A 72,089-nucleotide genomic window follows, 5' to 3' on the forward strand; every position below is an offset into this window, starting at 1 on the left:
GTCTGTGATAAGTGTGAATATGGCTAATATAAGAAGCATAGGTTTGATAGGCGTCAAGGAAAGGAAGTCCCAGGAAAGCAAGTGAACCAAGCGCTACACGAAAATGGATGATTAGAGATATCGTACGCGCAAGTGCAGTGCGTGTTTCAAACACCGCGATATTCAGTTCTGCAAGGTTTTCCGGTTTCTTTTTTTTTTCCGAATAATGAGAATTCTTTTACGACTTTTCATAGCAGGTACTTGCTTTCCGTAAGTACAACAACTTTGTAGAACACTAAGTTTCTGCGGAAGCCTGAGAGACATACGGGTAGTGTCGCATTTTTCATTCTTTATGACGGTATCTAGTTTTTATGCTGGCGATGAATTACTCTTAATAATAGGTTCAGTTCTTGTTCGCAATTTTATTTGCTCACGTATATTGGCAACACTAAAATAGATAAAAGACAACATCGATATATTTCGTCGATTTTTAAGAGCCGTGACGTTGAAATCATGGGGAGATGTAATTCTTAGCTCAATTTTCATGTTCAGCTACTGGGACATTGCTGGAGATGCACGCAACCTCTTTTTACCAAACTTGGTACCACCGACTGCTGTAGGAGCCCCCAGAAGAAAGACAGCTTGACCAACTCTTAAGTGTAGGTATTTTCAGTACCATGGTTGCTTCTTCCGGAGACTAGAAAAGGACCAGAAACTTAAGCCTTTGAAGGGACAATCTGGCAACCTTGCTCACTTCATATGTACATGCCTTGAGCGAAATTTGCTTATGTAGTTTGACATTTTTACCTTGCGTCGAGTTATGTCACAGTAGCAAATGTGCGAATAAAGTTGAAAACTTTCAGCGCTTAAGTGCACGCACGTTTGACCGACTGATAAATGAGCAATCTTTATTTACTCCATACCTTTGTGGTGAAGCAGCGCACTGACAAAGACAAGGTGCAAGACATACAAGAATGCGCCACACTCGCTGTATACTTGCCTGTCTTCGCATTGTCTTTGTCAGTGCGCTGCTTCACCACCAAGGTTTGAGGATTAATCACCAACTAACCCAAATTTCCAAATTAGTGAACCTTATTTGCTCCACTTCTAAATGCGTGATGCTGGAAGGATGAAGGAGCGGCGGAAGGGTGTTCCTGCTAGCATCAGTGAACTTTCTGTGTTTTATTAACTAAATTAATCATACGGAAGGAATCACACAGAGGAAAACAAAATTCTCAAGATAAGGCGCCTTGTTCATGCGTACATAACGGCCGCGCTAGCGACGCTTGTCATGAACCCCCGAACAAATCATACCCGCATGCAGTAGAAAAGAGTGTCTTGCAAGCATGTTCCTCTCCCTTTCCTATTGGACGCGTCACGAATGGCGCCATGAATGCGTCGTTTTGTTTTGCATGTGGTTTAGTTCGAATAACATGCCCGGCAACCATCAATGGTGAAGCCCCAGCTGGCGTGTCATGTGGGCATGCGACCACGGGCAGTTTCGACTTCGCCATGAAGGTATAGAGTTACTGGAAGGAACTGAGGCGCTAAGCCGATGGGAGCTGCAAGTACGATGGTTCAGCCAGTATGAAAATGATGGATAGTGTATGGATTTCCATAAACGTAATCCTTCGAGCTTCGAACGGCTTTCTGACATGGCAAACTCATCATTTTCAACAAAGTGTTCAGTTCTAGATAAGTAAATATACAATATTAATATGGTCCGTGTGTAGCAATAGAGCACAAGGCTTGTAGCACTCAAGTAGCATATTGAAACAATTAAGCTACGAAAGCCTGCTTCGACAAGCGGCATACAGGCCTTAATAATTGCTTCCGGCTAAGCCAGCACGTTGAGACGCTTGGCGCGTTTTGATTGGGCAATTTGGCCACCTGGACAGGCAGCAGCGCTGCAACTAGCAGCGAGCATGCGTGCTCGGAAAGTCCTATTTCCTTGTGCATTTAGAAAAAATGTTAGAAAATTTAGGCTACTGAAGGCAGATAATTAAGCACCATGCACAAAAGCACAAAACGCCTGATGTCAGAAGGAAGAAGATCAGGCAAATTCACGTAGCAACGGCAATTGCCACCATGGCCCCTCCCGCCCCCCTCCTCCCCCTAGCCATAGTTCCCTCTAGTAATTATTGTCGGAAACTGTACCCCATAGATGGTTTCCGCGTCCGGTTTCATGTGCGAGAGAAGGAACCCGCGTGACTCGCATTAGCCAATCGGCTTCCTGGTGGGCCGACGCACGACAGAAAAGATTGTCCTATCGCTTTCAGATAAACTTCTTGCCTACTTGCAGCACTGACTCGGTGCTTGGTCAATGAGCACGCATATCGCGGCGAAACGTAAGCGGCACGAGTAACGCATTGAAGAACAAACGCTCAGAGCATAACTGCCTAGTCTACATTGCGGCTGAAGCGTACGTTTTGAAGATGATAGGCGACGATTTTGGCGCCTCCGCAAGTTCGGCAGCGGCCGACGAACTTCAGCGCAGGATATGTCTCGCCGCCGTTGGCGAACCCACCGCGGTCTTAACCGTGTACGACGCACTCTCGGTTTGGACGGACGACTGTTCCGGATACGACGTGCTCTGCGAGATTGGCAGTTTCTCCGTGGACGGAGTAAGCAGTGCGTATGTCGACGGTGCTGCACGAAAGAGGTACCTGCGGTTTCCAACCTCGTGGAGTCCTGGTTGGGATCTGAACACCGAAAATGAAGATGCGGTGCTCAGAAATAGGCTATCCTCGCTACCATCACCTGGGCTGCTCCACTGGGTTATCATCAACAAAGACAAAGTGGGGACTAGTTCATCGATGGAGAACATACCTTCGTCGGTCCAAGGAATGCACAGGTGAGTGTCGTGTTGTGCGTCGTTGTCTAAAGCGCACGCCGTTACGAACTGACTGGGTATGTGCTTAAATCACGGTATATAAGCTACCCTGCGTGCGTGGCGCATTGGGTTCACGGGTGTAGCAAGCGTCGGCTCACAGCGCACGCCTCCGCCCCGCCGCCTCAAAATTTCTCTGTATCAAGTTTTTGAGAATATGCAACACTTGCTATCACGGCTGCGCAACCACCAGTACCACATACATGTGATGCAAACGGGCGCCAAAGCACTGCGACGCGACAGGAGACGACCCCCGAATCTGCGGGATACCAGGCATAAAATGCAGTGCGACAACACTAACGTGGCATCCCCTCGCCAAAACAAGCAAAAAAAAAATGTTGTCTTTTCCACAGGTTGCGTTAGCCAGTTTGTTCCCTTTGTCACGTCGCAGGCTGGCTGGAGGGCAAATGTTTGATGAATTAGCAGCGTGTCTATTTCGGCTATTTGGGTATCAATTACCTTGGGGGTACAGCGCAACACTTTAACGGGGACGTAGAAAACACTGTGATAAGAGTTGACTTCCAACTGAGCTTCTGTCCCTAATCTTTAAAAAATTCGCATTAAAGATTCATCATTAGATTGTTATCGCATATGAATAATTGGTATACCTCGTAAAATTATTGAACGCGTTTTATCTTCGAATAGTGTAAGTTCCTTGAGTTATTAATTTTTCTGTAATGCGCAACATGGTTCTGGTAACAATTTCATCGCGTGAAACAGTCTTTCGCCAAATACTTTCGTGCCATTTTCAGTCCTCCCTCATACTTTCATTGCATGTTCCTTTACTTCCGCAGAGCGTTCGATAACGTTTGCCGTAAACTGCTTTCTAAGGTTAGTTTGCTAACATGAGACTGCAAACTTATAACCTTTACAGCGAATAACGTTATTTCTCCGTTACGTCACGTTAACTCCAGATTACCATGAGGATAGATTGCAGAGCCTCATTTTATTAACTTACATTAATAATTTGCCTCCTTGTGCGTCCTGTAACGTTCACTTTTTCACGGGCGACGGTTCTATATACTGAGAAATAAATGGCCATAACGATGCTAACATTGCGACGCGACATTGACGCCATAAACAAATTGTCATCTCTGGCTATTCAAGCTGCACTGTACTAAGTACAAATCTTAGATATTTCAAATGATTCTGCAAATAATGGTTCATTTGAGTCTGTAACATGCTACCGATAAGCTGGCGCTCATATTACTTCTGATCTTAACTGATCAGTTCACGTTACCAGCTTCAATGCCAGGGCTAACGGTAGATACATTTGTCGCAACCTCCGCACATCCCCTAGGTGTCCTGAATTCATGCCTTATAAAATATTAATCCAGAGTCAACTAGCGTACTCTGCGGATCTCTGGGATCTTGAAACATACCCCCGCAGGGGCGTGCGCGTAAGCAGGCGTTTGGTGTGTTGCGGCACCATATACTCGCGCACACGAACGTTGGACCCTTCCGCGTGTAGCCGTGCTCGGCTTAGCCGTGTCCGGGTAAAGGGAGATCCTGGGGCTTCAGCCGACGCCGAGTGTTCGAACCTTTAAGGCCCCCCGGCGGAGGCAACACACCTCTTTGGCCTCTGCTTCATGTAGACGGCACCACCGGACTGACCCACCCGAGGGAAATCGGCAGTCGTCTTTTCCTGTCCCCCTCTTCAATCTTTTTCTGTCGTTAACTTTCAATCTTTCCTATGTTCTACTCATTTATTCTTGCTTCAGAATTTCCGCGCTGCAAGGGTTAACCGTGTGTAATACATTCAACTTTGGGTATATATATTAGGTTATCGTGGTGGTGTATTGTTGGCGTCTGCAGGTTTCTTGGAACCTGTAGCGCACCCCTTGTTGCGCTCGGTGGTGGGTGGCTACCACCGCCACCGAATTTTGAAACCATTCAAGGGCAGAAGCGTTCCCGCGACTTTGAGATCGGCCTCTGCAGAGAGGATGCACAGAAGCAACTTTCCAGTTCTTTTTAAAACCAAGCGAAGACACATTCCCGAAATACCACGTTCTTCACACTGAAGGCAACACCGCCGTTGGAAAACTGTCACCATTCGTAGTTTTTAAACATTTAGCAAACACAATTGGACCTGGTTACAAGGCCTGAAAGATGGATCGAGGAGACTTCCTCCTTGAACTGACAAAGAAAAATCAAATAGAAAATCTCGCCGAACTCACCAGTATTGGTGACAACAAAGTGACAATATCTCTACGCCGCTCACTCAAGACAAGCAGGGGAGTTATGTCAGAAGATTTCCTGAACCTCAGTGATGAAGAGTCCCTCGAAGGATTTCAGGAACAAAACTTAATTAATGTACAGAGAAACACACTACGAGGAAATGACCAAGAGATGGCGACGAAACATGTGATATTGACATTTGGTAGCAGCACTGCGCCTAGTTCACTCCGCGCAGGATATTTGAAAATCAACGACATACCGTACATACCGAAACCGAGGCGGTGTTTCAAGTGCCAGAGGTTCGGGCATGCACCAGAATCATGCAGAGGCAAAGAAACATTCGCGAAACATAGTGCCGATTACAATCCTTATGATAACTGGAATGCTTCCGCACTATGTGTCAATTCCAAGGGGAATCATCCTGCTTACTCGCGGAGTTCTTACTGAAAAAGATAAGAAATCATCAGAATCACAGTAAAGGAATAGATTTCATTCTTTAAAGCGAGGAAAAGGCTAGGGTACTTACCTCAAGTAAGCTATGCCAGCGTGACGCGGTAGGCGGCAGCGCCACACCTGTTTCAGGAGCCTACAGGGTCCACGTCTTTCCTTCCTTCCATGCCCCCCCCCCCTTGGCGGTCGCAGCAGCCAGTGCTGCTCCATCATCATCGAAGACGGGCCGGCAGACGGGACTGCCACCGGGCCCAAAGGTGAACCGAACCCGAGGGCCCGGGATTCGCGTCTCGGCGCCTGGCTCTCGATCGTCCATATTTGAAACGGAACAGCGCGTTTTTCACGGGGACAAGCAGGGAGAAACGACACGGCAACGACAACACAATATGTCTTACCAACTCGCCCAAACGTCTGTTTTATCCAGAGCCTCGGAAAAGGCAATGGAGGTCGTTCCGAAAACCCCGGCGTCATTGATGCCAAAAATCTGCGCTCCTTGAAACGCTCTAAGAGGGAGAAACGTATTGTAACTCTGCCGAGAAAGCGACAGGTAACCGACGGTAACCACCCTTAACGCGAGTAATGAACTTTTTAATATGTCACCTAAAACTACTCAGCTCACACAAATGTTTTTTTTTTCAATTCCAATAGAATGGCTTTCATCTTTTATTTTCACAATCTAGGTGACATCAAATACATCCTAAATAAGTTATCATCAGTAGCATTCTGCCTTCAAGAAACAAACCTAGGGCCAAAGAACAGTCAATTGCCTAAATGTTTTACCGTTGTCCGAAGGGACCGCAAACACTCTAGCCGTTTGTCAGGAGGAGTCGCCATAGTCGTTCAGGACGGCGCCCCTACACGAAATGTTCAGTTGAATGACTTTCGAGGCTGTCACCGTCCCCGTTATATCGCATAAAACCATCCCCATCTGCTCACTTTAGGTTCCGCCCTATACTCATTTTACTACTAGGCATCTGGAAAACCTAATACACCAGTTGTCGGAGCCTTTTGATTTAGTAGGAGATATTAATGGCCATTGTACCCTCTGGGGCAGCGATAGAACATACCAAAGAGGGCCAGTAATCAATGATTTTATTTTGTCTAACAGCGCATGTCTTTTAAACTCGGACTGACCAACGTAGTTTTCGCCAAGCTGAAGCAAATTTAGCTGTCTCGATTTAGCCTTCTGCTCTTAGTCTGTCTTTAGTGATCTTAAGTGGGAAGTACTCGACACCTCATATGGAAGTGTGGTCATTTGCGGCATTTATCAAGCTATTATCCACATTACCTACCATAAACTCTAAGCCACGTCTCTGTAAAATGCATCTTGCCGACTGCCCGCTTTTCGTGAAATATGCCAAACCCGAAGAAGTCTTTTGAAATGAACTCAGCGTAAATAAAATTAATGAAAAGTTCACTACAATTTTGATTTCAGTGGAAGAAAAGACAATACACCTGGCATCTAGCCTTGTGCGCAAAACAAATTTACCCCTGGTTGATTCCTGAGTGCGCAGAAGCAAAAAATACTTCAAATAGGGCCTGGGGCATATTATGAAGACACCCCAGAAATATCAGCCTCTAAAACAGGCCTAAGGCAAAGCACGATTTAGCAGAAGGCAGGCAGAAACATTTCTGAGAAAGAAATACATATCTTCAATAAACTGTTCCATCACATCTAAACGAATGTGGGAACCAGGTTGTAAAGTTTCGGGGAGATTAATCATCTTATACAATATCGTCACTGACAAGTCCAGACACACAAACAGTACAAGAACAGGCAGATATACTTGGTGAATATTTTTGTGGTGTATCTAGTTCAGTGAATTATACAAAATAATTTTTACAGTAGTCTGCTGAAAAACGGAAGCTGCCCACTACTGGCGCGTCAAATGAAATGCTCAATTCCCCCCTCCCCTCACACAGCAAGAAATAAACAGTTCTTTCTTCAAGGAAAAACACAGTGCCAGGTCACGACCGCATTCACTACGCCATGCTTGCTCATCTATCTCAAGCGTCTGTAGAAGCTCTCCTTAAATTTTCCAACATATTCTGCGAATCTGCTTTAATACCGGAAGAGTAGAAAAGGCAATAATTGTTCCATTTCTCAAAGCTGCTAAGTCTCCAACATCCACAAGCAGCTACAAACCCGTTGCCCTCACGAGCCGTTTGGCAAAATCATATGAAGGCATTATCAATATAAGACTCTCATTTATTTTAGAATCAAGAAACGTTATAGACCCCCACAAGTATAGATATAAAAGGGGTTGGTCAGCTACTGACCATCTTGTCCATCTAGAACATGAACTTCGATGTGCATTTTTTACACAAACCACACTGTATTACAGTTGTCTTCAATTAAGAGAAAGCCTGTGATACCACATGGAAATATGAAATTTTCAGAGACCTGGCTGACCTCAGCATCCGTGGTAAAATGTTGAACTGCCTAGCTGATTTTATGTCAGAACATTTCAGGTTCGTCTGGGCTCAGTACATTCCGATACAATTACACAGGAAAATGGCGTTTCGCAAGATTGTGTTCTCAGCACGACAATCTTTATTGTAAAAATGAACTCAGTTAATAAGATAATACCGACGTCTCTTATGCACTCTGTATACGTAGACGATGTCCAAGTGGGTCGCCGCGCCTCAAGATAAACTTACACAATGGGCTAACAAAAATGGTTTCTGGTTCTCCACACAGAAAACTGTTGCTGTTTTGTTCTCTCAGAAACGAGGTCTACACAGTGATACAGTCCTAACATTGAATAACGCCATACTGCCGGTGAAAGAAGACTAAGTTTTACGAGTAACCTTTGACACCAAACCAAACTTCCTAGCTCACATAAAAGCAATGAAGATAAAAACAGATAAAACGCTAAATATCCATAACGTTTTGTCTCGTAAGCATTGGGGTTCCGACCGAACGTGCCTTTTACGTATCTACCGGTCTCTTGTGCGCGGCATTCTAGATACGGCTGCATGGTTTGTGGCTCAGCCAGGCAGTCTTACATTCGGCGACTTGATCCAGTACATAACCTGGGACTGTGGTTAGCAAGTGGTGCCTACCGAAAATCACCTGTCCAAAGTTTACTCCTTCACTGTAATGAACCCCCCTTACAGCAGCGCAGAGCGTTACTCACTTTTTCCTATGTGCTCAAAGTTCAGTCATCACCACAACACATATGCTACAACATCGTCACACAGTGCAACTCACGACTGCACTACACAAAGAAACCGAACATTATTAAGCCGCTTGTCCTGCGATATGAGCAATATTTTTGGGAGTATGAGATCCGTCTCGAAGTCCTCCAGATTGCTAAAAAACCACGAAGATTGCCCCGTGGTACGATTTCACAGTTATGTGACTGGACATTGGCACATTTAAAGAAAAGACACCCGACACCAACATATTATACAAGAATTCCGTGCTCTTTAGGACAAATATCAAAATAACATGAATTCGACACTGATGGCTCTAAACAGAACACGAGGGTCTTGGGGCAGTAACAGAAAACTGGGAAACAAATATTCGTCTACCAAAACATGCCTCTACTCTCGCTGCTGAAGTTTATGACGTTTGCGTTGTAGTTAAAACGATTATCACTGGCGAACACAACAACAGTCACATACACTGATTCCTCAAGTACAGTGAAGGCTCTAAATCTGAAATCTGAATGTGAACCCATGCTAGGGGATATACTAAACATGGTTGCGCTTAACAAATACGGGAGATAAATTCGTTTCTGCTGGATACCAGGTCAGGTCGGCATACCGGGTAACGAAGCAGCTGATAGATGTGCATTCATGGCAGCCTGCAAAGACATAATAAACACAACACTTCCATATAAAGATAATATCCGTGCCATTAGGAAGGCCTTAACGTCAAAGTGGCAACACGAATAGGACCATTTTACAAACAAGCTACATCCCACTAAACCCGTATTTGGTGAATCGAAGTCGTGTAACCACCAGGAGTGGTTCCTTTAAGTAGTACTATGCCGACTACGCATTGGGCACACGCACCTCACAAAGAATTATTTACTTACGAAAGAGGACGCGCCAACTTGCGAAAAATGCCAAGAACCACTAACAGTCATGCATATATTACTCACATGCACACACATTGAAGTAGAAAGACGAAATATTTTGCACAACCCATATAAGTACATACCTTTGCATCCTGCTGTAATTTTAGATGATTAGATAGTCCCATTACCTGACGTACGTAAATTCCTAGACACTGGCTTTTTACAGAAAATATAGATTAACACAGCCTTTCGCCTATGAAATAGTAATATAAAACACCTTTTCTTTGGCACAGCCTTAGCCGCTTTTGCGCCACTAAACCACGTTTAACTAACTTAACACATACCGATTTCATAGTACTGAAATTGATCAGAATAACTATTCTCGTTTGGTTCTCAATTGCTATCGCCGTACAGCAAGCATAACAGAAATTAAAAGTAGCTGCAACGCAGCTCTGCAGCAATTCATCGTAAATTTCCACTTTCATGCTTATTCCGTAACATACACTACCATCCAGCTTAGCGCAATCATATAATTAATCTCCTTTCATAAATGTCTACCATCCTCATGAAGTGAGAGCTGTTTTGGGCCAAGCACAATCAATCCTATCAGCAGGCTCTCATCCCGCGTATTTCATCGAACGTGCTGCGGCGTTGCATCGAACGCGGCGCGATACAGTGCCGTGGCTGTTATTGGGGGACTTGAGTGTTTATCCTGCGCATGTTCAAGGCGAGGTGACAGTTTTCTTCGTTGCTGTGACACGGCCTGTAGCTCCAGGAGGAGTTCGAAGGACACCTGCTGGTGTTCACTTCAGTCCTCCCCAGCAGGTCGGCAGCAGCGGCGTGCATAGTTCCAGCTCTCGCCTTTCACAGGCAGTGTAGGCTCCCGTTTACAGCAAGTTCTATTGCAGCTGAGCTCGCAGGGCTCTACCTGGCTACCGACCTCCTTGCTGAGCATCCTCCCCAGCAGCCGGTGGCGATGTTGTGCGACTCTAAGTCAGCGCTCCAGGCCTCTATCAACCCACGGCGGGCAGGACTTACAGGGGTGCCGCTGCTTGCCAAAGTAACGGCCCTAGCCACCGCCTGAATCGAAATATCCTTCCACTGGCCGCCCTCACATGTCCGGGTAGCCAGCAACAAGGATGCGGATACCTGTTCCAAAGCTGCCCAACATGTTAGTCCTGGTTACCAGAGGGATAGCGGCTTCGGAGTACATGAGATATCCGCTACGGTTCCTGCTTACCTCCATTCACCCGGACCTTCGAGTGGCTAGTGGCAGGTCCCGCACGCCGCTTCCAGAGAACGGCCTCTCCACAAGAGACCGTTCCACGTCCTGCGCTTAAGGAATGGCTGCACCGGGACTGCGGCCCAGCTGTACGCCAAGGGCCGCATCGTGTCAGCTGCCTGCAAGAAGTGCGGGAACCCCGAGACTCTGGAGCACGTTCTCTGTGCGTGCCCATCCTTGACGCAGAAGGGCTGTACAGTTTTCAACATTTGCAGACGCCATGGCTTTCCAGCGGCCACATAGATTGGCCTACTGTACCCGGTGTGTTGCCGGCTCCCTGCGCTGCGAAGCCTGCTGGAGTTTATAAGTTCCACTGCAATAGACGCCCTGTAAGCGCCCGCTACAACGCCGGCCACTTTACTGAGGACTGCCACCTGTCGCGTATAATGCAGTCTATTAGGCACCCATCCTCCAACTTGCTCTATCATCTTTCACTTGCCACTTCCTCTCCCCTGACGACGCTTCGCCGTGCTCCCTCACGGGTGGCAGAATCAAGCGTCTTTCGTTTCTTTAGATCACTATCATCATCATTATAATCGCGGCCTCTAGGCTAGATGGAATAAAGACGTTTCACAAGTACGTCTCGGCGTCTTGTCGCAGTGAACTGGCGACGGGGAGGGGATGCTGCAAGGTGCACTGAAAATGGCTACATCGGGCGCAACACTTCGCAAGCTGCCGGAGTTGGACCCGGACACCGAGGACTACCTATAAGCTCGAGGTGGACAAAGCCTACCTCGAGCTTTTCCAATCCTTCATCGCCGCCAACGACATTACAAGAGAAAAGAAACTACACGTCTTCTTGACTACAATTGGCGAAAAGGCTTACGGAACGCTCAGGAGCTTGCTTCTTCCAAGGACGCCCAGAAGGTGTCATTCGAGGACGGCGTTGGTGAACTGGAACCGCACTACACTCCCAAGAGTTCCGTGGTGACGGAAAGGTATCGCTTCCACCGACGAAAACAAGTATGAAAGCGTGACCGACTTCGTTGTCGTCTCAAGAAATTGTCAGCAACGTCCGCGTTCGGCGCGTTTCTAGAGGAAGTTCTGCGGGACCGAATAATCGCTGGACTTCAAACAGATGCTATACGCTGCCGACTGTTAACCACGCCTGGCGCTCAACTAACCTGGGAACCGGCCTGCACCATTTTTGTGGCTATGGAAGTCATGTCGAAAGACAGTCAGCAGATGGCCTCGACGAGAAGCGAAGTCCTCGCTGCGGACGTCTCCGACCTTCACCGACGAAGACAGGTAACAGGATGGCTTCAGCAAGCAAGTGTTGGCAAAAACACCTAGAGCAACGCGTTGGCGAAGGCAGTGGCAAGTTCAATGGTGTGATGGCCAGGCATCTATAATGCTACAGAACAAGTGGTACGCCAATGTAAAGCTTGCCAATCTGTGCTCCCTTTGGTGCCGCCAGTACCCTTGTGTTAGTGGCGAGTGAGCGACTGTCCGTGGGAGAGGGTGCACTTAGATTTTGCAGCTAAAGGGACTATAGTATTGACCGCTGTGGATGCATATTCGAAATGGTTCGAAGTGAAAATTATGCGTTATAGGACAGCTATGAAAACAGTGGAACATGTACGTTCTGTTTGCATCGCATGGGCTTCCAGCTGAGATTGTTAGCGATAACGGCTCTCAGGTTGTTACTGCATATTTTGAACTATTCTTGAAAGCGAACAGCGTGAAACGTACGCTCACGCAACCGTACGACCCACAATCAAACGGCGCGGCCGAACGAGCAGTACAAACTGCAAAGCAAGCGCTTCTTAAGCAGCTACTAAAAGATGAAGGGAAAGGGGAAATGCGATCGTTGCAGCACAGAATTGAGAACTTTTTGCTTTCTTACCACACAACGCCCCCGTACATTCAAGGGTAAAACGCCCGCTGAACTCTTTCTGCGACGCAAACTGTGAACTCGGCTAACATTGCTCCAATCATATCTTAGGAGTGAACTGCTGGACAAGGTGGAAAGAGTGAGTACTAGAGACAATTGGCGGGGTATGTCGTGATATTTTCTGCCGGTGATTCTGTTTTTGTGCGCTCAGTGCGAGGTGAGGTTACTAAACAGTTGCCCGGAAAAGGGGGGGGGGGTGACACGAATGAAATCGCCATTTACCGAACGGTCCATTGTTAAAAGGAACGCCGGAGCGCGTGGCGTCTGCTCTGCTCCATTAGCCGGCGGCGGCAACGAACTTCGCGCAGGCGCAGTGAGCGCAGTGGGCGGTGCTCTTTCGTTGTCTGCTACTGTATGCCGCCGTACTTCGGATCTTCGAAAAGGAAACCGTTCACGCGTTGTTAAAGTTGGCCGCAGACTGCCTGGTCATGCTCGGATAGCTAGCCCTTGCAAGGTTGAAAGAGAATTAGATGGTGCAAAATATTACCTTGGTTATTTCTGCCATTTAAACTCCCGAGGCAAACACGAAACATTTCCAGACGTCTCTGTGGCGCAACTGTATTAGAAGGCACTTCTGCATATTTGCGTTGCTGGTGTCCATAGGCTGAACAAGCGCCTTTAAAGAGCATTGAATAGAATTCACAGTGGTAAACTTGATGGGGAAACGTATTAGTGTGTGTAATGCGTTAGGCTACCGCAGTTGCAGAAACGTTACTAACTAGCGGATGCTGAAGTATAGCACCATGGTAAATTGTCCTAAAGCTTTAGGTTGTGAACGTTTACAAATGGTGCCATTCTGATCATGGTAGCCATATTAGGGTATGCGTTCAAAATACTGATTGCTATAACCTTTTTGTTGGGACTTCACGTCAAAGGTGCTGTTAGAAACTTCTGCCATCTTATTGGGCTTTAAGAAAAAAGTCACGTCGCCGTTTGCCTCCCACACTGCCTTCATTCTTGAACGAATATTTGCATACAAGGCTTCACAGAAGGAAGCATTTTGCTTCAAACGCTCCCATTCGGCGTTGACAGCGCTCCAAAGCCTGCCCGCGGAGAGCCCATGCAGGCACTGACTTGCTAGAGCCTTCTTCCTAGTCCGCAAAACGTTTTATGTGGGGTTCAAGACAGGAGACTGCGATGGCCAGCTCAGAACTTCCACTTGATGTCGCTGGAGAAAAGTGATAGAGCTTTATTTGCCGTATAGAGAGGGGAGTTGCCGTGTTGAAATCGGAAGTCATGAGGCTGGGAAGGACCATTTGCAGCATGAAGGAGGGCAACTTGTTCGATGACGTCACAGTATTTGACTGCCGTGAATTTTCCTTCCAGCCTGACGAGAGGCCCGAGGACATCCTTTGTCATGCAGCCTTACATGCTGACGACTGTTCTTTCGCTTGCAGCGAGCCGCTGGATGTATTCCGGCCTGTAGCTGAAGTATGAAATAACGGAGGTTCAGTAAACACATCCTATCATTTACAATGCGCGCCATGAGGCAATGGAAGTCGTGGATCTTTTCATTAAACTGGAAGTTCTTGCGTACTCAATGCTGCATCGCGTTCAGTATCGCTCCACTATAAATAATGTTCAGCTTGTTACACGCAAAGCATTTTACAGAATGGAACTATGGAACTACAAATTGCTTCGGAAAACTCGAACCACAAGAAATGACACTGCTCTTCCTGGTTTGTCTCCGGCATAAGAAGCTCCTGGAATGTAATGTAGTGTGATGTGCCATCGTTGATGCCATTGCTACATATTAGCCACCATTTGTATACATTGCGACCAGAAAAAAATCGTCCGCACGTTTTTCAAGCTACTATTCAAATAATTATTTGGGAGCAGTTTGCCCTATTGTCAACCGTGATAGGCCCCGCGTGATATGACAGGCAGGATTCCGTAAATGACACTACATATTATTTTATGAAACATCGCTCCCTTTAACAAACTCGTCCAGGAATTCTCAGAAATGGAGAGGCGAGTTTACAATTATCAATAATGAAAACGAAAAATCGTGCAAGGAGCAACATTATAATAGTAAAGGTATATATTACCGAGGGCAGTCAGGGCGTTAATGCTTTTCTGGCGCCGTATTATGAAACGTTCACCTTCGGCGATAGTTTCGCCGCCGTGGTAGTCGCGTTCAATGAATCAAGCGAATGCTTGCCCGTGACGTCAGCGTGCTACCAATACGCGCTGAGCAACGCTTTGAGAGAGCGCACCGTGCGAGTCCAGAGCAGTTGGGGTGTTTCCGAGTGTAGTGGCCGCATTACGGCTTCTGCGCACTGACTACTACTTGTTACGGCTGCTTTAGGTAAAATAAATTGAATAAAGAAGTGTAAAACGTTTCGATTTAAATTAATCAACAAATATCGCCGTAGAACAATGCGTGTAAGGCGCCACCAATAAGGCTACTATAAACTACCACCTACATTATCCCTTATCTGTACTACACTCCACCACCAACCGATCGCCAAAAGACGTGTTCTTTAATTCAATATATGTCAAGAGCACCCATCGACACCATGACGTTAAAATGACAAAGGCCGAAACTGCTAGATGGCGCTGTTTATTTTCCGGTTTTCCTAAAACTTCCAGTCCGGACACGCCGTTGGTGGAGGCGTGGCCAAGGCGATAGTCTCGCGGAAGGCGTACGTTTTAGAATACGGGCCCTGGTAGCAACAGGTGGTAAAAGTAGACTCGTCATTGAAGACGACCCTCTTCCAATCCTGCGCCGTTCAGCCTGCCTGACGCTGCGCAAACTGGAGCCGATTCTCCTTGTTAGCGGTGCGAAGGAGAAGCTTCTGTGCAGCTGTCCTGCTTTTTAACCTAGCCTGATACAAGCGCAGCTTCACAGTTGTCGTTGAAGCGTTTAGTCCAAGGCTTTCTTTGATATCTTGAACAGAAGCACGAGGTCTACAGCCACAGCAGCTACAATGGCGAGGTCTTGCGCATGGCTCTCGGACCGACGCCGTGGCTTACTAGGAGCGTCGGTTGCTCTCATAAGATTGAACAATTCTATTAACTGTTTTGAGCGGCCTCTCATTAAACCTTAATATAGAGCGTTGCCTCTACTTCCCTAGCCACAGTTCAACAGTACGCTTACTTTCATCGTATGGCACTCGATCCATCGTAGAATAGCGGGAGTCGAGTTGCGTAGTAAACGTTTTCTGTAGTGGGCGTTACTTTTGTATTGATAAGGTGAAGAAAATACTGCAGTCTCATTGTGGCATTCATCTGATTCTAGATCAATTCTATCACTTTTGTTCCAGCTGCAAAAAAAAGTGGATGCTATCATACAGGTACTACGCTGCTCGTATAGTTCCTGCATGAAAGCATCCGCGACGATCATTCTTCGCGACAAACAAGCATTCTTCGCGACGATCCGAAACGTGGCGGCAGTTGTTAGCAGAAGACGAAAGAGCATCGCCAACTACGCTCACTGCGCCTGCGCGAAGCTCGTGGCCGCCGGTGGCGGAGCAGAGAAGCCGCTCCGTGCTCCGGTGTTCCCTTTCACAGTGGACTGCTCTGTACATATTTGGTACTCGTCGGAAGCCGTGTGCGATACGTACATACATGCCGATCATTTGAGGTCTTTTCTGGAAACAGACAAGAACTCTGAGCATCGTGAAACTGATTTGTCGCAAGCTGCGGAAATGCTTCAGCCAAGTTCAGCAGAACCACCGAATGCCCCTCTAGTACATCAAGCAGAAGCAGCACCGAGCCCTGACACTTCCGCACCGATCACCGTCAGAAGGTGCCGAGAGCGATGGCCTCCGGACCATTACGGTTATAGCCACTCGTAAAATAGGTGGGAAGGAGCGTTGCATCGAACGCGCGACAGAGTTGCATCGAACGCTTGGCGACGTTGCATCGAATACGCTGCGGGATGCCTTAGAACACGCACCCATAAAGCGAGATATAAGAAGGAAAAAGCATGTGCTTGCTGCGGTAAAGCTAGGAAAACGACGGAGCATGTTTTATTAGAATGTGAAGACGTCTACCCAGCGGTGGATTTAGGCACCACTGACCTCCTTGAGGCCCTGGGGTTCAGCGGGAGCAGTGGTAAAGCAAACATGTGCGCAATAGGCATTAGTAAGAGGCGAGTGGAGCATTGGTGGAAGAAAGGTAGGGAAGCGACAAAAGACGGAGACGTACAAAAGCACAGTTCCCAATAGGGGATCAGAAAAATTGGGCATGGTAGTTCAGTGTCTTTTTTCTTTTTTCATTGTTTAACCTAGGTAGGACATTAGGCACTATAATAGCAAGAGCTTGGTGGCGCAACCCACTGCCCCGTTCGAAAGGGGACGCTCATAACATCCATCCATGTGGCGTTGCATGGAACGCGCCGCGAGAGAATGCCGCAGCACGTTCGATGCAACACCGTGTAGCCGCCATGGTGACGTAGTGGCTTTGGCATTATGCTGCTAAGTCAAAATTTATTGTAATTTAATTCGCGTCAATGCGCGTCCGCATTGAAAATGCGGGCAAACGAAAGGAGCCTGCAAAACCAAGCATGCGAACGAATACGTTAAAGTGACACTAAAGGGAAAAATGATTTCTTCTCTATTAGTAAATTACGCTTCTACAACACCAAAAACACCGCTCTTACAACAATAAGACGTTTGGTAAGCCAGAAAAAGCGCAAGAACAAAATACGGGTGGCGACGCCTACTTAAGTTCCGGCACCTGGGGGCGGTGACGTTTGGATTTTGATGGGATCTTCTAGGGCCTACTAATTATATATATAGCGGTACATATTGACTGCATTGTGTTCTAAAGGAACCAAATATTAAACATCGCAAATTTCGGGAACCTTTATTTAGCCAACGCAGGCCAAATGGGAAAACATACTTTGGAATCCCCGACGTCACGCTGACGTTCCGGCGCTGGGGTTTCGGCGCCAAATTCAAATACTGATACTTGGACCTTTTTCTCGTCTAATAATCAAACCATTTCTTTTTTAAAATGACTGCCGAAAGGGTTCTCAAACAATGCTGCATTAGTCTAAACTGATTTATTGTTTCGCTTTAGCGTCCCATTATTATATAGGGTGTTTCACGTAACTTGTGCCAAGCATTTAAAGCAAACGATTAGTTGCAGATGAAGGAAACCAACGGCATGTGGTTTGCCGACATATGCCTCTCCTTATAGTATACTTAAATTCAGCCTAATTAATGACTAAGATTAATTATGCAACACTTTAATCATTTTAGAGCCAAGTGCGTTTCGTTGGGTTGTAGAGGGGCTTCAGACGCGACCGATCCACTTTTTCGTCGCAATGCATTCATGCTGCTTCGCGAACTCTTTCGGCTTTTAAAGAAAGCCCGCGAAATATGACATAAAGCCACGTGACTGCGCCGAGCCTGACGCTTATCTGGGACGTCGGCGCTTCATTTTGGTGTGCCACCACCAAAGATGCTGACGCACTGTGAAGCCGATGCCGAGAGCCGCGGCCGCTCACTTCGCTTCAGTCCGCATGCACGGTTATTCGCACGCGCTATGCGAAGGCGCGGGTCGCTCTCCACCTCCGACAAGTTGCTTTTTCATCCACTTTCACTGCCTATAACATCTACTTTATTTAATTCAGTTAGTAAGCGCAAATAACTTCCCCTATGTTGTCCATTGGTTTCTTTCTTGGCTTCTTATATGATTAATAAACACCGGGCTCCTTGGTTAACCCCCTTTCTCGTTCACGCACAAACACGCATATGCATGCATACATGCATGCACGCGCATGCACGCACGCGCACTACTGATGATGATATAGTCCGAACAACTGCCCACGAATTTATTCTGTAGAACAATGACGTGGAAATTTGTCTAAACGTAATCACGAGCGAGTCCTAAGGGGAGTGTTGTATAGTCGGAGTTAGTCGATGAGACGCTATCGGTCACTAGGTCTGCGACTAACTGAAGCCTGCTAGTCCAAATAGGACTGAGTCTTGAGTAAGTTGATTCAAATAAATTTATGTGACGGCAAACTGTCATTGAGGAACTCGCGGTAAGGTTGAAAAACCGTGCATGTCCTTCTAGCGAATAAATGAGGATGAGGAAATAAATTACGGAGAACCGGTGACGACGCCACCTTCAAGTTAAGATTGAAAAGGCTTTGGCTCAAGCTAGTCAACTGTTTACGTTCGAGTTGCACCTCATGACATTTTGAAAGAACGAGATTCAACCTAGAAAGTTGCAAAAACTCCTCGTGTGCACGAGCAGTCCATTTGTAATTGCACGAGCAGTCCATAGTGTAATTTGTAACGTGTCACGACGTCGACATTCAGATATTTGAGGGGAAGCCTTGAGTGCAAGTCTGGGGCATTCATTTGCTCCACTGCTGGTAAGGTTTTCCCAGCAGAACAAATCAAATGCGTATGTAGTCAAGCTATTTTACGAGTTTATTGGCACCTAATAGAAGTATCCCAGTTGAAAATGACAACAGAGGTTGTTTTCAGTACTACAGAAATTTCTGTTGTACAACAGGATTTTTCTGTAGTAACTACAGATTCCTGATGGAGCGACAGACTTTTCTGATGTACAACAGACATTTCTTGTTGTGACTACAGAAGTACAGTCTGTCGTATGTCTGTTGTTACAACAGAAAGCTGATGCTCTACAACAGATTTTTGTAGTACTACAAAAAAATTTGTCATCACTACAGGCACCCTGTTGTCCCAACAGAAATGTTCCTGAAGTAACCCGAAAAAATTCTGTAGTGCTACAGAGAGCTGTTGAAATACTACAGAAACCTATTGTGGCAACAGGCCCCCAATTGTCACAACAGAAGTGTTCCTGAAGTAATGCGACCAACTTCTGTTGTACTACAGAAAAATGTTATACGACAGAAACCTATCATTGCAACAGGCCCCCAGTTGTCATAACAGAAGTGTTCCTGAAGTAATGGACAAACTTCTGTTGCACTACAGAGAACTGTTCCACAACGAAAACCTATCGTCGCAACATGTACCCAATGATGACAACAGAAGTGCACTGAAATTGTGCGATGCGATAAGCTTCTGTAGTGCCCAGTTGAAAATGACAAGAGGAATTCCTGTCGCAACTACAGAAATTCTGTTGTACGACAGAAGTTCTTGACATTTCTTAATTGAGTGAAATTTCTGACGTTACGACAGAAATTCTGATGTCGCTACAGAAGCATTCTGTCGCGAAGGCCAATAGTTATGAAGTCTTAACAGAAACGTTCTGTCGCGACAACAAGAGTTCTGAAGTCGGAACAACAGCTTTATATCCTGACAGCGACTCCGACGTTACGACGCCAATTCTGACGTCGCAGCAGAAACATTCGGTCGCGACGGCCAAGAGTTCCGAAGTCGCTACAGAAGCGCTTTCCGTCGCGGCCCTTTAAAATTGTATGTGAGTTTCGCATCGGTGGTGTACACTGTACTTTTCTCTTGCGCGGTATTCAATCACGCTTCTCTGAAGCCGGCAATGCTGATGGCACCAACGCCGGAATTAAAGTCGACGTGGCGAATAGTTATAATTGTGCCGTGACGACGCGGCACCAGCAACGCCTTACCGGCCTCCTCAAGATCGGCCGCTGATCAAAATCATACCATCTGCGGGAATGGCTGCGTATCCGTTTCATTTTTTTTGGTAAGATGTGGCACACAGGCCTGTGGACTTACATGTGCTGTTACACTGACACATTAGTTAATTTCCCAGGAATATTTCACAAGCTTATGCGAAGCGGAAAAGAAGATTTGGGTTGTTCCACAAAGTTGTGTGAAAAGCTGTCTCGCTCGGGTATCATTAATCTGGTACAGTGCTGCCGTGAGAAGCCAGTATGCTGTCAGAAAGAACTCTCATCCACGAATGTTTATGTAGCTATTTTGCATTGCACACACGAATTATATGCGCGCTCAAAAGTGTAAAGAACGAGAGAAAACTGTCGAAACTAGCAGTAATAACCCTAAAAGTCAACCTTGTCTATTTCTGAATTTCTTATTTAATATGGATATCGTACATCAAAATCGAAGTTCTAGCACTCCACGATGTACCTGTCGATGGTACGAACACTCTTGCTCTTCTAGAGATGCGGTACTTGACGCGGTGGATAGCGGATCTTGGCTCTCAAAATGCAAATGTAAACATCAGCGCATCAGCACGCGTACTGTTGACATGGCCAAAATGTACGCTCGAAAAGCATGTCAGGAGTGGTGCAGTGGTAAGATGCCGGGCTCGGAATCGTGAGGTCGCAAGTTCGAATCCTAGGCGGAGACGTTATTTTTTTTTCATTTCTCTTACTCTCATATTTTTCTTTTTTTGTACTAACAAATTTACATAGCCTTAAGGAGGTCTCTGTCAATATTTAATTAAATATTGATCAAGAACTACAGAACTTTCTACTACAGGACGTCACACTACAGACAACAGAACTACAGACGACGTAACTACAGACGACGTAACTACAGACGACGTAACTACAGACGACGTAACTACAGACGACGTAACTACAGACGACGTAACTACAGACGACGTAACTACAGACGACGTAACTACAGACGACGTAACTGCAGACGACGTAACTGCAGACGACGTAACTGCAGACGACGTAACTGCAGACGACGTAACTGCGGACGACGTAACTGCGGACGACGTAACTGCGGACGACGTAACTGCGGACGACGTAACTGCGGACGACGTAACTGCGGACGACGTAACTGCGGACGACGTAACTGCGGACGACGTAACTGCGGACGACGTAACTGCGGACGACGTAACTGCGGACGACGTAACTGCGGACGACGTAACTGCGGACGACGTAACTGCGGACGACGTAACTGCGGACGACGTAACTGCGGACGACGTAACTGCGGACGACGTAACTGCGGACGACGTAACTGCGGACGACGTAACTGCGGACGACGTAACTGCGGACGACGTAACTGCGGACGACGTAACTGCGGACGACGTAACTGCGGACGACGTAACTGCGGACGACGTAACTGCGGACGACGTAACTGCGGACGACGTAACTGCGGACGACGTAACTGCGGACGACGTAACTGCAGACGACGTAACTGCAGACGACGTAACTGCAGACGACGTAACTGCAGACGACGTAACTGCAGACGACGTAACTGCAGACGACGTAACTGCAGACGACGTAACTGCAGACGACGTAACTGCGGACGACGTAACTGCGGACGACGTAACTGCAGACGACGTAACTGCAGACGACGTAACTGCAGACGACGTAACTGCAGACGACGTAACTGCAGACGACGTAACTGCGGACGACGTAACTGCGGACGACGTAACTGCGGACGACGTAACTGCGGACGACGTAACTGCGGACGACGTAACTGCGGACGACGTAACTGCGGACGACGTAACTGCGGACGACGTAACTGCGGACGACGTAACTGCGGACGACGTAACTGCGGACGACGTAACTGCGGACGACGTAACTGCGGACGACGTAACTGCGGACGACATAACTGCGGACGACATAACTGCGGACGACATAACTGCGGACGACATAACTGCGGACGACATAACTGCAGACGACATAACTGCAGACGACATAACTGCAGACGACATAACTGCAGACGACATAACTACAGACGACATAACTACAGACGACATAACTACAGACGACATAACTACAGACGACATAACTACAGACGACATAACTACAGACGACATAACTACAGACGACATAACTACAGACGACATAACTACAGACGACATAACTACAGACGACATAACTACAGACGACATAACTACAGACGACATAACTAGAGACGACATAACTGCAGGCGACATAACTGCAGACGACAGAACTACAGAAACAACGTCCCAAAATACGACAGACTGTGAAAATTTCATGTTGTGTTTTTCAACTGGGATATGTTGCTATTTTAATAGCATGCTAGAATATAGGGTGGACATACAAGCCGGGCCAGAAATAGTGGCCATGTTTTGGGCAGACCATTTATTTCCCATTAGTTTTGCGGTCGTCATTGACTCGCTAGGAGCTTGACCGCATATTTCCTGGCAAAAGCTACTCGGTAGCTTAGCCAATAGAGTAACGTAATGAAGCAGCAGTTATCTTCCCAAAATAGAGCATGCGCTCCTTAAACATATTCGTGCACAATTCAAATTATTTTCGGGAAACTATGTCGATCACAATAGGACTAACCTTGCGGCCTTTAAAAAGCGTGAACAACTTAAACTGGCTGAAATACTAACGTAGCATTGATATTTTCGTTCTTAAATATTGGTCGAAGAGGAGCAGCAAAAAGAAAAGTTACAAAAGAAAGAACTGGAAAAACATGAACAACGCCGTACTCCATCATGTCATCTTTTGTACTTTTTCCAATGTGCACTATTCCTGCTAAAACTGTTGAACTTCAACAAGGCCCCCTCCACTTAGTTGGAATGTTTTTTCGGCTTACACGTAGCAGGGAGTCCGGTCAAATGTCACTTAGTAGCTGGTGCTACTTCCAATGTTATTGTCTTTTCCTTTGCATATGCTATTTGCTTATAAATTCGTATTTCATGTGTGGTGTAAAACTTTTTATTGCACGCAACCGATAAAAAAAGGTACAAGTATCAGGCCTGCCAAAGCTACCTTGGGCTTGACTGGCAGTGCAAGTCAGGCAGCACCAAATTGTTACAGGTACGAAAAAAGCGGCCGGGTAGACTTATTCTAATGGTGACAGAATATGAACGTACAATAAAACATAGACAAAGCAAAGAATGCGCAGCTTGTAGTGGCTACTACTATGTTTTCACATGCGACTGTGACGTCAAAAGAGGGCGTGGAAAGAAGAAAAGTAATTCTGTGTTAGATAGGTCTTACTGATCATGTTATATTGTGCTTAGTGCGTGTGTGTTAGACGCTTGGTGGCAAAGTGTTGAGAAAGGATGCAACATATGAATCTTGTGTTCTTTTGCCATAATTAGTGATTGTCGAGGAACGCGATAACGTAGTTTAGGTCACAGGGAGCGGGAAGGACAAAAATATATTTCATGGACTGTGCCAACGATGCTTCAGAACTACGGTTTCCAGTAACAAGCCGTCGAAATCAGGCAAATCTCATGTTTTGAAAGTTTTTGAAACGAAGGTCTGGCATTTAGCAGCAAGCGCGAAATTGAATTCAGTTGATTTTAGCAGCGCGCGGAACAATACTCATAAACCGCAGTTGCATACCGAAGCAAGCAGTAAGCGATAACATCGGGAATCGCTTTTCCGACAGAAAATTCCATGTAGTAGCGGATTCTGTAGAGTACCCGAGACACTAATCAAAGTTTACAGCAAACCTTTTCTGGATGCGAGTTCCAAGCAACTTGTGCCAAAATATTTGAAACACGGGTAAGTAATGGGGCAACAAGTGCAAGCAGAACAATCGGGCATATGTAGGAACAATCGATGACCTAAATGCACTTTCTTTAATGTAATTGAAGTCATATCGGCTGACGTTTCGACATGTTTACACTGACGAGGTTAGCTGCGAATCACTCTAAACGTCCTCCAAATTTGAAGCGAAGAAATGGCACTTAACAGTTGGTTGCCCGTTATACCGAAACGATGTCGTCAGCCTACTGAAAAACCATCATTGGTACCGCAGCTCTCAAGTAGTTGACATAAACATTAAATAAAAACGGGGTTTATATCCTTAGGGTACTCCAGACTTGCTCACTGAAGAGGCCCTTTGAAACGGTCCTAGTGAAACATGTTGGCGTCTGTGTTTTAATAAATCGGTAAGCACAGTAGGAAGGAACCTCGCAGTTCCAGCAAAGAAAGCTTCCACGGCCACAGTTGATGGCATTCACTGTCAAATTCTTTGCAGACGTAGATAAAGGAGCACAGGCAATCATACTCTTCCAGAGAAGACTTTAAAAATCTGCAAAATCCTCGAGAGGAAGGTATCTGCCTGTACTAGATATAAAAGCATGTTGCTGCAGCGAAATAACATTGTGCCTGTTTTAAGAAGCTAATCATAATAGTTCATAAGTAGTTTTCGAGAACTTGGGATCTGCTACAAATAATGGTTAGCCCTATAACTCTTCATCGTGTTACGTGCTCCGCTTTTGTGCAAGGAGAGAAGAATAGCGGTTGAGTTGAGTGGGAATTCTACCAGAAGAAATTGCATGGCTTAAATATAAAGACTGAACATGTTTGCTTACAGAAGAGTCTACGGAAGTCTCAAACTCATATGCCATTTATATTGCCAAGTTTATTGGCTTTTACGTTGCCAAGAATTAACTGAAGTTCCTCTAAACTAATAAGAGGGGGATGAGTGGACATGGCTATGATACCACTTTAAATACAAGAATTGGGTGCACTTCCAGGCGAAGCTAAGATAGCTAAAATCATTGAAATCCTTTGAGACGCTCTGACAGTAGCACAGAAAATGGGTCATAATGTAACCTTCATTTTTTTAGCCGTGCATTTGTCCTTGGAGGAATAACAATCGAAGGTCTAGTTTTCTGAGAGTCAGCACTAGGATATCTGCATTTTATGGAATGTTGAATTTACTGATGTGCTGATGTCGTTTCTTTGCGCGCAGCCCACGCACGGATTTTGTCTGTGGCCGACACGTCTTGACAAAGGTCCTGTGTACGCCATTTGCGGAAAAAATAGGTTGGCGGCTAGTGGCGTGTCGGCACCGAGGCATCGTGTACATCCATCCCATTCGTCCGAACAAAGAAGTGAAGCAGCCTGTCACTGCCAGCCCCAACTGGAAGCCGGATCGCATGCGTGACTATGCCAACAGGTTCTATCGCCTCATGACCACGAGTGAGTGAGAAGCATCCGAATAAATATTGAGCTTGTCTTTGCGCCTTCGTTTGCAGGGGTTTTTTAAATTTTCACTCCATGGTAGAGCAGCAAATCAAACCAGCCACGGTACTATCCTAGCCGTAGAAAAACCGCGGCATGCGGCGAACACATACTGGATATATCTTGAGTGTTCGTCTTCCGAGCTATTAGGTTACCCTTATTTTGTCCCAAAAAAGGTGTACCGCACTAATACCGACAATGAATCCCATCGTGCCGCCATTGAGTTAGCGAGCGGAGACACTTGCCCACAACTTTTTCGGAATGCAGAAAGTATTGTCCGCGTCATCTATCATGTTGCCCCCTGCGGCCCACAAAGCACTTGCAAGTACTCCACCCCTCGGAGTACGGTTGCGTTGCAAAACCTTTGCATAAATTACTAATGCTGCGTAGAAACAGTGGTTTGCGTGCACCGTCACGCCATGATAAAATGCCGGTGTAGGCGCATGTCATGTGCTATAAGACTATCATCTGCGGGCTTTGCACACGTTTGTTTTGTATCTAACGGGCCGCAACACATTACAACTCACACGCTTGTGCGGAAATTAGTGTCAAGCGAAGTTTTCTTTTGTACTTGCGCAATGGTCTTGTTAACTTATGCTAATGGCGGAAATTTTTGCACAGAATGGTGCAAATGGAATAGTGAACGTACTGTAAATAATTTAGTTCTTCTGCTTTTCTATTTGCGCGCATGCCCTATCGAACAGAGACTTGCTGAGGTACTGGCCAAGAATGGTCGCATACGCAAGATCGCAGTTGCATACAACCACCACCTGCCGAAATTCTAAATCGGGTGGGAGTTCCGGTTGTCATCATATTCCAAACGTCAGTATTAAATGTGTGGCTGTGCCTGTGGGTATCGTCTGCAATATAACTAAACTGGTTCGTGAGTGCGTATGGGTTATAGGCGTTTGAATAAAACAACATCGTTCCTTCGCTAGCTCAGCACTACTTTCACGAGCATGAATAAGCCCAATAGGCAAACATGCAACAGGAGATTATTAGCGCTAAACTTCAATGACGGAGATGGGTTCCGCGACACATAACGCTGTGCGCACTAGTAGGGCACTACTCAGATCTGCATAAACATCAGTGAACTAGAACTTGCCTTAACTTGACAGGAGTTTAGAACGGTTAGGTCATGAGCACCGACTTTGTAGCAGGAAAGACCACTGACAGAACATTTTAACACCATTATCGAAGTAGTACATGATTGTAAGAATATTATGCGTCATCGCCCCCCGTGATAGCTTAGTAGCCTTGGACCGGCCTGTGTGACAAAATGTTACTGTGCACCGTGTGACTTAAAATGCAATAGTGGGAGGTTAATGCTGTGCAACAGTATGTAACGCCTTCGCTTACTGTGCGACAGCGCCCGCTTAAACGGTTCTGTATTGTATGGTTTTCTTTTAGCATTTTTTTCTCATCTATATGATACCTTTCTCTCTTCCCCGGTACATGGTAGCCAACTGTAGCAAAGCCGGGAAAGTTGCTTTCTAAATGAATCATGATGCGACACAGGATACTACCGCTAATATTGTTTTCGATACAATACTTTATATTCGTATTTTAAGATAGTTCAATAGATTCGCAAGTTTTTTTATTGGTCTATAATATAATGTAGCGGCAAACGCGTATGTACATTAATGTTTGCTTGGAAATTCGTTAACTCCGACAAGCCTTGCTTCATTTCAATGAAATGTCTGTTAGTATATCGAAATATGCCTTTCTTGCTAAATGCGTAATATTTTAGCTCAGAAACAATTTTCGGGGTTCTTTTAGCTGCTTAAGATAAAACCTCTTTATAGGCTTGCAGTGCGCTCATTTTGGCTGTCGTTTTTGTAATTGTTAGAAGTCACTGCTCAGCTTGTTGAGAAAAAAAATTTAAATTCGCGGATTTTCCGTGCCAGAACCACGGTCTGATTACGAGGCGCGCCGTAGTGGATGACTCCTGTTTAATATTGATCACCTAGGATTCTTTAACATGCACCCAATGGATGGCGCACGAGCGTTTGGGCATTTTGCCCTTGTTGTATATCCTCCATTCTGTAGCCAAAGTCCCCCCCCCCCCCAGGGACGCCGGACATTTGATAAACCCCCGCGTTGCGGGCCGCCGGTGAGGTGGCAAGGAGGACTCCATCTCAGAGGTGCCAGACACTGGATACCCCTCAAACTACGTGCCTTACTGGCGGGCGCGATCTACGAACAGCAACAGGCGGTGCGGTGGTGCCTTCCAAGTGTGGACCGGGCTCTTATACGTGCGTGGTGCAAGAATGTTAAAGAAGAATTACTGAAAGAGCTAGATCGGGAGATAGAAAAAGGCGTTGAAGATGAAGCTTTCGAAGAGGAAATCGCATGCTCCGAAATGTACAGAGAAAAGATCAGCGTGGCGAAAACAAAGGTACAACGCATGCTACGCGACTTTAGCTGCACAAATGTTTCATCAGATCGCACACTAAACTCCTCAGATCAAAGAGAATCTAGCGCAAATGATTCGCAGATACGCCCCACCGTAAAGCTGCCAAAGCTCGAAATCAACAAATTCAACTGAGAGCTTTGAGAGTGACAAGGGTTTTGGAGTCGGTTTGAGTCGACTATCAACGCTAACCAGAATCTCTCAAACGTAGACAAATTCAAGTACCTGAACAGCTACTTGACAGGAAAGGCGGCGGCTGCGGTAGCAGGACTTGACTTGTCGGAAGGCAACTACGATGTCGCTCTCTCGCTATTAAAGGAGAGGTTCGGCAGAAAGGAAGTTATTATAGAATATCACATGTCACGGCTGCTTAACATCAAGCCAGTGCGTGACTCACCCACTCTCGGTCAACTGAGCAGCCTCGTCGACGAAGTAGACAGGTGTACGCAGCCTCACTTCTTCAGGCCTGAGTGTTGGCACTTATGGAACTTTGTTACGGACCGTAATAAAGAAAGCAGTGCCTGCCGACCTTCGTCTGGAATACCAACGAAAAACGAGGCTACGAACGAGGGAAGTGAGCTGGAGGCGTTCCTGCGTTTTTAGAGAAAAGAGGTTGCGACGCGGGAGATCATACAGCGGGCTGAGGCTCCGAGAGACAACAGTGCTGATGTGGTAAATGAAAGGCGCAACAGCAACACTAAAGCGGCGAACATGCCTACTGCAGCGGTACTACACACCACGATCAAGGACAGCACAGGATGTCTATTTTGTAATTTGAACGGCCATGAGACCGGCAACTGCAACGCAGAGATGTCTGTGGTGGATAAGAGAGAAGTGTTGAAGCGTGACAATCGATGTTTCCGGAGTATAACAAAATGGCACGATGCAAGAGAATGCCGTAAAGCTAAGTGGCTCAGGTGTGCGCATTGCAAGGGCAGACTTTTAACGACAATGTGCGACCCTGACTTTAGGAGACGCCGCAACACTGATGAAAGGGATACATCTTCGTCACCGGTGATTGAGCAAGCCACGGTGTTGAAGTCCTCATTAGGCACGGAAGATGACTTGACGTTCACTGGAGAGCAGAAGTTTCTCCTGCAGACAGCGCGAGCATGGACAGAGGGTCCACATGAACGTATACTTGTCAGGCTTCTCCTGGATGGTGGGAGTCAGCGAACCTTCATCTATCGCAACCTATCTGAAAAGCTGCAGTTAAAAGTGCTGGGAGAAGAGGAGCTTAAAATATTTGCCTTTGGTGAGCAATCGGCCATAACGCACAAAAACGCGTCGAGTGGAGCTGTGGCTCAGAAGGCAGTACGACGGAAAAGGGGTGCGAGTGGAAGCTCTGGAAGTTCCTTGCATCTGTGCAGATATCATGGCTGCTCCATCAAATTCTGTTCTACTACAACTTTCAAGATTTCACTTCCACGTCGCAGACGCCTCGAGAAGCGGCGAAAGTGAAAATATTGACCTTTTGATAGGCGCTGATCATTACTGGGAAATTGTCACGGGATCCACTAAGCGTCTCAGCTCCAAATTGATGGCAGTGGAGACTGTATTCGGATGGACAGTCCAGGGCCAGGTTGGCACAAGGAAGTCAACAGCAATCTGCTCCTCGGCTGCTGGCGTGATGCGGATAGGAGTGAGTGAACAAATTTACAAGGAAATATCAGCACAGCTAAAGTCTTTCTGGGAGCTCGAGCACATCGGTATCAAGGAACATAAGCCAGTTCGTCACGAGGAAGCGGTCCTTCAGCACTATGAGGAAACCGTCAACATTGAGAATGGCCGCTATAAGGTGTCGTTCCCTTGGAATTCGATGGTTTACGAGCTTGCCGACAACTACGAGTGCGCAGCAAGGCGTCTTAAAGCACAGACACAGCGCCTCTTGGAAGGAGATTCGTTGATTAGGGAATACGATGCCTCCATAAGAGACTACATAGAAAAGGGTGATGCAGAGCCAGCCAGCAAGGATTACGGCACGTCGGAAGGTCCGGTGTACAATATTCCACATCAAACAGTTGTTCGTGGCGAAAGCCAGATGACAAAACTGAGGGTAGTATTTGATGCATCATCTAGTGCCAAAAGTCGCCTCTCACTGAACAATGTTTTGAAAAGTGGCCCAAACCTAAACCCAGAGCTCATTGATCTGCTGATCAATTTCCGCACTTACAACATTGCCATCGTTGCGGATATTGAAAAGGCCAAATATCACTATCAGAGGGCGATTGGAACGCTGTGCAGTTTCTCTGGTACGCTATGACACCAAAGAAAGGGGAAGAGCTTCCAGCTGGGGTTACCTATCGCATGACTAGCGTGCCGTTCGGTGTCACATCGAGCCCATTTCCCTTGGCTGCAACGTTGCAACATCATCTTGAAGGCCTGCCGGAACGGTATGCTGAAACTGCGGATATTCTGCGCAAGCATCTTTACGTGGACTACTTTGTAACTGGGGTTGACAGCTCTGACAAGGGTAAAGTCTTGTGCCAGGAATCCAAAGATATATTGTCTCAAGCAGTGATACGGCTACACAAGTGGATGTCGAACGACCGCGATCTCGTCAGCTTCTTAGAGAATGGCAATGTGGAGAGAACGAACGCTGATGCTGGACATGCAGCAGCTACAAAGGTATTGGGAGTAGGTTGCAATGCTCAGACTGACCACTTTGAATACAACCTAACTTCACTCATTGACTTCCTCTCCGCAAGAGCCAACAACAAGAGATTTGTGCTGCAGGTCTCGGCAAGAATTTTCGACCCTTTTGGATTTATTGCTCCCACAACATCATGCGTAAAGGTAATGTTCCAGAAGTTGTGGGAGTTGGGAATTGGCTGGGACGATCCCTTGCCTGAAACATTGCAGCCTGAGTGGGACTGCTGGTGTAGGGAGCTTACATGCATTGAAGGAGTGTCTAGTCTATTCTAAGACAGATAGCGCCAGGCTTTAGAAACGATGATACGGAGAAAGTGGTGCATGTTTTCTGTGACGCAAGCCCGAAGGCCTATGGTGCTGTCGCATATATCGTGACCAAGTCCACGTTCGAACTAACAAATGTCAGCTTGGTCATGGCTAAATGAAGAGTGGCCCCTTTGAAACGCCTCTCGCTACCCCGATTGGAGCTGATGGGATCCCTTGTTGGCACGCGACTATGCCACTACGTTGTCAAGGCCTTGGATCTGAAGAACGTTGCTACCATCTTCTGGACTGACTCTACAGTAGCTATGTACTGGATCAAGGGAAACGCTGCCAGATGGAAGCCCTTCGTGGCAAATCGAGTCTCAGAGTTACAAGCACTGACAGATCCCAGGGATTGGAGACACTGCCCAGGCTCAGACAACCCCGCTGACCTAATCACCCGCGGCATTCTCCCATCGGCCCTGCGGGAAAGCGAACTGTGGTGGAAAGGATCCCGTTGGCTTCAAGATGACACGCGTTGGCCAACGATAAGTGAGCCGCTCTCGAAGGTTGGGGAGTGCCAAATGGAAGAGCGAAAGGTGACGGTTATGCCCATAGTATCATCGTCATCTATGACAATTTTCAATGTTGAGAATTATAATTCATTTGGCAGAGTCGTGCGAGTAACCGCGTGGATCCGCCGCTTTGTCGACAACTGCCACAACAAAGAAGGAAAGACGATCGGCCCACTACGAGCTGAAGAAGTAATCAGCGCCGAAAGATACTGGTTGGCTAAAGCTCAAGAAGATGTGTTCAGCGACGACATTTCAAACCTGAAGAATCGAAGACCGCTCCCCAAAATATCTGTTTTGCCTTTCAATCCGTACTTTGACAAAGAGGGCCTCATGCGAATTGGTGGATGCTTGCAATTCAGTGATAACAACGAAGAGACTAAGCATCCCATCGTTCTCCCTGGCAATCACCCCCTCAACGTCACTGCTCATACGGAAGGAACATTTGAGAATGCTGCACGCAGGCGTACGCGATACTCTAGCACAGCTGCGAGAATCTTATTGGATTATCCGAGGACGTCAGGCCGTAACGAAAATTATCAAGCAGTGCCTCGTCTGTCACAGGCAAAGTTGCCCTCCAGCTACGGAACCAGTAGCACCACTTGCAGCTGACAGTGACAAAGGGAAACCCGTTCGACATCGTTGGCATCGATATCGCAGGGCCCTTGATTTGTCAAGTCACGCGACAGCAAGAAATGCTACATCGCTATTTTCACCTGTGCTGCGACACGTGGCGTCCATGTTGAGCTTGTCAGTGACCTGTCCACTACAGCCTTCCTCTTGGCCTTTAAACGCTTTGTGGCACGCCGTGGAATTCGCTCTACGGTGTATACGGACAACGCGCTCACATTCAAGCGTGCAGCCAGGGACCTGAAGGCAATGTTCATGCTGTTGCAAGTCGAGGAATTGCAGTCATACTTCGCCGGAAACCAGATCAGATGGAAGTTTATTGTTCAACGGGCAGCTTGGTGGGGTGGATTCTTGGAGCGGATGATGCGATCGGTGAAAGTAGCATTGCGAAAGGTGTTAGGTCGGAGCAGCTTGAGTTTCGAAGAACTGACTACCGTTCTTTATGAGGTGGAGGCCGTGATCAACTAACGCCCTTTGACTTTCATATATGATGCTCAAGAACCAGAACCGCTGTCACAGGCTCACTTCTTCTCGGAAGAAAGTTGACGACCCTTCCTCCACACCTACTGCCGGACGAAATTCCTTGCGGTGGCATGCATCTCTCACGACGCTGGAAGTACCGGACGGCCATGACCGATGGTTTTTGGACACGGTGGGGGAAAGAGTACTTATTGGAGCTCAGATCGGCACATATGTGCCGACCAACGACATCGAGTGATCTGAAGAAAGGCGCCTTGGTGCTGAGGGAAGACCGCTTGAAACGCCACATGTGGAAGACCGCCATTATTAAGGAAACATTTAAGGGTAGAGACGGCAAGGTGCGGTCCTGCAAACTGGTAATAAGTAGGGGAACTGTGGTGAAGGGACCGATGCAGCTGCTGTATCCTTTGGAGATTGTGGAGGAATGAGCTCAATAATAGTTCGCTCATCCGGCGGAGGTTGTTGTATATCCTCCATTATGGAGCCAAAGTCCCCTCCAGAGGCGCCAGACATTTGATAAACCCCCACGTTGGGGGCCGCCGACGAGGTGGCAAGGACGACTCCCTCTCAGTGGCGCCAGACACTTGATACCCCTCAAACTACGTGCCTTACTGGCGGGCGAGATCTACGAACAGCAACCGGCGGTGCGGTGGGGCCTTCCAACTGTGAACCGGGTTCTTGTACGTGCGTGGTGCAAAAATGCCTGTTTGGCACGGTGTATTACGACTTTCTCCTTCTCTCTACTCTCTCCCATTTCATATACCGTCTAGTGAAAAATAAGTCTTCTTGGTGCGCTCGAAGCGAACGAACGTCTGTCGTTTTTCCATAAGTTCAAAGTTCTCCGTCTCTTATTCCACAACAGCCCTCATTGAAACGCGGCTGCCGTGGCCGGGATTTTATGCCCCGACCACTTGCCGACCAGCTAGCAGGTCACAGTCTAATTACAAGAACGTCAATAAAACACTTCTGCACGATGGTCCAAATACCGCAGCTGAGTTTTTCCTCGTCGGTAAAATTATTGTTTACGCAACACCTTATCACCGGAGAGGTGTGCAGCAGCACCACTGCTGACGGCAGTTTTGGTGACGCATCCTGTATAGAGACAGCTGTTCCTGCTTAGCGTGGCGCTATGGCAAGGAATCCACCAAGCCCATCGACTGCTACGTCAGGTTGTAGAAAAGGAAGGAAAAAGGGTTTACTAGCTTAAATACATGGCTCCAGTACGAAAGCCCACTTCCTGCATTAGCAATTTAAACGTATGTGTTCACAACAGGACCCTCCGTCCCCTGTACGAGAAGTCCCCGCTTTTATTACCGTCGTCTTCCCCAGGCGAGTCGACTAGGGGATCTGCAGAATGTCCAGCAGCAAATCACAATAGTCGACTCCATTACGATACCACGCCCACACCTCGCAACATTCCACAGTAACTCCGCCTCCGAAGCCCGATGGTATGGATATGCGCAGGACCGCAACCTGCGCATGCAGGGTCGCCGTCGTTGCTTCGTCGCCTTGGATGGGGCCCCTCCTTTCCTCCTTAGTTCAGGCGGTCAGGCAATGGTGGGTTTGGAGGCCTCTTGTGGACCCGTTCAGAATCCATGTCCACGCTGCGTTGACCTCAAGAATAGTTGCTGACCGATGGGTGGTGGATTGCCTGGTGGCAAACGTGTAATTAACTGTGGCTTCCAGGTTGCCGTCATTGTTTGGTACCATTGAATAGGGCCCCAGTTTCATCCTTAGCTCAGACTGCTAGGCACTAGTGGGGGTTGTGGCCTTTTTTGGGAACCGTCGAGAGTCGGTGTCCACGCTGCGTTGACGTCTAGATAGGCGCTGATAGATGGGCAGGTGTTTTCCTTGCTGCAAGCGCCCAGCTAACGCCTTTGTGGAGCTGAGAAGCAACGGAGCATATAAAGCTGCAATGCCCTTTCATTTTCTACTTCTCTGCTGGCGTAAAGCGTACTTTAGCGACATATTCATTAACGTGCGATCCTTTTGTTTCCTATATAGTCTAGTGGCACAAAGCCTCGCAGGGTATTGCGGCTATTCACGCTACTGACATTTATTGTTCTTATTACTTATTACTACTTACATATTATTACTTATTACTTGATTTGTGAGAGTAAGAAAAATAGGAGCGAGCTAAAAATGAAAAATGTATCCAAGTAAAATAGAAAGGCGGTTCTGTATTTATGCAATGAAGCATTGTTCAGTCACCTGTTAAGTCCAGACAATAGAAAATTCACAACATGGTGAAATTCAGGTGGCTTAGGGGCAGGAGTATCAAATTCAGAAACGGAGCTCAGCCGACGTGTATTGTCTCGCACGGGGACGTTGCGATAGCCATGTCTTGTATCTTCAGATACAAGACACGGCTGATAGATTATTCCATCCATCAGAAATACAGATACCGATGCATGTCTTGCCAGACGTATTATGATAAAGATACCCAAGGAGGATCTAAGGTAGTATCTAGGATGCATGCATCTTCGATACTGCCCGGCAGTAAACTGGAGTTATTCCCTGGTTAACCTACATGCGGTTCCTTTGCCTTTCTCGCTCTGTCTCTTGGCATTGCTCTGCTAGGATCACGGTTGCAGGTTCGATCCCAGCTGTGGCGGCTGCGCTTTGAACCAGGCGCAATGCGAAAACGCCTGTGTATTTAGATTTAGTTGCCCATTTATAGAAACGAAGTAGTCAAAACAATTGTAGAGTCCCACACTACAACTTACCTACCATAATCGTATTTGAGTTTTGGCAATTTAAACCTTAGAATTTAGCTGAAATCACATTGCGATGCACAACCTACAACTGGTTCCCTCTTAGGCAGCTAAAAGCTCATGTATACAATATAACACAGGTAAGAATTCTGACATCATCGAGGTCTTTAACAGAAAAAGAAGTGTAATAGTAGGGTTGACTTTTATGATGCAGATAACAAAGATAGTGTTCAATGGCCTGGCAAATGAACAAGAATTCATGATCGCCAGTCAGCCTCTGAACTAAGTGCAGAAGCACGTACATTTAGGTAAATTACTCACCGAGGGCCCTGATCATGAGGAGGAAATTTACAGAGCAGTAAAAATGCGTTGGCGTGCATACCGCAGGCATTACCAAATTTGTGACGGCGAGCTTACCACTATCGTGGAGAAGTAGTCTAGAAGTAGTCATTGCATTCAACCGGTTCTAACATAAGTGGCAGAAACAGAGATTAACAAAGGAGCTAGAAAACAGGCGAACATTGACGCAAAGGTCGATGAAAGGAAATAAATAAATTGACACAACGCATCTCACGATGAGTGTCAGCAGTAATTCGATTACTATTTAAGCAATGTAGTGACAAACCGTATCGCTGAAGTCAAGTTTATTAATGCGATCAGCATTCTCTGCCAGCTTCAGCGGTCACAGTGTCCCATGTTGTCTACATGCTTCTCAACAATATACAGGATGTTTTACGTAACTTGAGCCAACATTTAAATATACGCATATGCCACGTAGAGGGGCCGAACCAAGGTAATGAAGTTTGCCGTCGCTTGGAGATACTCAGATTTTACAGCGAAGTTGTTTGTAACTAGGGTTCCATGCATTTTTATTGTGCGTGTGGAAAAACCTTGGGCTGATCCTGGAGATAGTACAATACCGAGCTGACCCGTGGCGGAAGTGAAGCAGGCTTCAAGCACTCCAGCATGTTCCTAAAATGTTTGACCTCTTGGGTCCAAATAGATTTCGCATAGGATATTAAACTGATCGAAACATACACGGCACTTTTCCCGCGTCGGCCATGTCTACATTTGCACAGCCCTCGCTTTGTCGGTGCCCTAAGCGCTTGCGTATCTACATTCTTTTCCTTCCGCTTTTCTGTGATGGTGGTTCTGTCAAAACGTCAAGCGTGTCTACTTTCCCCCGGCTCCTCGGGGCGGCGGTCGCGTCGTGGAGTTCGCTCCTGTGTTCAAAATTTTGTCACCTGTGTTCTAGGTCATGTGCTAAATAACTTCGCTGGTCGTCCCCCTTAACAGAGTGGAAAGTGTCATGGTTTTGCAATACGCATATTTACACAATTAATCTTGAATAATCTATAAACTTCTCCATTGTTATAGTTAGATGTATCGTGACGATGAGAAAATTGTATAGCAACATAAAAAACTCCCGATAAAGCTTTCTGCTGCTCTCTACGTGGTAACTAGGCTTGTTTTTCTGAGCGTGTAAGAAGACCGCGAACACTTGCGAAATTGCCGCGCGACTGGCCGCTCCAGGCACTTGGCGTAAATTTGCGGGCTGCTTTCGCGCTCGGAAAAACTTATGTAGCATGTGTTGAGCAACAGAAAGCTGTGTCGGGGGTTTTTCGTGTGGCCCTGTAATTTTCTTATTGACATTTTTTATGTGTGTACATGACTTGAAAAGTTAATTATTTCGGACTTATTATATAATTAGGTGGAATGCAGAAAATAGTCGGAGTATCTCCGAGCAACGCCAAACACTATTACCTTGGTTCTGTCCAGCCACGTAGCCTTCACGTCTTCTTAAGGTTTGGCTCAAATGAAACGCCTTGTATGCGACAGGCACAGATGCAGTCGCGGTCGTTTCATTGTCATCATTCCAGCTTGGTGATTTTATTGTCATGCCGCCCTCGTTACGCCTTCTATCCTGACCCACTTCCCGATGTTGTTTAATTGCTTGGGAGAGTAGGTATAGGCTCATGTTTGTGATGCGTCGTGGTCGCTGCACTGCCTTTATTACAGCTTTGTGATCGAGTACTAGTCACACACCAAGTTGTCCTTTACCTTATTACATAATCGTCATGCGTTCGCTGCCACATAGCCATAGTGGTGTCGTCGTGGTTGTTCAATCGTCGTCATTCCAGCTTCAGGATCTAACTTTCGTCATGGTATCGTCGTCACGCCTTCTACTCCGACCTAATGGCCATTAAGAAATTTTGCGACAGGTCACATTCCTGAAATGACGTTTATTTAACACGTACAATGGCAATTGCGACGCTCAGGGCGGCGTATCAGCGTCGAGGCATGGTGACGAATGTGTGACACTGACGCATTCATCATAAAATGACCAAGAAAGAAAAGTACCTTCATCGAAGGATAAAATTAAATACAAACAATAGATTGAAGACAACGAGACGGTGATTCCTAAATTATTCTAAGAGAATAATGATGGCAAGATGACGGAAACGACATCGGGACAACGAAATGACCACGAATGCATGACGGCAACCGGGTAAATAAGCGGAAATGACCGCAATGGCACCACCAGTATGGTATGACGGTGATGATACGGCAAACGTTGTATGATAGCCTATGCGTAACGACAACAGAATAGGGACGTTAGCATGGCAACGGCATCTAATCACGACCAAATGACGACATGATTACAGTGACGAACAAAGAATGTTGTCGATGGGTTGATTGAAATGGTATGACCGACTGGGATGAAGATAATCAAGTGATGACGATACAGAAACCAGAGCGTGACCATGATGGTATGACAATAGTATACGGACGACGGCATGACGAGAGCGGAATGTCCAAGTGAAAATGATGCTATCAGACGACCGCGATGGCGTCCCGCCGACGGTATGACGATGACAGTACGACAACGACACAGTGACGACGCTGGCGTGACAACGGCATGCGGACCATGCCGAGTGCAAAATGACATGACGACGACTATCACAAAACATTATGACGATGATGGCATGGCAAGTCAGATAACAAAGATGCAGTGGGGATAACATGGCTATGACGACAGTACGACGACGGCCTGACAATGAAGGAATGACGACTCTCATAAGATGATGAAATAACAAGGGCGGCATAATGACAATTGAATGGCGAGAGCACGATATCAATACAATGAAGAAGATTGAGATCGATGAAACGCCGAAGACGCTATGATCATGAAGGCGTGACGGCAATTGGTTGACGTTATTGACGTGATGAAAATGATAAAAGGACAGCATAACTACGGCGGCATGACGATGACTGTCGCATGACAACGGTGACAATGACCAGAGTCGGATGATAAAGCTCGGAAGACCATTATGCTATGACCACGATAGTATCACGACCCCGAACACAAATCTTGTCTATTCCACAACTTGGACCACTGGACCGGAGTAGATGGCGTTATGACGGCGGCATGACGAGAGTCGAATGACGAATCTAGTATGACTACCACTGAATGTCCACAATGGCATGATTATGACTCTGTGACGATGATGGCCGCACGAGTGTGTGATGACAGAGGTTGAGTGATAATGATAATACAGTGACCACGACACCATCAGAACTACGAGCCCATACCTAGTGGCCCAAGTTGTCTAACAACTTGGGCCACTGTGTCGGGGTTGAAGACACGAAGAAAGGAAGATATCGAGAAGCTTCAATGACGACAATAAAACAACTATAACAACATCACGACCATGAGCCCTAGTGACTATCACCTAGCGGTCCAAGTAGGTAGACAACTTGGACTACTAGGTCGGCTAAGAGGCTAGACCGAGAGATGAATAATATGGACAGATATGTGGGCAGATGAGCTTAAAACGGTTCAAGTAAAGAATAAAGTTCGCATTAAAAGACACGGCTAGGATGTTAACCAAAACGCGTCTAGTTGACTTTTTGCAATAGGGGAGGGATATGGGAATAGGAAATGGGAGGAAATAAGAAAAGACGCCGTGATTCGCTCATGCGCGTTATGGGCACCACTAGTCGGTGGCATTCGCACTGGCCAGTCGTCTTTAAGATGAGAGAGAGAGAGAGAATGATAAATAAAGCGCAGAGAGCTTTACGAAGACTGAGTCCGGTTTCGCACCCTGCTTTGGGGGAAGGGAAAAAGGGGAGCAGTAGTACTTGAACAGAAAAAGCGCGCTGTGGTTATCGCCGATATAGTAAATTTCCGGCTATATATATATATATATATATATATATATATATATATATATATATATATATATATATATATATATATATATATATATATATATATATATATATATATATAAATCAGTGACGGTCACTAAGACCGGATCATGGACGGTCACTCAATCTGGACGCTTTCAAAAATCCAAAGTGCCTTCGCAGCGTTTGGGCCACCGAGTGATGGCGAAGGTGCTCGAGTAACGCCTGCATGCACAGTAACCGATCACTCAATTCTCGCTTTGCGATAGGAACGTTGGGATTCCCTTGCTGTAATTTGTTTGTGTAATTTATGAATTTTTAGTTTGTTTTTAACGATCCACCCGGGTTCGTGAACGAGGGAGGGCTCGCGGCACCCTCCGTTAGACAGACGATACGCAGCATGGTTGTGATGAGCGATGACTGACGCCCGACAAGCTGTGCTCGCCGGTGTTTATTGGTGCAGTTACCTATGCTGACTGCCGAGCCTGGCAGGCCAACGAAGATTATGGCTGAGGGGGCGTCACATGCTTGTTACAACCGCTTACCCCCAATTTGCTAACTAAAAGAAACAAACCTCCAAGTTCTGAGCATAAATCTCAGCTGCCGTCCCTGCCAAGTGACGGTGCCTGCTATCCGGGCGAGTAAGGGCCCGGCGGCCTCTGCAGTCGAGTGCTCCGCGTGGGCACCAGTGATGACGGGCCGGGTGTGTTAACGCCGTGTGCTGCCTGAGCCAGCCTCACTCCGTCCGGAGGGTCCGCAGTGGTCGGCCTTGTGAGTGGTGCTGGACTCGACATCGGTACAACGGGGGCACCACCACTGGCAATGCTTGCCACCGCCGAGTTCGGCGGTGCTCCGCTGGGAGCAACTAGTGTTGCCGCTAGCCCTCCTGCGGGCTCGAACTCTGAAGTAGCAGTGGAGCGTGATAGCCAGGTCCCGAGGCGAGGACTAATATGGTCGGCGCGTATGTGTCACATGGCCCTGTCTGGCATGCGGACGAGCAGCGATGAGGCGCTGGCAGGAGACGCCACCTGTCCGTCACACCAGGGTGGGCCAGGACGGAAGTTCCTCATAAAACTGGAGCTCCATATTCCGGCAAAGGCCTGGGACGGGCATCCTCGATCAGCAGCCAGCTTCTGCTTCAGCTGCATCAGGAGCACTGTGGATCGAAGGTCCGCACGCAAGACGTCCGAGGGTGTCTTGACTATACGCCCCAGCAGCATCTTACAGAGGACATGGCCAGTGACATCGTGGGGCGTGGTCCGGTGCTGGAACAGTGTCCGGGCAATCTGCGTTTAGAAATCCCCAGCATGGTGCTTCTTGAGCTTTTCCTTGATGGCTTGCACCACCTGTTCGGCTGCACCATTTCAAGCAATGGAGCAGGGTGGTACGGCGGCACCATCATTCGGCGGATTCCGTTCTTTCTCACCCAGGCCATGTACTCTATGCTGGCGAAAGCAGGACCATTGTCGGGCGCGATGATGTCCGGTAGCCTCTGGGCGGCGAAGACCTGTCGTGGTGCTGCAATCGTCGTGCCTGCTGATGGAGTGGTGACAGGTAGAACCTCCTCCCACTTCAAAAAGGCGTCCACCACCACCAGAAAGTAATGACCCTTGAAGGCCCCCCGATATCCACATGCAGGCGGGACCAGTGTCTTGTGGGAACGGCCAGGGTTGATTTCCAGATGACGTGAGGCCCGCTGATGCTCCTGGACGATTTAGAATCTCTGCACCATGTGAGCAATATCCCGGTCTTGGATTTCCACCAAACATGGCACCGAGTCACCATCTTGGTCTTTTCTACGCCTGGATGACCCACGTGCAGCAAGTACAGGACCCTAGACCGGAGACTGTGGATCACCAACCTAAAACCCCACAGTAGGCACCGCTGCATTAAGCTCAGCGCGGCGGCCTTGGGCTATAGGCCTGCTGAACGAATTACTTCCCATGGGACACCGCCTTGTCCACCTGAGACAGGACCGGGTCCCGGCTGGTCGCTTGCGATACCGCATATCTGGATAGTACCTCCGGGTATGCGTGCTCCAGCATGAACACTTCAGCAGGTTCTGGAATAGCATCAGACACCTCTAGCAGAGGCAGGCGGCTCAGGGCATCAGCAGGTCCCAGGTATTTTCCTGGACGGTAAACCAGCTGGTAAAAGCAAGGTCCGGCGTATCACTCCAGGTGATGCCGGCACGGAAAGTGCCTTGTCACTCCCCACCAGCCCCAACAGCGGCTTGTGGTCCGTCACCACCTCGAACTTCCGGCCCCACAGATACTGGAGGCAGCGTTCGACACCAAACACGAGGGCCAGGCATGCCTTGTCCAGCTGGCTGTAGCGTCGCTCTGCAGCATGAAGCCGACGAGAAGCAAACGACACAGGGCGCTCCTGGCCACCCTTGCCCCGGTGCACCAGCGCGGCTCCCATGCCGTACGGCGACGCATCTACGACCAGGACGACAGGCTTGGCAGGATCGAAGTGTAGCAGCACTGGAGCCTTGGTGACTAGCACCTTGCTGCGCTGAAAGGCCGGGTCCTGCGTCTTCTTCTAGACCCATTGCTGACTATCTAGAAGCAGAAGATGGAGCGGCTGTAGATGATCCGATAGGTTCGGCAAGGAAACTCCTGTAGAAGTTGGTGAGGCCAAGGTAGCTCTGAAGCTCTTTGTTCTGGGGCTTAGGTGCCTTTAGCACAGCATCAACGTTGAGGGGAGCCAAGGCTAGGCCAGCCTGGGAAATGACATGCCCCAAGTGCTCAATACGGGGGGGGGAGGAAAATGCACTTTTCCAGGTTGAGCGGGAGAGCGGCGACCTGCAGTCGTGCCAGGATGTTGTGCAGGTTCTGCAGGTGGTCCCCGTCGTCGCTGCCCGTAACCAGGATGTCATCCAAGCACACCGCCACGTCCCGCGTGCCTCATATCCCTGAACGCGTTGTCTATCTCTCTGAAATATGGCTGGGGCTGAGGCCACACCACACGGTAAGTGCATGTATTTAAAGAGCTCCAAAGTTGTCGATATTGTAACAAACATTGGGGATGCATCCTGGAGCACCAGCTGCTGTTAAACATCTCTGAGGTCACGCTTGGTAAAATTCTGTTCACCGGACAATGCTGACCAGAGATCTTTGCGTGGCAGGGCGTACTTCTCGACGGCAGTGACGGGTTTGATGGTAACCTTGAAAACCGCGCAGATGCTGACACTGCCGCCTCTCTTGAGGACTGGTACGATGGGAGTGGCCCATTCATATGTCTTGTAGGGCACCAGAATGCCCTCTCCCTGTAACCGTTGCAGATCCTGCGTGAACCCGTCCGTCAGGGCGAACGGAAGTGGGCGAGGCTTGAAAAAACGTGGCCGGGCTCCCTCAGGTACATAGATGCCAGCCGTCGTGCCGGCAATGTGCCCACCCCATGTTGGAACAGGGACTTGAGCTCGGTCAGGAGGCTGGGGACCTACTTCACCAGATGCAGGCTGGCTTCCTGTTACTCTGGCAGACGGACACCCAGTGCTTGAATATAGTTTCGGTTCAGCAGCCTCGGCGACGAACCCTTGGATAAGTAAGGGGGAGGGGTTGCATGTCGCCAAAGCGAGCGCTGACCTGGCCCTGACCCTGTATTTGGGAGAGCTGCCCGGAGTAAATGCGCAGCATCCCGCCCGAAGTCTCGACGGACATGGCGGGGAAAGTACGCTTGAAGAGTTTCCCGGATATTAGTGATACCGTGGCCCCTGTGTCCAGTTCTATGGAAATGGGGTGCCCGCATACTTCGACGGTCAGCATGTACGTGGGCACAGACGACAGAACAAAGCCTATTTGCCCCATGTTGAAAATAGGCGGGTCCTCGGCCACAACGTGGAGCCTGGCCACGCAAGAACTTGAGCCTGCTGCTGCACGCCCCCGCCGCATACCCTTGCGACAGCTACCCTGGCCGCGGGCTTGTCTGTTACCTGGGCTTGAACCAGGCGGTTGCTGCTGTTTGCTGTTCGTCCTTCCTCATCGCCGTACCCGTGCTTCGTGCCCGGTTTTCCCGCACAGAAGCATTATGCTTGAGAGAACTAGCACTGTGAGGGGGAGTGGGCACCGCCACAGCAATCGCAGTTTGTGCCCTTTGTCGTGAACTTGACCGCCACTTCCGCCGACGATGAGCTAGTCGTACGGGCAATCCCGCCGGGCTCCTTCGGGGCAGCTTCTATTGCCTGCCTTTACGGCATCGTCCAGCGAGAGGTCGAGAAGCTGCAGGGGTCGTGTCTGCATAACGGGGTTGTTGATGCCGCAGACGAAACGGTCCCGGAGCAGCGAGTCCAGCTGGTCCCCAAAGGTGAAGGCACTCGCTAACCCTCGTAGAGCAGCGATGAAGTGCCCAAGAGTCTCCTTCCCGGCGGCTCCGGTTGTTGAAGCGGAAACGCTCCATTAGTATGGACGGTGCCGATTTGGAATGCGAGCGCAGTATGGCGAGCAGCTCACCCAGCGTCTTATTATGCGGCGTAGCTGGCTTCAGAAGGTCGAGCAGGAGAATGAATACGCGGATTGCACAGCTAGCCAGGAAAATGTCCCGCTGTTTGGCCTCGGGTGTGCCGTTTGCCCGGAAGAACACGTGGACTTGTTCCTCGCAAACTGGCCACCCGGACCGATCTCCCTCGAACGGCTCGAACCTTCCGTACTACGGCTTGGCGGCAGCAACTGGGGTTGGTGTCTCGCTGCCCGCGACGGCATGGAACGATCCTTGGGTACTCGTCGCAAGTGTCACGATCCGCCCGGGTTCGTGAACGAGGGAGCTCTCAAGGCACGTTCCGTTAGACAGACGCTCCGCAGCGTGGTGGTGATGAACGATGACTGACCTCCGAGCAGCTGTGCTCGCCGGTGTTTATAGGTGCAGTGACCAATGTTGCCTACCGAGCCTGGCAGGCCAACGAAGATTATGCCCGAGGGGGCGTCACATGCTTGTTACACTGTTTAAATATTCAATACACGTATTGCCACTGTTTACAAAGCACTATGTACGCACATGCAACAATCCTGAGCCGATCCATTTATTTGTACAGCAAACGTAATGGAATGCAGTTCATGCCACTCAGAAGCAAACTGCGGTCACAGTGTGGCCTTTGTATGACCATATTCATAATCTTACAAACGCAGAGACAGAAATACAGAAAAATATAAAAACAATCGTTTCTGTCACCTGCCACCTCTCCCTTGCCTTAAGCTGACCTCTGGCCCTATCCCTGCATTCCACTAGCTGCGCCCTTCTACTATTTCATTTTTGTTATTTCTTCGTTGCTCTATTTTCTTGATTGTGCCACCGCAAATTCACCTAGGCGTTTTAGCATTGATAGCTGTTATATGCACTCCTAGCTTTTCTTCTTTTGGTACGAGAACATTGCTTATTTTGTGATGTCCATGCTTATGTGCCTTCCGGAAGAGCTGCCGTCCAGTGCTGTTTAAGCTCGCTGCTTTTTGGGTTTTTTTATAAAGGAGCACAAATACTTGCTAAACATATTGCGGATGCTGTCAATAAATAACTTCAAGTCGCATCATCTCGGCGTCATATGCGATGAAAATCCGCAACGACGATGGCAACATGTAAGGCAACCATTTTTGCCGTCCGTGCTAAATTTTACGTCATATATTGAGAATAGTCGGACGCAAAGGAAAGGAGGATAACTGCATTTTAGTTCCTTATTGTGGAACATTCGCTATGTGCATAGCAACCTGTTGAAGGTTCAAGTCATACATCTTCGCCATAGGATTGGACCTAATTCCTCTTGCCGGTGCCAGCATGTGCGAGCGTGCCGTCGAAATGCTTCGCGAGGTATTACGACATAAATATGTGACGTAACGTAAAGGAACCTCCAACGTAACATAGACATCAGAAAACCAATAGGTTGCGAGAATTTACCTAATAACCCAGCTTTTCATTAGGCAACGTCTTATTAAATGCGTCCTCGATTCGGCATTAAACTAAACGGATTTCTAGGGACCTGCGCATTCATTAAATAAAAAAAGATATAGGACAGAGAAGGTACTTTGCGCTTTCCCCATAGAAATTTTTGTACGACGCAGGTGTTCCAGGAGCTTCTGCCGATGAGGGTGAAGTGTGCAGGGAAGACGATGCATACAACGTCGTCCTGCGCTGCCAGCTTGGATCGCACTCCATCGTGCTAGGCGCCGAAGTTAAAGCGGTGGACCCCTCTGTTGAATGCGAGCCGGGTTCTACGGCTGGATACGTGGAGTTCAAGACTAACCGCAAGCACTACAATCAGACGCAACGGAACAAGTTCTACAAGTGAGTACCACAATGAACTACACATACGTAGACTAATTTCCTGCAGAAAACGTAATCAACGCAAGTTCGATTCCGATTGATTTTGCTTTATCGTCAAGCACCTATATTCAGAAAAAAACTTTTCAGAAATTAGGGCAGTGCCCCAAGCAACTTTGACTTCCTGTCTTTGGCAGTATTTTGAATTATTCAAGGAAATAGAGGTTTTTGTGGTGTCGGGGTCTCATAGAAGATCTTTGTAATCGCTCTTTCGTTGCAAGCTGTCGCAAGTAGCAGTGACCCAAGCAAGCACAAACGAAGATGGACTCCACTTACTGGTTTTTAAATAGTGTGCAGGCACTTGCTCAAAGTGGTGGATATTTCCTCGTGTAATGAATGCCGTCCGCCCAGCGCATTTTGGAGCGCCCTGCTCACCCATTCAAAGTAGAAGACGTAGGCATGACGACAATGAGATGAAGACAGTAGGATCATTAGGATGAAGATTAAGACGGAACTACCATGATGACAAGATAACGAAAGAATGAGTAGGGGTAAAACGATGGGATTCCGGTCCAGTAGAAGCTATTCGGCAAGACGGCAAACAGCCATCCGACAGTGGGGGCAGCGCTAAAGTTGAAGGAAGACGCAACGAAAGCATCGTTTTCATAAGACTTCACACATGAATGCTATACTGAAGACTGATATATCACATGCGGCACAGCTCTATAAACGAGTTCTCACACTCCGTTGGAAGTACTAGAGGTCTGTTGGTAAGCTGACGACCTCGCTTGAACGCAGTCGCGGCCGGCGGTTACCAGTGAGGGCTTAACACAGGCGGTATTGCTGCAACATGGCAACCATGACGTCAGCCTTCACCGCTTCAACAGAAGTCTCCTACTTGAAGGCGACATATCGGCCCGGCACAACACGCGAGGTAGGCTGCTGCTACTCAGAATAAAACGCGTGCTGGCACATACCTGGCTTGTTGCGTCACAGGTGTAATCAGGGCGCTTGCGTGCGTCGCACCTCGATGGTGCTTGAGGCGAGACCGACGGAAAACACTTTGTGTCTGTCATTGTCATTGATAAGCATTAAGTAACCTTAACTGTACATTTGCGGTTCCTCCCGATCAGATCATTGTGGGTACACCGAGGTGTTGTATGTACACATGTAATCAGCAGAAACATCAGTGTGGGCGCGCACCCCACATACACCAGCAGTGGGAGCCAGAACGCCGCCTTCTCCCACCTGCACGAACTAGTGCGCGGAGCGTCCCGGTGCTTCGACCGCTACGTTGTTCTTGCAGCCACAGGAGCTGCGCGTCGAGCGCGTGTTTGGAGACTTGCTAACCTTAATCCCGCCGGATACGCATACGACGTCGATACCTCGTCAGCATGGTGGCGATTACGGGGACAGTAAATCATCAGCAGCATGTACTGCAGGACGAAGGCCTCTCTCTGCGATCTCCAATTACCACTGTCCTACGCAAAACGATCCCAACTAGCGCCTTCGAAGTAATTTCACCATCCCACCTAGTCTTCTGCCGTATTCGACTGCGCTTCCCTTCTCTTGGCACCCATTTAAAACCCTAATGGCCCACCGCTTATCAAAGCTACGCATTAAAAGTCCTGCCCAGCTCCATTTGTTTCTCTTAATGTCAATTAGAACAACGGCTATCCCTGTTCGCTCTCTGATCCATACCACTCTCTCTTCTTGTGTCTTAATGTTACGCCTAACATTCTTCGTTCCATTGCTGTTTGCGCTGTCCTTAACTCATTTTCGAACTTCATTGTCAGTCTCCAAGTTTCTGCCCCATAGGTTAGTACATGTAGAATGCGTTAATTGTGCACCTTTCATTTTCCATAAGCTTCCAGTCAGGATCTGACAATATATCCCCATTGCGCTCCAACCCATTTTTCATCATCATCATCATCATCATCATCAGCCTGGTTACGCCCACTGCAGGGCAAAGGCGTCTCCCATACTTCTCCAACAACCCCGGTCCCGTACTAATTGTGGCCATGCCATGCCTGCAAACTTCGTAATCTCATCCGCCCACGTAACTTTCTGCCGCCCCCTGCTACGCTTCCCTTCCCTTGGGATCCAGTCCGTAACCCTTAATGACCATCGGTTATCTTTCCTCCTCATTACATGTCCTGCCCATGCCCATTTCTTTTTCTTGATTTCAACTAAGATGTCATTAACTCGCGTTTGTTCCCTCACCCAATCTGCTCTTTTGTTATCCCTTAACGTTGCACCTATAATTCTTCTGTCCATAGCTCGTTGCGTCGTCCTCAATTTGAGTAGAACCCTTTTCGCAAGCCTCCAGGTTTCTGCCCCGTAGGTGAGTACTAGTAAGACACAGCTATTATATACTTTTCTCTTGAGGGATAATGGCAGCCTGCTGTTCATGATCTGAAAATGCCTGCCAAACGCACCCCAGCCCATTCTTATTCTTCTGATTATTTCCGTCCCATGATCCGGATCCGCCGTCACTACCTGCCCTAAGTAGATGTATTCCCTTACGACTTCCAGTGCCTCGCTGCCTATTGTAAATTGCTGTTCTCTTCCGAGACTGTTAAGCATTACTTTAGTTTTCCGCAGATTCATTTTTAGACCCACTCTTCTGCTTTGCCTCTGCAGGTCAGTGAGCATGCATTGCAATTGGTCCCTTAGTTACTAAGCAAGGCAATATCATCAGCGAATCACACGTAACTAAGGTATTCTCCATTAACTTTTATCCCCAATTCTTCCCAATCCAGGTCTCTGAATACCTCCCGTAAACACGCGGTGAATAGCATTGGAGATATCGTATCTCGCTGCCTGACGCCTTTCTTTATTGGGATTTTGTAGCTTGCTTTATGGAGGACTACGGTGACAGTGGAGCCGCTATAGATATCTTTCAGTATTTTTACTTGAGGCTCGTCTACACCCTGATTCCGTAATGCCTCTATGACTGCAGAGGTTTCGACAGAATCAAACGCTTTCTCGCAATCAATGAAAGCTATATATAAGGGTTGGTTATATTCCGCACATTTCTCTATCACCTGATTGATAGTGTAAATATGATCAATTGTTGAGTAGCCTTTACGGAATCCTGCCTGGTCCTTCGCTTGACAGAAGTCTAAGGTGTTCCTGATTCTATTTGCGAGAACCTTAGTAAATAGTTTGTAGGCAATGTACAGTAAGCTGATCGGTCTATAATTTTTCAAGTCTTTGGCGTCCCCTTTCTTATGGATTAGGATTATGTTAGCGTTCTTCCAAGATTCCGGTACGCTCGAGGTCATGAGGCATTGCGTATACAGGGTGGCCAGTTTCTCTAGAACAATCTGTCCACCATGCTTCAACAAACCTGTTGTTACCTGATCCTCCGAACAGCCTTCCCCCTTTGCATATCTCCCAAGGCTTTCTTTACTTCTTCCGGCGTTACCTTTGGGATTTCGAATTTCTCTGGACTAATTTCTTTTCCATTATCGTCGAGGGTGCCACTGGTACTGTATAAATCTCTATAGAAATCCTCAGCCACTTGAACTATCTCATCCATATTAGTAATGATATTGCCGGCTTTGTCTCTTAACGCATACATCTGAATCTTGCCTATTCCTAGTTTCTTCTTCACTTTTTTTAGGCTTCCTCCGTTCCTGAGAGCATGTTCAATTCTATCCATATTATACTTCCTTATGTCAGCTGTCTTACGCTTGTTGATTAACTTCGAAAGTTCTGCCAGTTGTATTCTAGCTGTAGGATTAGATGCTTTCATACATTGGCGTTTCTTGATCAGATCTTCCGCCTCCTGCGATAGTTTGCTGGTATCCTGCCTAACGGAGTTACCACCGACTTCCATTGAACATTCCTTAATGATGCCAACAAGATTGTCGTTCATTGCTTCAACACTAAGGTCCTCTTCCGGAGTTAAGGCCGAATACCTGTTCTGTAGCTTGATCTGGAATTCCTCTATTTTCCCTCTTACCGCTAACTCATTAATCGGCTTCATATGTAGCAGTTTCTTCCGTTCCCTCCTCAGGTCTAGGCTAATTGGAGTTCTTACCATCCTGTGGTCACTGCAGCGCACCTTGCCGAGCACGTCCACATCTTGTATGATGCCAGGGTTAGCGCAGAGTATGAAGTCTATTTCATTTCTAGACTCGCCTTTCGGGCTCCTCCAGGTCCACTTTCGGCTGTCCCGCTTGCGGAAGAAGGTATTCATTATCCTCATATTATTCTGTTCCGCAAACTCTACTAATAACTCTCCCATGCTATTCCTAGTGCCTATGCCATATTCCCCCACTGCCTTGTCTCCAGCCTGCTTCTTGCCTACCTTGGCATTAAAGTCGCCCATTAGTATAGTGTATTTAGTTTTCACTCTACCCATCGCCGATTCCACGTCTTCATAGAGGCTTTCGACTTCCTGGTCATCGTGACTGGATGTAGGGGCGTAGACCTGTACAATCTTCATTTTGTACCTCTTATTAAGTTTCACAACATGACCTGCCACCCTCTCGTTAATGCTATAGAATTCCTGTATGTTACCAGCTATATTCTTATTAATCAGGAATCCGACTCCTAGTTCTCTTCTCTCCGCTAAGCCCGGTAGCACAGGACGTGCCCGCTTTTTAGCACTGTATAGGCTTCTTTCAGCCTCCTAACTTCACTGAGACATATTATATCCCATTTACTGCCCTCTAATTCCTCCAATAGCACTGCTAGACTCGCCTCACTAGATAACGTTCTAGCGTTAAAGGTTCATATTCCAATGGCGGCCTGTCCGGAGCCAGTGATTCTTTGCACCCTCTGCTGCGTCGCAGGTCTGACCGCCGCCGTGGTCATTTGCTTCGCAGCTGCTGGGGACTGCGGGCCGGGGTTTGATTGTTGTGTTCATATAGGAGGTTGTGGCCAAGTGCTGCACCAGTGTGGCCAATCCTGCTCTGGTGAGGGAGTGCGTTGCCGGTTCTGGTCACCGTATCAGACCTGTTTGTGCAATTTTATCAACGCGCGGATTTTTTTTAATCCGGCGGAAAATTGCCGGCACCGGGATTCGAACCACGGACCTCTTGCACGCGAGGCGGGTGTTCTACCTCTACGCCACCGCTGCACCTCAACCCATTTTTGTTCTTCTGTAAATTTCCTTTTCATAATCAAGGTCCCCTGAGAGTAATTTACCTAGGTAAATGTACTCCTCCACAGACTCTAGAGGTTGACTGGCGATCCTGAACTCTCGTTCCCTTGCCTGGTTATTGATCATGATATTTCTCTTCGGCCTATTAGTTTTCAATCCCATACTCCCTCTCCCTCTCAGTTAAGTTAATCATTTGTTGTAACTCGTCCCCAGTGCTGCTGCACATAACAGTGTCATCTGTAAATCGATGGTGGCTGAAATATTCGCCGTTGATCGTTACTCCTAAGCTTTCCCAGTTTAATAGCTTGAATATTTCTTCCAAACATGCGGTGAGTACCATTGGAGTGGTTGTGCCTTCTTATCTGACCCCATTCTTTATAAGTATCTTCCTAATTTTCTGGTGGACAATTAAGGCAGCTGTGGATTTTTTCAGCTACTTTCTAAGATGTTTACGTAAGCGTCCTTTGCTCCTCCATTACCTAATGCCTCTATGACTGCTGGTATCTCTACTGAATGAAATTCCTTTTGTAATCTATGAAAGCCATATAGAAAGCCAGATTGTACTCCGCAAATTTCTTGATTACCTGATTGATGTAATGGATGTGATCCGTTATCGACCATCTCTTCCTGAAACTAGCCTGTTCCCTTGGTTGACTGTAGTCTCCTGTTGACCTTAATCTATTGGAGGATATCTTGGTGAATATATTATGTAATACTGGAAGCAAGCTAATGGGTCTATGATTTTTCAATTCTATAACGTCTCCCTTTATGTGTATTAGTATAATTTTGGCAGGCTTCCAGTGTTCTGGAACCCTTGCAGTCGATACACTTCGTATAACGAGCCGCCAGTTTTCCAAGCATCGTCTCCACCACCTTTGATTAAATCGATGGTTATTCCATCTTCTCCTGTTGACCTTCCTCGTTTCATTTCTTAGTTGGAAGGCCCTTCTGACCTCATCGCTAGTTATAGGAGGAGCTTTGTATTCTGGTCGTTACTGTTTATAATTCAGTTATCCTGACTCCACTGTACAGGTCAATGTAGAAGTCTTCCGCTAGTTTTACCTTATCTTCTCGATTGATGATGATATTACCCTGCTCATTTTTCAGTGCATACACCTTGGCTTGTCGTATGCCAAGTTTTCATCTCACTTATTTCATGCTGCATCCATTCTTTACTGATTCATCAGTTCTTCTCGCGTTATTATATCGAATGACCATTATTTTCTCCTTGTTGATTAGTTTAGACAGTTCCGCAAATTCTGCCTGCTCTCTTCTCTATCTCTTCTAAGGCTGCATATATTTTTTGCAAGTGTCAACCTGAATCTGTCCGCTTTTACCCTTAATGCTTGCAGGTTGGCCTGTTCTTTCATAACAAATTTTACTCTTTCTCTCTTCAAACCGACATGAATCCTAGCCCTCACTAACCTATGGTCATTGCACTTTACCGTACCTAGCACTTCTACATCCTGACTATGCTGGAATGGGCAGAAAGTATGAAATCAATTTCATTTCTTGTTTCACCATTAGGGCTTTCGCAGGTCCGCTTTTTGTTTCAACGCTTCCTGAAGGAGTTTATTACTCGTCGCTTATTCCTTTCCGTGCATTCTACCAAGATCTCTCCTCCAATGTTCTTAGAATCCAGACCGTAGTTGCCAATTGCTTCTTCACCAGACTGCTCTTTTCCCAGTTTCGCATTTAAGTCGCCCATGACTACAGTATACTGAGTTCACTTTTCGCATCGCTAATTCAACATCTTCATAAAACTTAGTTTTTTTTTCGTAGTTCTGACTAGGTTAGAACGTAGATTCGTGCTATCTTTTTTCTATACCTTCAATTCAGCTTTATTCCAAGTACTGCTCCCCTCTGATTAGTGCTGTAGAATTCGTCGATGTTGCCCGCTATGTGCTTATGGCTTAGGAATCCTACTTCGAACTGCTTCTTATCTGGTAGTCCTCTATAGCAGAGGACGTAGCCATTTGTCAGCACTGTGTAAGCGTCCCCAGTTATTCTAACTTCACTAAGGCCAATAATATCCCAAACAATGCCTGATAGTTACTCCAAGTCTCTTGCTAGGCTAGCTGCACTCGAAGGATTTTGGGTGTTAAACGTTGTAAGGCTCAGTTTCCATTGGCGGTCTGTCCAGTTCCAGAGATTCTTAGCACCCTCTGCTACGTTAGAGGTCTGACCGCTGCCTCGGTCAGGTGCTCCACAGCGGCTGGGGACTGAGGGCCATTGGGTAAGTGAGTTAGCCATTTGGGAGGGGGTGGCCGAATACTGCACTAGGGAGGCCAATTCCTGATGTGGTGAAGGAGTGTCTTGTTGAAGCATTGTGAGCCTTCCTAATATGGTTGTACCTGGGTTAGTATAGATTAGTATAGTGTGTACCTTTCGTAACGATGCTCGCCCACCAAGACAATGTATGAGTTTGTACATTTGTTCAAAATTATGTGCCACTTCCGTGTCGTGTGTGAAGCAGCTTCACTGGTCAGCCCCCTTCCGACTGCCTCACAATTTCTTTTTAGAGACTCTCGGTGACAATTTGGTGCTAATGTGCGAATTGTTGAGAATACTATGATATATTTTTAGGTGGGATACTCAGAATAACAGAAGCCTTTTCAAATAAGGAATGCGCTCTACTTTTGTATATATGTCTTGTGCGAGCAGAACTTCAGTTTTGCCAAATTGCTTGAAACAACAGGACTCTAACGAATTAAACATTTAGTTGGCTGAGACGGGACTTGTTCGTTTGCTATGCGATCACTTATTGCTGGAAAAACATAAGTAAGGATTAAGAGCACAATTTGCGGAGTTTCACTGTTGTCATTCACTGCATCTCAAGAGTACCGTGACTGTAGGATTTTACCTAAAATTGTGGACAGCTTAGTTTCATGTGAGAGTTTTGCTTCGGCACTTGTTCACAGTCACGCTACGGCGCTTGCGGAACACCGGTGTATTTCTTTTACATTCGTGATGAATATAAGCGTTGCCATATTACCCGCCTGTTCACCAAGCTCGATAGAGTACGTCTAAATGTTGAGCTCCTTTTTTGCGCTTGTTTTCCTTAGCTAGCTTTTTATGCGTTAGTCGAATATTCATAACGCATACATATATTCTATTGCAAGTGTCTTGCGTATCAAATTTTTATTTACTTTCTGGTTTCGTTAAATATAGCCATCACCAAAGCATTGCGCTGGCCATGGCCACTTGCAGAAATAAGCGAAAGAATGAATAAATGATTAAAGCGTTTTGGCACATCAGTTCCAATAAAAACGATTCACCTGCCATCCTTTCACACTTCTCCGAAAACGTGTTGATTCGTAAACAAGTTCAGTCGTGCGCTATTCGTAATTCCTGCACGCAATATAATAAATGAAATGAATAGAGAGTACTAAATATCACATCTGTTTTGATTTATAATACAATCACACAGAGTTAAGTGATAGTTGCGCTATAAGAAAAATATAAATTTTCGTAAAATATAGCTGCCGACGCCGGCTATTAACTGCTTATCCGGCCGTTCTTGTGGATGGTGGCAACTTTGACACTAGTGTTTTTGGTCGTGAGTTGCGATAAGGCACCATGGGTCAGTGATATTTTCGTCAATGTTATCGCACTATATGGCGCTATAGCTTATTAATCTCTTGTTGTTGACGTTGCAGGAACAAGTTAATACGGTGGTGGGCCCACTGCCGCCTGGCTGGCGTCCCGAGGACATTGTGCGGCTTCCGCGACGACAATGGGATTGTGCTCTACATCAAGGAGTTCGACGTCATGAAGATGCCGGAGATGGCTAGGGTAAGTTGTCTAACACTTTAGCCGCAATTCTGTATGCTGCGTGCGCATGTCAGTAAAGAAAGTAGAATGCCGTATGCAAAATACCTCTCATAAGGTCTCTAATAAGCTGCGCGGTGACACCCACTGAAAAACTGTCGTCAGAATAGTTTTTAAGACAGCATGTCAACTATACTATAACAAAGGTGATCGTGTGGAGACTAAGGTATCCCTTGGTCCAAGGCTTCCACCGCAGGGCCATGGCTCCTGGGAGGTATAATGCCACCCGGGTGCTCTCGGAAGGAAGAAAAAGTTAATAAATGGAAAAAGCAAACCAACTGTTAACGCATCTTCCGCTCATTTGAAAATTGGGGTTAGGCGATGCGTTAGTTCGTCAGCTGAAATGGTAACGATTATGGGAACGTAACGCCTATGGCCGAAATAATTAAATGAAATTACGTAGAGCATCTCTTAGTTTTTGATATAAAATGTTAATGACGGAAGGGCAATCTAATGCGTAACGAAACTTAATGCGGTTAAGCAAGCTTGTGTAACGACGCAAAAGTTGCAGGTGCGGCCTCCGCTTAAAGGGGTGCCGATATGTTATTTTTGACAATGCAGTTTTATCGCTTAATGAAGGTGCTAGGCCTCTTAGCCGTAGACAATAATGGCCACGAGCCAGAAAGCTCCATAAACATTTTAATATGGTAGCCTACGTACAGCTAGTTTCGCTTTTCTTTCGCAGAATTATTCTATGTTGTGATGTCAGGACACAGTATGCTGTCACTATCGACTAGGACATTGCTACGTTTGACGCTCGCCGCGGCGTGCTTGGTCGTCTCATATGCTGCCATGTGTAGTGAGCGGCGATATAGCAGCATAGCAGACAGCCAAGAAAAAATACAGTCTTGTGCGTAGTGAGAGAATTCTACTACGGTCTGCTGCGTTAGCACACGCAGTGTGCGCGTTGCTGCGCCAACAATCTAGGTTAGATCAGAGGAAGAGAACGTAATGAAGTTGTCGTCCGCGTATACGATAAATGGCGCAATCAGGTACAGCAATGTGACGACGCCCAGTTCTGTTCCGAAACTTCTTCATTTCAGGCATCGCTAGCCGAGCATAGTCTCCTAGAAGGCACCGTTGTTCAGCTTGCACAATTGCACAGCTAGTCCTGTTGTCTCCGTAGACTTCGCGGTCGGCGTGCAGCTGGTGGTTCTAAGACAACCACAAGTGCAAAACTACAAACATAGCCAGTTCTTTTCCATCTTTTCGTTCTACCTTTCCTATGGTTTACGTCCGTCCGTGTGAAACGCTGTGGAAGGCGTTCAATGAGAATTAACCCTTAAGAGACAAAATGACTGCATTTGATGTCCCATTGTGAAGGCAACTATTTGAAGTACGATGTTCCACGTACCTCATATAGTTGTTTTCGCAACCATACCTCATTATGGCAAGACAGAAAAAAGCAGCATTTCCTGGTTCATAACGTTCGCAGGTGCAAAAGCATAAGGAGTAGCACGCGTATGACAGCTCAACGTAGTTACCATAATATATAATTTATTGTTACAATTTTGTTCGTATGTTAACTGAAATATATTCCTAGCGCCATCTTTAGTCTAAGCGCACGAATCTCAATCGACATTGGCGATTCTCGTGAAGCCAAGGGACAATATTCTTCTCAATTGAGGTCAAATACGCAAACAAATCATTTAAGGATAAATCTCCCGATCTAACTACAAAGATTGATTGTACAGTCCATATAAAAATAGAAATTGAAGAAATTGATATTTAATTTTGTAGCTCATCCTAGATCAGTCTTCCAGAGTAGGTGGAAAAAGTACTCGGGTTCGTATTCAATATGCTTATTGGCACGCAATATTGAAGTAATTCTGTTTATTTTCTCCAAATAATCTGGTTACTGAAATGCCTGTCGTGCTAAATGTTCTTGCTTCTTTTGGTTACAGGGACAGTGGTCAGATGACGTATGCATGAATTTCTGCAACCGCCTGCTTTCCTTTATCAAAGAGAATGTTGAAGGTGATGATGGCAGGTCAGTGAAAATTACTATTGATTTTACCAGATTGCATTGTTCTCATTTTCAGAAAACTGACAGTGTTAACGTATTATAATCATTTGCACAAAATTTTCAGTCACAGCTAAGCAATAAGTACTCTGCGTAAATGGGTAAGAATCCTAAGTGCCATCAGGCAGGACTTCTAAGGTTAAAGTGGTGACCTGCAGTCGTTAATTCCACGCATGATATACAGAGCGATAACAACCTGCATTTCACCCTCTATTGAAGACATTCTCGATAGCGATTATTCGAAAACTTTCACTACTTCTGACAGATTAGCTGAAGATTCGAAAACAGATTTATTGCTTCAAAAAGGGGTCTACGCCTTGCCTATAAAACCAGGAATGGTTTGATTTTGGTCCCCCTGTGCACTGGTGCATATCACCGAATGCGTATTATAACCACCGCAGGCGTGCACACGCACTGCCCTGTGCGTGCGCAAAAGCAAGGAGGCACGCACCTACATATGTTACAGTAAAGAAAATTTTCTCCTTAGGGGAACATGCACATACATGTGACGCGTTCACTGCTAACCGGGTCACGAGTCTGTGTTTTCCGACCCGCAGGACTGCCTACCTTTTCGAGTATACGCCGTCTTCACGGGAAGTCGCCTGCAAGCGCCTGCCAGATCCCGAGAACATTTACGGCCTCCCAGATTGGTTCATAGAGGCGTTTGAAGACTGCTGATGCGTCCCCGTTCACTGCGCGCCTTATCGCAGATCATGGGAGGATTTCACGACCACTGTTCTTCTGACGGCTCCATTCTAGGACAAGATGTTCCATATTTTTTGGTCACCCCGCAAAACTTCTGGCATTCCTCCAGATGTACTTCTGCTGCACACTGCCTTATGGAGGGTGCGAAGCATGTGGTTTATATTCTTTGTCAAAAATTGTCACTATTTTTGTTATAGTTCGACAAAGTAGGCAATTTTAAACTTTAACGTTTGATGGCAGTGCTCTGTAAGCCACGAAATATTTTGAATTAGAGTACAATGTAAATAAATCGGTACAGACATCGGAATACTGGTTGTGGATACAGGCATACAAATAAAATGCACCTTTTCTGCAGCTGCATTATTGTAATTTTCCTTGGTCATATGGTTGTATCAGTTCGTGGAAGCCCCTTAATATGCGGTGCGTTATGCTCATGTCGCCTCTTATCAGCGCCCTTGCAGAGATCAAGGTGTTTGTAGGAGTGGAATTGCCTTGCCTTAGGTGAAGATAACAAAATTTCACACAGATATACACAATAATGAAGCAGTACAAAGAGCATAAATGAGAAATTGTTTCCTGTCACGCGATGTAGGTGTAGTAGCTAACAGCTAGTTTTGCTGAGCTCGGTCACTTTCACTGGGAACCTTCTCAGCTGCAACGGGTTGTCAACCGTAAATAAAGTAGGTTGTCGGACTAGTTATTATAGACTGTGATATTTTACTTACGCAGAACCTAAGAACATTGACATGTGATTGTTTACGCCCTAATTGCGTAATTTTTGCACTAGTTCAACAATGGTGTCATTACAAAATCCAACGCCTTTTCGTAATTCTTTTAAGAATTAAGCAGGGTCGATATAATTTGCACTTTCTAGCTCTCTGGATGAATACTTTGTCATTCGTTGTTCTGTTTGCATTTCTACACCCACATTGGCCTATACATTCAATAAATTCAAGTAGTGCTTCGACTTCATAAAAAATAACTTAGCAGATATTTTGTTAACTACCAAAAACATTCTGCACTGTGGCTCTTGGAATGGATAACGTCTTTTTTATGCGGTAATACTGTCCTCCCTAGAAATCATTGATACATTCGCAGCTGCGCGGCGAGAGCCTCGAAGCAGTCACCGTGAAACTTCCAGCACTCAGGTTGCCTCTCATTACTGCGTAGGAAGTGCTCAAAGCCTTTGGATTACTTCATGCTCGTCATAACCGCTCAGGCAGAAAACAAAAGTGAAAAAGCAAGCTTCAAGCGCAGGCAGCGCTCTCCACCAGGTTCGTGGAATGGGATATAATGTTGAGTGCCCATCTTGAAATGAATACAGAGCAGATGTTTAGTCAAGCGGGCGAATAAAGGCTAAGCCATTTGTGGAGGTGAGCACTTCATCTTACGCAGCGTGTAGTCTCTCGAAATGGTCACATTTCTCATGCATAAAGATGTTCACAGCTTTATTATCATTAACTTTTTTCACATAGGCATGCGAGCTATCCGAAAGTGCAAAGGCAAAATACCGCGCTTGCACAGTGAAATTTGTCTACGCATCAACATCACAAGGATTGAGGTGATGCGAACAAATGCCGTGTGAACATTGTAAGGTTGCATAAGTCACGCGCAATGAGGTGTTTACAATGACTGCAAGAGACGACGATGTACAAACAAGATGTATGTGGAGACAGATTCCACCTACACACGTCAAAGCGTATTCTTACTGGCGCCCCTCTTGGCTGGGCTGTAACATGACCTCCGCTTCTAAAGGCGCCCTCTCGGCGCTAACTACAAGGGAGGGGAACTGGCGGCAAAGTAAGGCTTCAGCCGGGGCACATGCACAACGTCAGTGGGGACACGCGAGTCCAAGGGAGCGATCTCGTACTTGACATCACCAAGCAAACTCAATATCGTGGGCCCTGAGTAGCATGGCAGCAGCTTTTAAGGCAAGCCGACGCAGCGACATGGTGTCCATTGGAGGACAACAGATTCAGGACGAAATCGAACGTCCCGATGTCGGCTGGCGTACCGGATCTTCTGCGCGGCCTGAGACTCATTGCACCCGGAGCAGCCAGTCTGGCATGCACTTTTCACCCGTGCGAAGACGTCTTGAGCACATTCAGTGGGAGCGTTCGTCGAGGAAGGAAGCAGTGTGTCAGAGGGAAAGGAAGGGTGGCGGCCGAACAGAAGGTAAAAGGGGGAAAAGCCAGCGGTCTCGCGACGGGACGACTTTAAGCGAAGGTCATGAAGGGTAGCATGCTGTCCCTACCACTGTGGCCGTAAGAAACGTACATAGACAGCATTTCTGTCAGCGTTCACCTGAGCTGCTCCGTCAGTCCGTTTCTCTGTGGATAGTAGGTGGTGGAAAGCTTGTGCTCGGCAGAACAGGACTGAAGCAAGTCTTCAGTTACTCTGAACAAGAAGGTGCGGCGGCGAACAGTGAGGAGCTGCCGGGGCGCGTCGTGATGGAGGATGAAGTCACATAAAAGGAAATCTGCTACCCCAGTCTCGCAGCTTACGCGCCGAGCTCGCGTGATCGCGTACCAGGTCGCGTAATCAGTCGCCACGACGACCCACTGATTGCCAGATTTCGGCATGGGAAAGCACCGAGAAGATAGAGACCGACGCGAAAGAATGGTTCTGAGGGTCCATCGATGAGGTGAAGGGTTCCAGGGGGTAGCACACCAGGTTTTTTGTGGGGCTGACAGAGCGCACGGGCTGCAACGTAACGGTGAACAGAGTGGTACAGGCGTGGCCTCTTTTCAGAGCCACGATTACAATTACATGCAAGTATTGTTGCGAACTTCTCATGACTGGTTTCGTTTTGTTTATGGGGTATAGCGCCGAAAAGCGATTCTGACAATGAAAAGGCTCTGAGGCGGGCTCCGGATAATTTCGACCACCCAAGACTCTTAACGTGCACTGACATCGCGCAACACAAGGGCGTTCTTGTATATTGCCTGCTTTGATGCGCGGCACCGGCTGCCGGGAACGAACTTCTCTCCCGGCTCAGTATTGGGGGTGAGCTCCACCACTGGAAAAGCTGGCGCCACCGTTGGCATGACGTAACATGAGGGATCACGTGGACACAGCGGCTCCGTCGGCTGCTTCGGAAGCGCCGAAGCGAGTTGAAAACGAAAGTTTAAAGTCCCACCTCCGCTGCGGTTCTGATTAAGTGGTGAGGATTTCCCGCCTTGGGTGCCTGCTTGACAACATTTCAAAGCACTATAATAGGTAGTGGCCGCCTTTGGAGGCGTGCCACATGGTAGTCTACTGCTCGTTGCTGCAGTGCCGGACGTACGCGACGGAGCCGCAGGACCGGAAGCTGTGTGAAGCTAGCCCTGCGAAACTTAGCACCGGCAGACAGCGATCGGCTACAAATCGAGTGTACAGCAAGGACAGACGCGACGAAGATTTCTAATACGGCGTCGGGGCTGCGATGTTCGGTGAGTAGCAGAAAGCGCGCACTGAGACGCTCACCCGTACGCGCTGCCTGGCTAATGTCATGAAGTTTTGGCCTATGAACTTGTTGATGCTAGATACTGGCAAGTTCAAAGTAATGGAAAGGGAACCGTAAAGCGCACATGTAAAGAGGCATGACATATGCTCATGCTTGTGTAGCACAAAAGAAAGAAATGTACTTGAATCAATAAAGAAATTAGTGGGTAATTGCTCGCTGAGAAGATCGATAATCATACAGTGCGAGGCAACTTGAGAAATACTGGCATTTAAACATCCAAGACCTTAGACTAAAAAAGATTTATTCATCGCGACGGGAGATCCCAATCGTCCAGGTAGGTGTCGAAGTCCGTAGTAACAACGAAATTATTTTTGAACCGCTCTGATAGTTTCCACGCAACACTGGTTGCTTATGGGCTGTCAAATGCTCATATGCTGCTGCCTAAAGCTCAGGGCACGATGAGAAAACGCGCTCGCAGAGAGAGGGAAACGTGCGCCTACATGGATGCAGACACGCAGTCAGTCATCGCGAAACCGTGCGATGGCTGCATTGAGGCCTCTCTATGTTATACTCCATTTAGTTATACAGACAGTCCACTAGCCCACTATAAGAACATATTTCAGTTTGCCTACCTTTCAAGCAAGAAGCCGATTCGGGAGGCTCCATCGCGGCGACCGCGCGCAGTGGCGTTCGTATTGCGTTCGTATCGGCACTGTACGTATTCGGTAAAGAGATAGCATCTGTAAACCATTCTGTGCTTTCAGTTTGCTCAAGATTATCATTTCGACAGTAAAAAAATTCCCCCCCCCCCTTTGAGATACTTAGACAAATGTCTAGGAGGGCTTCCGCGTGGTGTTTGTATTAAGCGCGGTAAGCCAAACCTGTGAGGAGCCCACCGCGTGATCTCTCATACTACGCAAGGGAGGGGCTTTCGACAGATGGTGACTCCGTAAGTCTTCGCCCCCAATAGCCGTGCGCGCCGTGACTGTGCGCTATAAGTTCAGTACTGCGTGGATTCGCTTCCAGCACCTATCACAGCCTGCATTGTAATCTGCAGGGTGCTGTAAAGGGACCAAACAATTTTGATGCTTGATCTAAACAGCTCCCACTCCTCTTGAACATCAGCCCATAGCGCGTCCGCTGAGAGGTCCCGGAGGTGTCGGCTCGCCATAGCAAGCTTCAAGGTGCCGCGGACTTATTCAGGGATGGTGAGGTCCGACTTCTGTGGAGGTCATTCGACGAATGCCACGTCACGACTCTCTAGAAACGAAGCAACTTTTTGGACTTGCGTATCGTAGAGTTGTCATGCTGCAGGATGAAATTATATTCCGGAAATGATCCACCAGCAAGGTATGGGAGCAGCACATCGTCCAAGAGGGCATAGTCAGAATCTGCATTCAAGCGGTTCTGGATTCTCGTGAGGGATTCCTGGCCTTCGGCTGTTGCGACGCCCCATACACTTCCTGCAAGGTGACTGCTGGCTAGAACTCGCTGGACCAATTGCGTGATATGCCTGCAAAAAACTAAGATATTTGGTTGGCGTTGGCATAAAATGTGAAAAAAAGAAACATTGGTCACTAAAACAAGTATTGAATTATGTTATCCTTTAGCTTTGCCTGATGGGCGTTAATGGGCTGAAACTAATTTTCACTTAACGCTCTGATGAAAAATATCGGAAACGGGGCCTCTCATCTCTGTTTATTTTTAATTACAGATTATTACATATTCGCGGATTGTGGCAGACGACCGCTTCTACGAATGCCACACTGCACGCAAATCGGCTCTCTAACTGCTACTATTTCTTAAGGAGCAAAAAATTCTATGGTACTCAGAAGTTTCACCCTGTTTCATTACATTCAGTGGAAGTATATTTCGGCCATAGTTAATCCTAAACGTGGCTAAATTCAAACTCCTCTACTGGCGGCATGGCCCGCTGGTGACATTTGTTTGCTCAATGCTCCGCTTAAAATGTTCAGCTTGATAAGCACAACGGAAGTTATTATTCTGTGCCATTCTATTGCTTCTCTCTTGCTTCAGGTGCAAGCTTGGGATGTTCAGACAGTATTATTAATATTATTATTATTATTATTATTATTATTATTCCGTTCTCAGCGCAAACAACTTATTTATCGCGAGGCCAACATCTCCTGATTGCGGGTGTTGTGGTTCTTTACAAATATCTCACTACTACTAACTTGGTGGCATGCACTGTGGGGCTGTACTCTGGGTTCAGGAATCTGCACGCTTTACTCAAGGCATAGATGCTATATGCATTGGTGCAAACGCAAGGCGCGGAGTCATAGTGAGATACGGCTAATGGAATGCTTCTCTTTATAACATAAATTTGAATACGTATTTGGCCAGCCAATAACTTCGAACAAATATAGAAGCAACACTTTCTAAGATATAAAAAAAGTTCTGTAAATTCTGCTTACCGTCCGATTTAGAGTCGCCAGACTCGCCGCGACTGGTAACACCTTATGGCAAAGGAAGATTCGTCTGCAAAAGCGACCTTCGCCGAGTGGTCGTAGTTCCATTGTTGATGCTGACAGGCAAGTTCGGGGGCCTTTTGCTTGTTGGCCTAACTCACAATTGCCTTCTGAGCCGCTATTGTTGACTTGAGTCCCGCTGCATATAGGCGACGCTTCACGGTTCTGTTTAGCGGACCTCTCAGACCTGCACTGTTAATTTCGCCAACACTTGCAGGTCTACTCTCCATAGGTACCGCAACAATGGTGATGTCCTCGGGTTCAGTGGTTACTAGTTTTGGACGGGCTTCACAGGGAGCATATTTATTTCTCCGCTCTCTTCTGTACGCTTGGATGATCCGGTTCACCGCTGAAGGCGGCAGATTTTTCATTCTAGGTATCTGTCTTTGAGTGTAGGCTGGTAAGCTTAGGTCTACAATAAGTCTTCTTTTCTTTTCTTGAAAACCTGACAACGCTGTCTTCCCGAACGTTCGCCGAAAAGTGATGTGGCCTTGCCAGGTTGCATCCGTTTTATTATCGAAACTGTGTAATAAGCAATGAAAAAAAAAGCACTACTCGCAACAGAAGTGGTCATAGCATGATGTTTTTTTCAGCCAATAAGTTTACGCTGAGTAAAACATCTGGTGGCTTCAGCATTCACAAACAATCCGATAAGTTTTGCCTTGCACAGACGAGACAGTTAACTTGAAAATCATTTGCGGCCCCGTTCAGCGCCGCCAAGAAATAGGGTACCGTGCCTACGCTAGTATGAACCATCTTAGCGCACATTCTAGCGACCTTGGGAAGCCAGAATGCGAAGGAGGTTGAGACGACAGGCTACTTCAGGAGCGGCCACCAGAAAATTGGAGGATAGTATTCAAGGTATAGCTACGGTGTTGAGTGTAGAGAATAATGAATTTAAAGCAGTTTTCTCGCGTCGTACGGTTTTGGAAGGCGGGGGTGATGAATGGCAGGGTGATGTCGCTGTCCCTCGGATTTGATTCCACATAGAGAACATATTGAATTTTCTGTTCATGGCCTTTCGCTAGGCAATGCATTAAGGGATGGTGATGAAAAGAATGCACAAGTTGTAGATCTCAAGAACGGAGAAGCCGCACCGCAACGGCGGCGCGTGGAACTGGTGACCAGTCTCATTTCTCGCGTAGGTCCATAGCGGGGAAGTACGCGTAAGAGAAAAAAAGATAGATAGGTAGCAACCAGCAACGAAGGGTAGGACCATTGTCTCCTAATATTGAGACTGGGAGGCAGCGTTAGAGACGATATATGTATTGAAATGAAGCAGACTAGAATAGGACCGGTCCAGACCTATGCCGGAGAGTAGAACGATCGTACTGGGTGCGTGAGACCCACTTGCTGGGCGACTGCATGAACCACCTCGACGATGCGCGATATTTTTATAGGTACACGAAAAAAAGGCAACAGACATCGAGAGAAAGGCCGCGGCACCAAAACCCAGCCTCTGTGGGTGAATTTCCATAGAGGCGAAATGGACTGCAGTATGCTGCGTAATGCCAGTGCACGTTAAAGAGCCCCGGGAGGTAGAAATTATCCGGAGCCCTCCTCTACAGCTTCTCTCATAGACAGAGGTGCTTTAGGGCATTAAACCAGGTAAACCAAACCAAATCAATCAAGAGAAGTTTGCAGCAATACATACATTTAAATGGGATTGTGGCATTGAAAACAGGGACCGCTCAATTGTCGTGCGCGGAAATTACACCCTACGCTGCAGTGGGTGAAGTGCGCTTTTCCAGAACGCAGTCGCGGCGCGCTCAGGTGATAGCGGCATGCAAACAGTTAAGACGCGTTTTTAGATCTCATCCGGGTCCGGGCGTGCTGTGCGGCCAGTCATGCTTCAGTGCAGGAAGGAAGAAAAATCGCAATTTCGCGTGAAAAGAGACGCACCGATTGGGATATCCAATTAGCAGATAGCTATACGAAGTCAGGATAGTAGTTTTATTGGCCGTATAAACTTGTAAACATTCTTTTCCTAACTAAATTATCAAGAGTATAGATGAACACATCTTGCTCGATCACCGCGGACATTCGCTGCCAAAACGCTGGAGTGAGGGCTCGCGGCAGCGGCAGCAGCGAGGGAATTGACCCTCCTGCGTCTCGCGCTTCAACGCGAACGAAACGTCGGAAGCACAGCGCGTCCGAAGCTACCGGTACGACATGCACTCTGCAGACACCACAGATCGCTTTCAAGATCGCTTTCAAGATACGGCCATACGGCGCCCACACGACCGCGCCGTAAACAGCAATGGCTGGAGAAGAGCGCCGCCCCTCCTCTCTTGCCTCATCCCCCTTAAAAAACCCTTAAAAACCTCGATAACCTTAAAAACCCCTTAAACTTCGTAAAGTATTGACACTCTCCTCTTCCGCCTTCACTCCTCGTTTCTGCTCTTTCACGCTCCCTCCTCGACCGTGGCGCCGCCTACAATGCTCCAGCGCGGCAGACGTCCTTTCGCAGAGTGAATGCACGCATAGGTAAACCAAACCAAATCAATCAAGGCAGTGTTCTTTACGCGTCCACGTTGGCTTTCCAGGTCCGCGCAACTTCGTGTACAGCATAGAATTTTTAGTCGGATGGTTATACAAATTCAGTAAGGGCAGCTTTTGTTTCATTTTTTGATAACTATTTCTTAAAAGAAGTATCTGAAGGAGTGTTGACGCTGTGCGTTGACGACTGCGAATGTATCGCGTGCCCTTTAATTAGTTACGCAACATTTGTCAAGGGCGTGTCGCAAGATCTTGTTGCGAATGGTTGTAAATAACACGTTTATGATCGAATGACAACATGTTTACTTCCAGCAAGCCCTCAGCCTAGAGAGTCCGTGCCGCCCTAACCATGTGAATTCGCGGCGCGCATCAGCTATGACGTACAAGGGCTGGCGGAGATCACTGTTTTGAAGGTTCGAAAGTGTACTACAAGCTACAGTGCCACCAACGTGCGTGCTTGCCAATCTAAGCGCGCGCAAAGGCTCAGAGGTGGGCGCTGGTGCAGTTATGTTTCTCTTGTCTCAACGTCGACAGAAATACCGCGGCGAATCGTCTAGTCGGAACTGTGCGTACACAAGAAAACAAAATAAGTTTTTAGCATTCGTGCGCGAAGCGGGAGCGCGATAACAATGCTTGACTCAATTAATTAATTATGGGGTTTTACATGCCAAAACCACTTTCTCATTATGAGGCACGCCGTGGTGGAGGACTCCGGAAATTTTGACCACCTGGGGTTATTTCACGTGCACCTAAATCTAAGCACACGGGTGTTTTCGCATTACGCCCCCATCGAAATGCGGCCGCCGTGGCAGGGATTCGATCCCGCGACCTCGTGCTATGCAGCCTAACACCATAGCCACTGAGAAACCACGGCGGGTGCTTGACTCAATCTCAAACAAGACCGCTGTGGGCTTCAGTAATTTTTTGTTCAGGTTAATGACTTATCACGCATAACACTTCATCGTGCGTTGGTTCGTCCGTTTACTAAGAGACGTACTTGTCGCGAACCGAGTTGTACTGAGGTGCATGCATTGAGGACGGTTGCACTCCCTCCGAAGTAACATTTGCGAGTCATGATTTTATTAGTGATGCATGATCATGCAAAGAATCCCCCCCGCCATGATGTGGCGGAAATTGCGGCAATTGAAACGATGTTTTATACATAGGTCAAAATGATATGAAACAGCATTCGAGTTGCAAGTTAACAGTTTATTTTTAGCAGAGATGCATCACAGACTGGCCTTTGCAGTCCGCGTGCACCATTTACTGTCTCATTGCGGAAATAAACGCACCAGCCTAAGAGTCCTACCGCAAGTGTGTCTCAATTAGGCATAGTGACTGTAGAAACTAATATCGGAATGAACTAGCAAGCGAACGATTATACGAGCGCGCGAACTAAACGAACGACTAAACGAGCGTGCGAACGAACGAGCAAACGACTAAGCACGAACGACGACTAAACCAGCCAAGGAACGGGCGGGCGACCGCACGTTTTCTTTTCGAATGCTCCGCCGCCGCATCTTAAGCTTTGCACACTTTAAAGCTCACGCGAATTAGCACATACGTCTAAATTACCTATGATGCTGCCGCTCGGCGATGAACGCACCGCGGGATAGCCCACACGCTTTTCATCGGTGCCTCTGCATCGCAAATCCACCGGGCAGCCGCTGATGAGGAACACGAACAAATGAGGCAAACAAAGCTATTCTATCTAAAGAAGGCTAGTAAGTAACCACAAAAGGCAGAGATTTGCTCTCCTGAGGCTCTTGCATGATCGAAACTTAAATTTTGTCAAATGGACTGCGCTGAATCTTAAAAATTTCGTAATCATGTTATCGCACGCAACCTCGCGTGCCCGCAAACTCCAGCCGGTTGGCGTACAAAACGATTAAGCGCACCAAGTACGACTAACACGGCCATGTAGTGCGTATATAACCAAAGCAGACGTTGCGTAAAAATCGTGTTGAAGCATGCGTACAAATAACAACATGCACAGTGAACTGTGCAATATCTACCACGTAATTTCCCGCAGCACAATGTGCAAGCCTGGCACATCCTATACTCTGAGAGACTCATAACTTACCTCGCATAGGCGCGCGTAGGAAGTTGGTCGAAGTTCTCCCTCCCGATTCGGTGAAGATGTCTTTCTTCTTAACCTGTCGCGCTTACCGGATGGTATCGCGAACAGATTCTTGCTTTTGCTAAAACTATATTGGCATCCGAACGCGCAGCAGGTCATGGTCACAGAAAATGACGTGAGTGACGTTGCACTTGCCACAAAACATCCTTCCAGGCGTTCATGAAATCAAAACAACACAGAATAGGAATGGAAGCAATGACAGCAACAAGGGCCACATCTCGAGCAAAAATGGCTCTGAAGCGTGACTGTAAACAAACGAAGCCGGCTCAAGGGGACACGTGATGCCATTAGGCCAATGGCGACGCGGCGTCGGCTTCGGCCAGAGCGTTCGAGGAAGAGGCGGCATTCTTCAAAGCGTGGCACTCCTTTACGAAGTTTAATAGGCTTTACTGCCCTCTTCGTTCCCGCATGCGAGATAGAGCCGCGTTCCCCAGCTCACTCTCGCATGATTTTACTCGCTGATAAAGCCTATGGCACCCGGCGACTATTTCGTCTCCTTTTGACTTCATACGGAACCCCACCGCGACGGCAACTGCGACGGCAGAAATGGCAGACATGCGCGTGGAGTGTTTAAGGGTGTCTACCAACCGGGAAGACCGGGAATTCTCAGGGAATTTGAATGGTCTGCAAACGCTCAGGGAAACCTGAGGGAATTTGTGCTTCTATCAGGGAAAACTAGCTGTAGAGAGAGAGAGAGATAATTTAATTGAAAGAAGGCAGAGAGGTAGGCCTGAGCTAAGGTGCTCTTGCCTACTACTCTGCACAGGGGGAGGGGGAACGGGGACATAAAAATGTGATGAGGAATGATGATGACATAGCAAGAGAGATGCGCAAAGGTGAAAGCAAGTTCAACACTCTGATGATAAACATTCACAAATGCCCTCCATGAAGCCACAATCAGGTTTCGCATCAAGTCTGTAGTCACCAATTTGAGGGAACTGAAATATAGAGGCGTTAGGATGAAGCTGGTGTGGGCCTCCCCTACGTGAACAACACAAGCGGCAAACAAAATCTTTATGCCATATAAACAGCGGCGATAAGCGGCTCTAGCATGGCGAGCACTTGCAGGGCACCTTTAGCGGCCGGAGTCTCGAGACCACCGAGAATCACGCGCATTGATTCTACTAGGTGCTTCAGCATTTTTTGTACACCCTCCTTCTCATTGTGTTCATCTCCTTGCTTGCCCGTAGTGTGACGGGTTTCATTGGCCTTATAATTCTTAGCTTCATGGCGTAGAGGACCGCTAGTGCCCGCTGGCATGGCCGTGGGTCTAGAGGGCAGCAAAGGCCATTCCGTGTCTGTATCAGCCGCTGGAGGTGAATGTTTGCCGCGTGCTCTCGTCGACCTTGAATTATCAGTAGACACCGTTACCGTCCTCGAGGCACGCACAGGCAGAGGTGGTCGTGGTACCTGTGCCCCGCTAGGTATTTCTCCTGAAATGGTTTTGTGATGCTTCTGTCGCGAGCGTTGGTCACTTTGGCGAACAAATTGAGCAGCCTCTTTACGTGAAGATTGGTCTCTTGCCATTTTTCCAAGAATACGAACCTCCTGTTTCAACTTCGGACATTCCTTCGAAGTCGCTTCGTGAGAGCCAGTACAGTTGGGACATTTAAATGAGGACGCCTCACAGTCGGTGGTATCATGCTCGCCGCCGCAACGCGAGCAGGTGGTTTTGCTTCTACAAACAACGCTCACGTGTCCTATCTTGTGACATTTCTGACACTGAATAGGCCTCGGAAGGAGTGGTCGTACTCGGTGTATAACGTAGCCCACTTTGCAGACGATGGTAATGTCGAAGAAGCAAACGTTAACTTGATACATCGGGAGTGCCCCAAGCGGTGAATCTCAAGAATGAGCACCGATGACCTCAAAAGAGTCTTGAGGTCCGCATGCTTGATTTCAAGCACCACGTCGGAAGTCACTCCAGTTGTTGTTTCCTTCCCGTAAGTAATAAAGGAGCGGACGGGGATTGCACTTAACTGTGGCATGGTCTTTAACTTCTCAAGTATTGCGGAATTTTTCACATCTATTGTCAGGATGTTCTTGCGAGCATTCATCCTGATATCGTTCGTTTGCCCAGGGCCCACACTTTCAAAATATTCGGTTAGAAACTGCCTGCTGAGAGAGTTCATGCTGTGTGACGTCGAGAGCGACACGTAAGAAACAATGTAGGATTCTTGCTCACTCTGATGCGATGAAGTCGTCTCAGTCGACACACGGCGCATCTCCTTCATACGGCGGCCTATGACTACGCTGTACTCGCTGTCAGAGTCCATGGCTTCTGGCGTTGAGCTCTCCCAGGAATCGAGCTGGTCCGAGCTTCCAAAGGCACGTCGTTCAAAAATAAGCGATGAAGTAGACGACTGATCTTCTTCAGGTGGCCGTGGGAACATCTTTTTGCTCATCCTTGATGAAATAACTCTCTCGAAAATGGCAAGAACGTAAAAAAATGCATAACAGCGAGAGGCCCAGAGCACCAGTGAGCTCTCGGCACTTCTTTCTCTTCCTCCTCAAAATTAGCTGTAACTTTATTGAAAGGGAACGAATGTCGTGTTATTACTGGCTCCAGTAACAGAGGAATCGCAACGAATCGTCATTGACGCCGTGCCACCGGCACGATATATTGCCAGAGTAGTTAACGACTGCTTTACCAGACGCCCGTTTTTCCGGAGATGCCCGATAATTCATGCGGCTTTGCGGCACCACCACGTACTCCATATAGTCAATAATTACTGCCCTAGCTGCAAGTCTGAAATGGCATTATTCAAAGCCACCATCGCCGCCATATTGATTACCTCGCCGCCTCGAACCGGCACTCTGGCACTCAGATCCGATGGCAGCTCTAGCCACCACGGCGGCAACGTTAGGCCTAGCTGCTTCTACGTTCGTTATTAAACTTCTTATCGTGCGGTACCATGTTTATCATTGAAAGAATTCGCCGCTGTCAGCAATGGCACCGACTCTGCCTTTGTAACCTTCGCGATTGGCTTCGAAGCTCGCAGTGCACAACGCGTTCCATAATGCCAGTCGCCGAAAGTTAGCTTCGCCTTACAACAGCATTGTTAGGCGGTGAAGCGTAACAAGCATGGAAAGGGATAATTGTCACTGGACACAGCATGTATTCCTTAATTATAGATGCGTGCACTCCCGTCTCCTGTCACAGTACGAGCACCGATATGCCCAATAAGTGTGCTGGCAGGCCTTCAGAGCCTTTTCGCACGTGCCTGTGGCAATTTTAGCCCATCATCATCATCATCATCATCATCATCATCATCATCATCATCATCATCATCATCATCATCATCATCATCATCATCATCATCATCATCATCCTGGTTTCGCCCACTGCAGCGCAAAGGCCTCTCCCATACTTCTCCAACTACCCCGGTCATGTGCTAATTGTGGCCATGTTGTCCCTGCAGACTTCTTAATTACATCCGCCCACCTAACTTTCTGCCGCACCCTACTACGCTTCCCTTCCCTTGGAATCCTGTCCGTAATCCTTAATGACCATCGGTTATCTTCCCTCCTCATTACATGTCCTGCCCATGCCCATTTCTTTTCCTTGATTTCAACTAAGATGTCATTAACCCGCGTTTGTTCCCTCACCCAATCTGCTCTTTTCTTATCCCTTAACGTTACACCCATCATTCTTCTTTCCATAGCTCTTTGCGTCGTCCTCAATTTAAGCAGAACACTTTTCATAAGCCTCCAGGTTTCTGCCCCATAAGTGAGTACTGGTAAGACACAGCTGTTATACACTTTTATCTTGAGGGATAGTGGCAACCTGCTGTTCATTATTTGAGAATGCCTGCCAAACGCACCCCAGCCAATTCTTATTCTTATGGTTATTTCAGTCTCATGATCCTCACCCAAACTGCTCTTTTTTATCCCTTAACGTTACACCCATCATTCTTCTTTCCATAGCTCGTTGCGTCGTCCTCAATTTAAGCAGAACACTTTTCGTAAGCCTCCAGGTTTCTGCCCCATACGTGAGTACTGCTAGGACACAGCTGTTATACACTTTTATCTTGAGGGATAGTGGCAACCTGCTGTTCACTATTTCAGTATGCCTGCCAAACGCACCCCAGCCAATTCTTATTCTTCTGGTTATTTCAGTCTCATGATGCGCATCCGTGGTCACTACCTGCCCTAAGTAGATGTATTCCCTTACCACTTCCAGTGCCTCGC

General features: G+C 47.2%; 1 protein-coding gene across 1 annotated transcript; it reads left to right on the forward strand.

Moving 5' to 3' along the window:
- The first annotated feature begins 2,213 nt into the window (after positions 1-2,213).
- Positions 2,214-57,677, forward strand: LOC142584161 (decapping and exoribonuclease protein-like). Its single transcript, XM_075694330.1, has 6 exons — positions 2,214-2,833; positions 25,235-25,464; positions 45,452-45,674; positions 54,426-54,561; positions 56,502-56,587; positions 57,178-57,677. The coding sequence occupies exons 1-6, from the start codon at positions 2,415-2,417 to the stop codon at positions 57,296-57,298; spliced, it is 1,215 nt and encodes a 404-aa protein (XP_075550445.1). The 5' UTR covers positions 2,214-2,414; the 3' UTR covers positions 57,299-57,677.
- The last annotated feature ends 14,412 nt before the right edge of the window (positions 57,678-72,089 follow it).

This window comes from Dermacentor variabilis, chromosome 6, assembly GCF_050947875.1.
Source record: "Dermacentor variabilis isolate Ectoservices chromosome 6, ASM5094787v1, whole genome shotgun sequence".
Classification (NCBI taxonomy): domain Eukaryota; kingdom Metazoa; phylum Arthropoda; class Arachnida; order Ixodida; family Ixodidae; genus Dermacentor; species Dermacentor variabilis.

Bases quoted from the DNA above. Each gene is read 5' to 3' on its own strand.
- LOC142584161 (XM_075694330.1), top strand. From the start codon at position 2,415: ATGATAGGCGACGATTTTGGCGCCTCCGCAAGTTCGGCAGCGGCCGAC. The intron at 2,834-25,234 runs GTGAGTGTCGTG...CTTTGCGCGCAG, and splicing joins TCGGTCCAAGGAATGCACAG to CCCACGCACGGATTTTGTCT. The intron at 56,588-57,177 runs GTCAGTGAAAAT...TCCGACCCGCAG, and splicing joins GTTGAAGGTGATGATGGCAG to GACTGCCTACCTTTTCGAGT.